General features: G+C 38.5%; 3 protein-coding genes and 1 non-coding gene across 5 annotated transcripts; all 4 read right to left on the reverse strand.

The window, feature by feature from the left end:
- Positions 1 to 14,490: 14,490 nt before the first annotated feature.
- LOC141594905 (protein FAR1-RELATED SEQUENCE 5-like) lies at positions 14,491 to 15,255 on the reverse strand. Its single transcript, XM_074414889.1, has 2 exons — positions 15,012 to 15,255; positions 14,491 to 14,897 (listed from the first exon to the last, which is right to left on the reverse strand). Exons 1-2 carry the CDS (start codon positions 15,253 to 15,255, stop codon positions 14,491 to 14,493), a joined length of 651 nt encoding a protein of 216 aa, XP_074270990.1.
- A 204-nt stretch (positions 15,256 to 15,459) lies between these two features.
- Positions 15,460 to 16,500, reverse strand: LOC141594906 (protein FAR1-RELATED SEQUENCE 5-like). Its single transcript, XM_074414890.1, has 2 exons — positions 16,412 to 16,500; positions 15,460 to 16,219 (listed from the first exon to the last, which is right to left on the reverse strand). Exons 1-2 carry the CDS (start codon positions 16,498 to 16,500, stop codon positions 15,460 to 15,462), a joined length of 849 nt encoding a protein of 282 aa, XP_074270991.1.
- Positions 16,501 to 23,032: 6,532 nt separating this feature from the next.
- LOC141596646 (uncharacterized) lies at positions 23,033 to 28,377 on the reverse strand. 2 transcript variants are annotated; one of them, XR_012522535.1, is made up of 14 exons: positions 28,134 to 28,377; positions 27,153 to 27,416; positions 26,977 to 27,063; positions 26,651 to 26,749; positions 26,485 to 26,565; positions 26,327 to 26,377; positions 26,157 to 26,219; positions 25,798 to 26,037; positions 25,538 to 25,718; positions 25,329 to 25,427; positions 24,745 to 24,818; positions 24,593 to 24,632; positions 23,919 to 24,465; positions 23,033 to 23,720 (listed from the first exon to the last, which is right to left on the reverse strand). XR_012522535.1 is itself a non-coding variant. In XM_074416855.1 (13 exons), the coding sequence occupies exons 1-13, from the start codon at positions 28,305 to 28,307 to the stop codon at positions 24,299 to 24,301; spliced, it is 1,620 nt and encodes a 539-aa protein (XP_074272956.1). In that variant the 5' UTR covers positions 28,308 to 28,377; the 3' UTR covers positions 23,634 to 24,298. The 2 variants fall into 2 exon arrangements, 1 of the variants encoding a protein (XP_074272956.1); XM_074416855.1 differs by having other exon boundaries at positions 23,634 to 24,465.
- Positions 28,378 to 42,319: 13,942 nt separating this feature from the next.
- LOC141597630 (small nucleolar RNA R71) lies at positions 42,320 to 42,426 on the reverse strand. Its single transcript, XR_012522854.1, has one exon. It is a non-coding gene; the product is annotated as a small nucleolar RNA R71 (small nucleolar RNA).
- Positions 42,427 to 72,089: the final 29,663 nt, after the last annotated feature.

Here is a 72,089-nt window from a genome sequence, read left to right on the forward strand (position 1 = left end):
TGGCAGATCGGCTACGGTCGATATATATAGTCTACCGGGGATCGGTATGGCTGGGTTGTCCGGGGTATGAGATATGAGATAAGAGTTGAGATGGAGATGGAGGTGACGGAGGAGCATGCATATCATATTTATTGTTTCATTGTTTTCCCTACTCAACCTCGTGGTTGACCCTGTGTATTCGTGAACACCTGTGATGAACCTTTTAATGGGGAGCAGACTTGACAGGTTTAAGAGATAGGACGGGAGCTTGATGGGCGTGAGACACTGGATCAGACGACTTAGTAGCTAGATCATCATCTAGAAGACTTTCACTTTTATTTATGTCAGTTCTTGTAATTTGAGTTGAAAAGAGGATTTGTAATAATTAAGTTAAAATATTATATAAATTGCCTTGGAGTTTAATTTGTTATTCACTACCTCGGGAAACCGAGATGGTAACAGTCCGTTTTATTTGGGAATGTCTTGACGAAGACTTCTTATATAAACCGGGGTGTTACAAAGTGGTATCAGAGCGAACGATCCTCAGGCCTAAACCAATGAGCCCAATGAACATAGGATGTGTCTAATTAAAATGAACCCCGGGATAGAACTGTTAGGAGCACACTAAGGTAAGGTATGAGTTAGGGGCCCCCTCACACCGAACCTGTGACCCTCTCAGTTGAACCGGAAACCATGAGTGTATACGAGAGAAAGGGTAGAATAGTTGCTTGAGGATGAACAGAAAATTCATATATCGTTGCCTAAGTGTTAATTGATTGATACATTGATTATTGCATAAAAGAGTTGATGTATACTTCGAGACCGATATATTCTAACCATTCTAACAGACAACGCTACGGTAAGTATTTTGTATGAATGATGTGTTCATAGTACTACTATATCTAGTAATATGCGGTTATGTGATCCCGAAGCCATGCTAGTATAGTCTTGTGATAATAAATAGAAACACTATTTAATTGCATGTTTATAGTCATAGCAATCGTGATTTAGATGTACGGAGTAGATCGAGATGCGAAGGATTCTATGGGATAGATGTTTACGTAAGTACAGTGCGAGATTTAAGTTAGGATGAGTTAGTATCGATAGTATGGTGGTAAGAATTTGAAACATAGAAAATGAATGACTTAGTGAGGAAACTCGTTTGTTTGAGGTTACACTTTAATTGACCTTTCGCCATTTCTTTTCTCGTTTATTGCCTACGGATGAAATTTTATGAGAGATAGCCTCGTGAGTTAGTGTCCTTTTGGCGTTGGTTTCATGCCTATGTGATAAACGGATTAGGAGTAATAAATACTTTAGTGAGCTGTAGTTAGGGAGTTCCTGTGCAGTGATGTTCGACCAACGATTTTGTGAAAATCCTCATTTAAATTGTATTAATAATTTTTACATCATTCCAACTCCATCGATCAAAAGAGTCGCATATGTTTTCAAATTAATAAGCCACGAAAATTTTTGATGTCTTTATATTAAACGGTAAATTTTGCAAACTGACCCAAGTTTTGGACCAATTGTTGTCACATGTTTGTTTGGACCAACAGAGTTGTAAAATTCTTTAAAAATGGAATTCGTGTGCTTTAAACCTAATTCTTTTCCCCTGTGTTTTTAACTCTCCATGTTTTATAAAAGTAATACGAATCGAGTTTTAATCGAACGGTTATTTATTCGTGATCTTTGAAAGTTACAACGTGAATCATGACTTGTAAAATGTGTATTCTAGGTTGAGTTTTCATACAATTGTTTGGTTAATTCATGAGCTTTAATAATGTGAATTTATAATGCTTTATATGACGATAGTAGCACGCATGTTCAGTAATTATGTATCTTAACAAGTGATAAAATAAAACTTAGTTGATAACATTGTTGGCATGATAGTATGAGTAAAATTGAATAGCTTAAATTGATTCTTAATCAAGAGTGAAATATTTTATACGAGTCCAGTTGTTTGCATACGTTATATACCTTTGGCATGTTGTAATATCTCGGATATGTTCATCATATTTGCATAGTGGTCGGATATATATAAAATATAAAACTATATTGTCATATCTTGGTAAAGTTGATGGCGTTAAAAGTTAATTTGATTGTTCTAATATACCCGCATGAATAATTATAATAATTATGTTTAAAGGTTTACACATGGATGGTAGTAATGATTGTGTCTAAATGTTCTCACGTGTAGGATGTCATCTGAGTTCTAATGCCTTTTTATGTGAGTCGGTGTGCCTATAGTATATTTATTACTTACATTGCATTAATCTATTCCAGTGGACCTAAACCTAGGACATGATATTAAACAGTGTTGTTAATTCTTAGTGGATATGTTCATCATTATATCGTCATAAAATACTAAAGGGATTCTTGCAATTGTAGGAGCATGATATAAAGGAAATTGTTTGATATAATACGACATTTGGCATATCTATATTCTCGAGTCATTACTATCAATTATATTTTAATAAAGATTGTTTATGATAATTATATTAGCAATTATAATGGGATAACCCTTGATGATTCACATGATATGCGTTGGTTTAAATGATAGTCGTTATAGTTACGTTTAGTTGAGTCGTGAATATAACTGAGTAAAGAAGTGCAATTAAAATCCTGATGATTGAGGTAATAGTCGTGCATTAATAAAGATAGGACTGAAATGAATAAGATGAACCTGTAAATTACGATATATGAGTCGACACCTAAGCTGGTTTTGTTTAAAGGAATTGAATTAAGTTTATCTGATTTTGAGTTTCGTAGTAAGTTGTAAATGGATTCTATGAACGGCTCTGTTATAAGATCATGTTAAGAAAATTATTCACCGTTCAGTATGAAAGTAAAAGTCTTGAAAATGAAGTTAAATTTTGTCGTGTGAGTATAAATTCGGAATGAGATTTCCAGCCAGTGTCTGGTTGTATGGGTCCTGATAATTGCTAAGTCTGGAGGAATGAAACTAGAACGGAGTCATAAGTAGTGAGTTAATTTAGTCATGTTGTCCGTTCATATAGCAAATTGGTGGGTTGTGATTAATTACGAATGTCAAGACGGGAAATGTAATGTGGTGATTTAAGTGAGTTGTGTGTCAACATGGTATGTTAATATTAGCATGACAGGTAACAAATATTTGTAAAATTGGCGTAGTTAAATACATTAATCTTTTATGTCATTGTGTTGGGTGCAGTTTAAATATATATTTAATACCAAGAACAAAATTTTATGTTTGATAGTCTTGTATGTTAACTTCCCAATATCGCTGTTTACTCGCTTGTTTGACTCGACCAATAAGTTTGTAAAATTTGCCAATCAAGGTGCATTCGTTATTCGTGAATAAATCTCAAACCATTTGTTGTGAGGATTAAAATAATTCTAGGATGATAAGTACTGCGAAACTGGTTGTCTTCATTTTTATTGGTGATTCTGTGTCTTGATCTAAATCGGTACAATTAAGTAAAGGAAAGTCAGACTGGACCTATTAGGTTATAAATTTTCATAAATCAATTTATCAAGTGTTGATCCTAATTCTCTTCTTATGTTGATTGATCCCCTATGTTTCTAAAGGTATGAGATTACAATGATTGGTGAAATGAATAATTACTAATGATTTTTACTGGTAACAGTAGCTTCCTTGGTAACGGTAGCTTCCTTGAGAGAGTTTGTATATTGATTGTCTTTGGCAAGGATTAGTTAACCTGAGCGTGAGTTGTGAATATTTTATCCTCTTTCAGTTGTTAGCAGTAGTTTGAGAACGTTAGTTATAATAATGAAGGTTACGAGGACGTAACCATGTTTTTAGTTGGGTAGGATTGTAAAATCTTAATGTTGAATTTGCTCTTGTTTGTAGATTATAGTTGACCAAGTTGATGTTTAGTTGTGGGGTACCTATACAAATGAGTTCTATATGTTTTGTTCCTATACATTAGTTGGTTGATGTGTAAAAGGAGAGTGTGATTAAACCACTGGTATTGAGTTATGAGTTGTGGGGCCTTTGTGCTGAGTTACGTTTACGGTCCAGTGAGACCATGGTTATTGAGTTACTTGAGTTTGAGATCGGAATTGAGATGGAAGATGACGGTGTTCTCAGCTGAATATTTAGTTATTATACATTGGTGTTCCCAGGTAATTATTAGTCGTAGTTAGTTGGGTTAAGTAAAGACGAGTTAAAATTCGGGACGAAGTTTATTTTTAGGAGGGCAGAATGTAACATTTCGTATTTGTTAGGTTTAATTGATGTGTCAAAAGTGGGTGTTAACCGTGTTAGAAATGCGTGACGTTCGTAAGTACGATATGCAATACCCTTATGAGGTTTGGGTACGGGAGCGAACTTCGGGACAAAGTTCATTTTAAGGGGGGAAGACTGTAATACCCCGTATTTTTATATAATAAATTAAATGGATATTATTAAATATTATTTATTATACAATCTATATTACTAATTATGTCGAGATAATAATTGAGTCGATAATTACATTAAGCTATCGTAAGTTATTTGAGACGGGTTTATAAGGAATTCGAAAGGTGAGCTAAACAATTAAACATCGACCCATTTGAGCTGGCCAATAACATGTCCAGCCCAATAACCCTAACCCTAACCCTAACCCTAAACCTAAACCTAATAGTAACCCCCTCAACCCGCCTCCCTCTTCCCTCAGCCGCCTCCCTTCTTCATCAGCTTAGATCTCAGCCTTTCACGCAAAACGAGAGAGAGAGAGGGAGCGTGAGTGTTGACGGCACAGCAGGGAGGAGCTAGGGACTATTGTCGACGGTCGTGGGTGGTCGTGGTGGCAGTTGTGGTGGCGGCAAGGTAAGCATTCAACACCCTTCTCTGTTTTCATTGTTTATGTCGGGGTTTTTGGTGGTTGTTTCGTGTCTGATAGGGGCGTTTATGGTGGTTGTTGACGGGGTAGGGGAAATGGGTAGCATGTGACGAGTGTAGTGGTGGTGGTTAGGGTGGTTTTAGGAGGTGGTAACGGCTGTGAAAGGCGGCATCGACAGGGGTAGACAAAACAGGTTTGGTTACGGTTTCAGGCGGGTTTTAGACGACTAAGTTAGGGGTGGTGCCACCGTGGACTCGGGGGAGGTCGAACCGGTGGTATCATGGTGTCTGGGTGCGTGGTCTGACGGTGAGCGTGGTGGTGGTCGTTTGGCAGGGGATAAGGGAGAGTTGCGGTGGTTGTAGGGTGAGAGTTAGAGGTGTTTGGTGATGCGTGGTGGTGAACCAGGCGAAATGGCGGCCTGGGTTTGACTCGCCGGCGGCAGTCGACCCCAGTGGGGGTGGCCGTTGGTGGCTGGGGCAGAGTGGGTGTTTGAGCTGGCGGTTGACACGGCCTCGTGGTGGCTTGTGGTGGCGGGTGAGCACGTGTGAAGGCGCGGTGGTCGATGACGAGTTGTTTTTAGTTTTGAAACGGGTTTTTCATAGTTTAATCGATATAATTCTTAATTGGCCGTACTCTTAATTAATTAATTTAAGTCTCGAGTTATTTAAATAATTAAAGACGGGTTTGAGTCGGGTGGTTGAGTTGTTCAATGTTTGATTCGGGTTGTTTGATTTGGGTTGTTCTTAATCGCATAATTCGTTAACCCTTTAATTATTATTTGACTTTAGTTCCGAGTTATTAAAATAAAAATAATAATTAATCATAATTAATTATTCTGAGTCGGGTTTGTTAAAAGAGAAAAGTTACTATATCGGGAAAGTTTCCATTTTAAGAAATTCTACTTTAGTAACTTCCTATATTGGGAAGTTGAGTCAAATGTTAATCGGGTTATTTTAGTTCCCAGTTGGGCATAAGTTTGGTGTCGGGTTTGTATTTCAGGAAAGCTTCTATTTCGGGAGATGTCTATATTTAGTAGTTAGTAATTATAAATATTATAATTGTTTTAGGTGGTGGATTCGTGAAGGATCGATAATCAAATTCATTGCTTTATTTCTGGACTGCTTAACTGCTTAATTGGATTTGCTGGCACTTGAGGTAGGGAAATACACTTGTCCTATTATCGTTGTTGAATTGTGTTGACTTGATTCGTGGTTGTTGATTTACGTTATGTTTCATATACCGGAAGGTGATTGACTGAATTGATTATATTGAGTATGATATCACAACATCGGGTAATCGGCATGATTTTATGATTTATCAGTTCATCGATTTATATATATATATATATATATATATATATATATATATATATATATATATATATATTGTGTTGCATCAATTTCTTGTGAGCATTCATATGCATTGGAGTTGGAGGATGGTGTGGTAGTGACGATGTTGAGATACGATGTGAGTTGTGATAAGGCCCGGCGGGTTCTCGCAGACTTGCCCTGGTGTCCTCACTGCGAGAAATGGCAGATCGGCTACGGTCGATATATATAGTCTACCGGGGATCGGTATGGGGTTGGGTTGTCGGGGTATGAGATATGAGATATGAGTTGAGATAGAGATGGAGGTGACGGAGGAGCATGCATATCATATTTATTGTTTCATTGTTTTCCCTACTCAACCTCGTGGTTGACCCTGTGTATTCGTGAACACCTGTGATGAACCTTTTAATGGGGAGCAGACTTGACAGGTTTAAGAGATAGGACGGGAGCTTGATGGGCGTGAGACACTAGATCAGACGACTTAGTAGCTAGATCATCATCTAGAAGACTTTCACTTTTATTTATGTCAGTTCTTGTAATTTGAGTTGAAAAGAGGATTTGTAATAATTAAGTTAAAATATTATATAAATTGCCTTGGAGTTTAATTTGTTATTCACTACCTCGGGAAACCGAGATGGTAACAGTCCGTTTTATTTGGGAATGTCTTGACGAAGACTTCTTATATAAACCGGGGTGTTATACTCACAAAGGCTAAGAGTGTTTGGCTTACTCAACCTCATGTCCTCCTCATTGAATATAACACTTTCATATTCACAAGAGCTCAAAGAGGTTGGCTCTTCCCACTTCTCATTTTTCATATCAAAGGTTACTACTTCAAATTCACATTCATGATCAATGTCCAAGGAGTGGTGGGGAGTATTTGTTTGGGCTTCTTTTATTTGGGCAATTTGAATCTCCAACTCCTCACCTTGGGTAACAATGCCTTGAAGAACATTGTCCCTCTTTTGGCTCTCCTCTATCATTTGTTTGAAGAAGTTTTGTTGATCTCCCATCATTTGGAGAATCACATTTTGAATGGGTTCATTTTATTGTTGTGGGTATGTGTGAAAGTGGTTGTATTGTGGCAATTGAAACTCATTATGAAGTAGGTATTGGGTGGGTGGTTGTTATGGAAATCAGATGTAGTGATTATGGTGGGAAAATTTGGGGTAGTAGTTAGGATTTTCATTGTATGAATAGTAAGGTAGGTTTGTGTTGACTTGCTCCTCAAACTCCCAATGCCCATAGTCATACTCAAAAGATCCACGACATACTCCATATGTCAAGTCTTGAGCCATCATAGCTAAGACAAGGAAACAACTACAAGCATGGAAACTACACAAAAACGGTAAGAACAATCCTTGAGGAACAAGTCCCTCAAGGTTAAAGCACAATTAAAATAGACAAACAAGTAAGAACTTAATCACATAGCACCATCCCCGGCAACGGTGCCATTTTTGACGTGAGCGTGTCGTTGTACACCCAATAAAAACACATTTATAATACTCAACAAACAACTAGTTAGCGGTAAGTCGAGGTCGATCCATGGGACGGTGTGCTTTGGGTTCTAAGTCTATCTATCTCAATTTATGCTAGTGTCATAATTGGTTTGGGTTTGTAGTTGTGTCTAGACTAATGCAAGCAATAAAGTAAATAAGGGTGTAAACAAGTAATAAAGAGAAGATGCCAAAGCATAAAAAAATGAAGAGATAGAGTGAGAAAGAGCGTAAAACCCTAAAAATCACAAAATCAATCAAAAAATCCAAAAAAATGTCAATTGATTGTTTGAATGTTGAACAATTCCCTCCTCTAGTCTCTAGTTCATCAAATAATCAAACAAAATCTACTTCTAATAATGTTGTATCGCCTATTGTTGGTCCAACTATTGTAATAGGAGGCCCTGGCAATGGTGATGTGCAGAAAACTAAGAGTGTGAATGAAGTGGTTGGTATTCAGCCGTATGACCTGGATTCGGTTGGTCAAGAGAACCAGGATTGGGTTGTGCAGCGTCGGCGTAAAGGAAAGCAATATTTGGCTGCAATTGAGGAAGAACCTACTGAGTTGCTGCGTTTTACTGAGGATGGTGTGAAAGAGGAACTGGAGTACTGGAAAAACTCCGTTTACTGTTTCATTCTAGGAGCCAATCCTCCTGTTGAAGTGGTGGATGGGTTTATAAGGCGTATCTGGGCTCACCTTCCAATTGATAAGGTTTCCTTCCTTCCAAATGGTGTCGTTTTGGTTAGATTCACCACTTGTGCGGCTAAAGATCGAGTCTTGCAACAAGGTCACTTCCTATTTGACAATAAACCACTTATTGTTAGACCATGGAGTGCTGATGTTGAGTTGGTAAAAGCATAAGTAAAGGAAGTTCCAGTTTGGGTTAGGTTACTGCATCTTCCACTAAAATTTCGGGGTAAGTGCTTACCTAAGCTTGCTGGTTTGTTAGGAAATTATGTTCAGTGTGATACTGCGACAAAAGACAAAACTAGATTAGGCTTTGCGCGTATCATGGTGGAAGTGCCGTTTGGTAAAGCTATTCCTGAGTGTATTAAATTTTTGGATGAGGATGGTGTTGTGGTTAGTGTTAAGGTGGAGTTTGAATGGAAACCAATACATTGCAAAGTCTGTAAAGGTATTGGGCATGAATATGCTAAGTGCAGGAAAGCTCCTCCAACACAGAGTCAAAAAGGGCCTCAACCAAAGGAATAGAAGCAATGGAGACCTAAGCTGCAGCAGAGACAGCCTCAGATTCCAGCTGTAACCCCTGTGGTGGATGCTGGGGTGTCTACTCTTGCTCCTGCAGTCTTTGCTACACCTGTGGAGAAACCTAATAAATTTCAAGTGTCTTGGGCTAAGAATGGCAAATATCATACTGTTCATACCCCTGCCAAGAAGATTATTAGGCTTAGTAGACATGAGTTATTAGACCATGGTCAGAGTTCAGCTAAGTTTGGTAATTCAACTTTTCTTGAGTCTCTGAATACTTCACCTCCTACTGTAGGCATTGGTATAATTGGTAGTGTATTACCTCCCTCTGAGGGTAATGCATAACTTTGGATTTTGGAATATTAGGGGACTGAATAGCCAATCCAAGCAAAATAGTATTAAGTGGTTCTTGCATCATCATCAAATTGGTCTTTTTGGTCTCCTTGAGACAAAGTTGAAACCTTTGTCTCTAAATAGTATTAGAAACAACCTCTGTGCTAGTTGGTGTCTTTCCACTAATACTTCTTATCATAAGGGGGATAGAATTTGGGTGTTATGGCTAATGATGAAATTAAGAAGGTCATGTTCTCTATCCCTAGTCATAAGGCTGCTGGCCCAGATGGCTATTCTAGTGCCTTCTTTAAGGATGCATGGGACATTGTAGGAGGGTATGTATGTGATGCTATTAAGGACTTTTTCCACTCTGGGAAATTACTTAAACAATTGAATCATACCCTTATTTCTTTGATCCCTAAGTGTGCTATGCCTCAGAATGTGTCCCAATTCAGACCAATTTCCTGTTGTAATGTCATTTACAAGTGCATTGCAAAGTTGTTGTGTAATAGGTTGTCTGAGATGTTGCCTGAAGTTATTAGTTCAAATCAAGGGGGGTTTATCAGAGGCAGGAACATAGTTGAGAACATTCTTATTTTCCAGGATATAGTCAGATTGTATAAAAGGAAGTCAATGTCTCCTAGATTTCTTCTTAAAGTTGATCTGAAGAAGGCTTATGACTCAGTCAGCTGGGAATTCTTGGAGCAGATGTTGTTTGCCTTACATTTTCCTGGGAAGTTCATTGCCTTATTAATGGAATGTGTTACCACTACTAGTTATTCTTTGGTCCTGAATGGTGAGAGTTTTGGTTTTTTCCAGGGGAGAAAGGGCCTTAGACAAGGGGACTCTTTATCTCCTTTACTCTTTACTATTGCAATGGAGTATTTGAGCAGGGTACTGGCATATGTTACTGACACTATGGATTTTAGATATCATCCCATGTGTGGTCAACTTAAGCTCTCACATTTAATGTTTGCTAACGATTTATTATTGTTTAGTAAAGGGGATGTACAGTCCATCATGGTGTTGCTGAGAGCCTTTGCTACTTTCTCTGGAGCTTCTGGTCTTCAAATGAGTCCTGCCAAAACCAGTGCTTATTTCAATGGGGTACCTGGTTGGGTCAAGGAGGATATTCTGCAAGTAGCAGGGTTTAAAGAAGGAGAGCTACCATTTAGATATTTGGGCATTCCTATTACTGCCGGTAGGCTTTCTAAATCTCAACGTCAAATCTTAGTTTAGAAAATTACATCCAAAATTGCAAGTTTTGGGACAAGGCATCTGTCTTATTCTGGGAGACTTATCCTAGTTAATGCAGTTCTTTCTACCTTGTATACCTATTGGATGAATGTCTTCATTATTCCTAAGAATGTGGTGAGTAGATTGAATGCCATTTGTAGGAATTATCTATGGGATGGAACTATTGACTATATGAGAGTTCCTAATGTTAGCTGGGAGAAGAGCTGCTCACCCAAGGCAGAAGGTGGTTTAGGGATTAAGGATAGTTATGCTTTGAATAGTGTTGTTGTTGGGAAGTTGATTTGGTGGATCTATTGTTGTCCTGATAAGCTATGGGTGAAATGGGTCAACCAAATCTACTTAAAAGGCAAGAACCTGGATGACTACACACCTACTGGGGATTTGAGCTGGGGTGGAAGCATGTTTGCAGAGTTAAGGAGAAGTTGAGTTCAGGTTACTGTCAGGGTCAATGGATTTTGGACCCAGGAGGTTATACTGTGAGTAGTGGGTACGAGTTACTGAGGAAGAAGTTTCCACCTGTACAGTGGCACAAGTATATCTGGCATTCGTGGTCTGTGCCTAAGCATAGATTCATTGGATGGCTTATTACCAGGGAGGCTTTGCAGGTGAAGGAGAGACTGTATGCATTGGGGATCAGTCCTGATGACATATGTTTACTCTGTGGGAGAGAAGCAGAATCTCATCACCATCTTTTCCATCAGTGTGTATATAGTAGGGGTATCCTTGAAGGGCTGGCAAGATTATGTAATGTTAATATTCCAACTGATGACATTCTGCAGTGGATATGGCATCAGCATTGGTCTAAAATCAAGAAAGTTATTCTGTTCTGTGCTTTCTTGGCTTGCTATTAATAAATCTGGATGCAACGGAATCAAGTTCGTCATGAGTGTTGTCTTCTGCGGCCTGCTGCGTTGCTGGAGCAGATTAGAAGGATTGTTAAATTGCGTATTAGTACTCATTGTAACCAAATTCTAGGCAATGATAAGATATGGTTAGGGAGTATTGACTTATGTAAGTAGAGCTTAGGCTCGTATGAAATAGGTTGTATTCAAAATGGATAGGTTGTATTAACCTTGTTTGGGCTTAATGGAATCTTACATTTCACCAAAAAAAAAAAAAGTAATAAAGAGTACTAGGATATCATGGGTTCATAGGGGATTCATGGTGTTGATCATACAAACATATTTACAAAGTTGCAAGCAATTGTTGTTGTAAAGGAACCGAGTTGGTTTATATCTTACGGTTCATAGGAAGAGTTGGGTCCCGGAGCCGAATCGATTAGATTGTACAACACCTACAAGTCGACTTACTTTCCTCCTATTCACTTCTACGCATGGTCTAACATGACTCGAGTTGGTTTATGTCTTACAAGTCATGTTGAATAGAAAAGAGATGGGTAAAAATGCAAGGATTCATAGGCTTAGCATTTCATCAAACATAACATGTGCATAGGTTGACATCACAACAAGTAAGCAATTTAATTATGAAAACATATTAGATTAAGCATGATTAATCCCGTGTTTGTTTCCCCTAATTACCCACTAATCCTAATTTAGTAACTACTCACTCATTATCATGTTCAACATGCTAATAAAGTTGTCAATCATATTAACAAAGCAAAACATGATGAATAAATGGAAGTGATTAACAATAATTAAACAAGGGTAAAGAGAATTATACCTATGAAGATGATTCCAAATAATAAAGCAAAGAATAATAGAAGAAAACTTGATTGATTGATGAATAGTTGTCAATTCTCCAATAATAACCCAATAATCTTCAATTACCCAATAATAATAAACTTGAACAATGATTAAGGAAAGATTAATGTGTAATTTTGTGGAAAGATTGAAATTAATCTATTCTAATCTACTCCTAATCTAATCTAAGAGAGTTTTCTACTAAGAAGGCTTCTACTCTAAAAACTTGATTGTTTGATTATTACAAATGGGGTATATATAGTAGAGCATCATTAGGTTAAGCAAGGGTAAAATAGTAAATAACAATGCTAAATGTTGGGTAGGGAATCGCTCCTCTCAGAAAAGATGCGGGTCTCCTTTTAGCTAGTCTTTCAGAAATATGCGCATCCCGAGTGGAACAAGGAGAAGACGGTTGCACTGGAAAGGAATCCGAGCGGCCAAGGGGTCGGGACGCTCGGATCATCAGGCCTCAAGACGGGCGTCTTGGCATCAGGACGCTCGGATAATAGGAAGGGAAGACGAGCGTCTTTGAAGGGGAGACGAGCGTCCTGGGTCTGGGGACGAGCGTCTTGAGTCTCGGGACGAGCGGATTGGCGGACAGCTTCTTTGTTTGAGCTCGGATTGTAAAACGGACGTCATTTTCTCATCCGCACTCCTATTGGAGTGATTCAAAAGCCTGTATCACTTTATTTTTCGACGCCGTTCCATCTAGCATACTTTAGGAGCCAAAGGAGCAACCCTTAGTTTTGTTCCGAGCAATTTCTTCTTGCATTGACTTCCTTCTCGTCATCCTTGCTTTTTAACCCTATGATCCTTCTATATACTCTTTATTCCTACATACTTGGTCATCATTCTTGTCTCCTCTTCATACTAGTCCATCTAATATCGTCAAAAAGCTTCTAAATATGCATGGAAGACGAGAATTTCCGCCTAATTGTCTTCTTTCCTACAAAACATACGAAATGCACTAGCAAAGCAAAATATAAAGCATTTGACGGATAAAATGGCTATGGAATGTTATAATAATATGCAAAATGGGCTCAATTAAGGGACTAAATGTGCGCAAATAATGTTCACATCAATTTGTGACATGTGTGTGAGTAATGTAACATATATTGAGGAAGCTACGACTCGAACAACCTGAAGTTTGAAAAAATTTTAATTCAAGAGAGTGTTATATTTCGAAAACAAATTTCAATAAAGTTTATTATGTTCTAGCAGAACAACAACAATGTTTATTGTGCAAAAGGCTTTTGCACCTTCAAATTATTGTACTCTGGGAAAACAATTCCAATCAAGTTGATGATGTTTCTGCAGAACAGCAATAATGATCCTTTAATACAAATGTAATATACTTTGGCTATAAGAGTAATGTACTTTGGCAGTGAAATCGAATTGTACATTCAAGCCTTTAAGAATGTTCCTTGCAGAACAACAATAATGATCCTTTAATACAAATGTAATATACTTTGGCTATAAGAGTAATGTACTTTGGCAGTAAAATCGAACTGTACATATAAGCCTTTAAGAATGTTCCTTGCAGAACAACAATAATGATCCTTTAATACAAATGTAATATACTTTGCCTATAGGAGTAATGTACTTTGGTAGTAAAATCGAGTTGTACATACAAGCCTTTAAGAATGTTCTCGTAGTGTATATTATGAATGTCTATCCTTGAATCAAAAATTTGCATCTTCCACTTCGTTATCAGATTCATCTTCTTCATCGTCGTCCTCCACATCATCAGATTCATCTCCTTCATCGTCGTCATCTTCATGGTAGTATTTGGTGAATATGCAACAGAATGTAAATTAAATATTAGATTTTATAAGGATAAAATGGCCAAAATGAACAACTAAATTGATATACATTTAATGTTAACCAAATATACATTGCTGAAATTCTCATCTGTGCCTTCAGAACAACCATAATGTTCATTGCACAAAGAACTTATGTGCCTCCATATAAGAGTGATGATTTTCGAAGGTAAACACTATGCGCTATACTTGTATAATTAATAATTATTTAGCATTAATGTAATATGCTTTAACAAGAAACCAAATTATACATACCTGTCAGGTGGTTTGTTTCTTTGCAAGTCCTAGAGTTGTGTCCTTGGCGGCCACATGTTTTGCAGTACCTCTTCTCTTTTGCTCTCTTCTTTAGGGCTTTTAACATTTGTGATTCAATTCTCTTGCCCTTGGTCCTACCCTTATTTTTAGATTTTTTAGGAACATGACTCACAAACTTCTGAGGTATTTTGCAGCCCACATACTTTTCTATTTCTTTCATCTTGTCTTTCTTCTTTGATGGAACACTTCTGTTACTAATCATATCCAATCTAATATCTCTCAGTTTTTAAATCAAAAGCTTCATGTCGGTATCATTACACTCAGCTACGCTGACACAAGAATAAACCTCTTGCAACAGCTCAATACTCAAACTTTTCCGGTCATAAAACTTTTGAGAGACATCTATCAGTTTGCCATCTTTATCAAAGACAGGCTTACTCATTGCAGCTTTTGTCCATCTTTGCATTATGTACTGTTCTGGTATTTTCTGAAAATCTTGGTTGTGTAGAATCCAAAGGCAGTGCCTGCACAACAAGCCCATTCTCTGAAACATAGAACAAGAACAAGTAATCTCCATGTTATCTGGTGAATATGCTACGTTCCCCGACTTATTTGACATCTGGAAGCCTGTTAGAATATATATTTTTGTCTCATCAATCTTGTCCACATCTTTAAAACGAACATCAGATAAAGCTGCAACCAATTATGTTTGGAAGTCTTTGAAAATGTTGTGCGAGTATATTTCAGAAGCATGGACTTCAAGGTTTGAGTTTGTTTTCCGTGGGATTTCAGAGTGTTTGTTGTCACTGTTCAACTTGAACTGCTTGTGTCTTTGTGCTTCCAAGGCAACCTCATAACACACCCAAAACTCAACAAGGGTCAAATGAGGTGTGAGGAACCTGTCAAAGAAAATGTTTTCACTCTCAGACCTAGAAGTAACCCTTATCAAGCCAGACATGGAAACATCTTTAAAATAGGCAGGGATCCACTGTTCCTTGATATCGTACAAATTTGAAAACCACTCGTGTTCTACAAGTTGATAATCAGTCATTATCTTCCCCCATTGTTCTTCGAATTCATCAGGCTCAAGTTGGTTGTTCCAAACACACCTATTAAGCCTGGTCTTAAAATCCTCATCTTAAAACAGTTGATAACTGACTTTTTCTCTTAGTTTCTTCATGATGTGCCACATGCACAGTCTGTGTGTTGACTCCTTAAACACTTCCGGGACTACCGACTTCATTGATTTGTCCGATCAAGTAATTATAATTCTCTTTGGCCCGCCCATTGCTTCCAAAAATGTCTTGAACAGCCATCTGTAACACTCAATACTTTCATCACCTATCAACCCAGCTCCAAAGGTTATGCACCTTTTGTGGTGATCAAGTCCTGTGAAAGGCACAAACACCATATCGTACTTGTTTGTTCCATATGTAACATCCGCTGATAACACCTCACCGAACATCATGTAGTTCTTTATGCAGATCGGATCTGCTAAAAATACTCCAGCCAAGCACTTGTTTTCATCTACTATAAAATCAAAGTAAAATGAACTGCATGTTTCTTTTTTCCCAATAAGATTCTCAACAAACATTTGCGCATCAAAATTACCAATGTAGGTTTTTATGTCCCTGACAAAGTTTTTGAAATCAACCTCAGTAGCACCAATGTTGTCGTAACCTCCACACAACTCCTTCCAAACTCTATAGGCTTTCACACCACCTAGTTTTAGCACTATTACCTTTGTGACAAATTGTTTCTGTACCTCTGTCATTTTTCGGTTTCCTTTCAAGAATATTGTAGATTCCGGCGAAGAAAGTGGATGGTTATGGGCTTCATCGAATCTGGTAACAATATAAGTTCCATTTTCTGTGTATTTGAACTGCACTAATGCACGACAGTCAATTCTTATAATCAGCCTCACACGGCTTATGTCTGTCACATCAGATTGTGCATCATTCTCAGCAGTATCAGTATCAATGCACTTCCTTTTCCTACTTTCCTTTACACCTTGCCTATTGCAGACAACATTCCTTAATGCAAAACTATTTGGTAACTCATTGCCTTTAATCCTTTTTGTTGTTGCAAGTCTTGGCGTAAACCCACAGATTGTACAATATTCTTTGTAAAATAACTCTGCTGATTCTAGTGTTTCGAATACTTGTACTACTTAAGGTTTTTTTTCCTCTGGACAGAATGGAATGTACTGGTGTGCATTTAATGTTTCAATTCTTGTTCTTGGAGTCTTAAAGCTGTTATTTGTAGAAGAAGACGTAGTTGCATCACTTGTACTCATTGTCTACTTCAACAATAGTTAAGTAAGTATATTGAATATTATTACATCAATAATACAGTAATCGAATTCTAATATGCTCTACAAAGATTGGTAATTTATTTCGTACAAATAAAGGTTCATATATAATGTATTCCTGCCAATGTCCATTATCATTCCTTTAAAGGAACATTTATGTTACTGCTAATGTTCATAGGAAATATTGTTGTCCATTTTGATATAGCGTATATAAAATATATTGAATGCTAATGACAGTAAACAATTAAATAGACATAATACTATTTCATTAATATTAGAAATATCTACAAAAGTCATTCAAGACTTTCAAAAGCATAAAGCCTATTAAGGCTTATACTGAAAAAAAAAACACAAGATAATACAAAATAACAATATACTAGAAAACTAACTTAATATATTTGTAAACTAATCTAACAGTCAGAGTCATAATAACCCTCATCACCAGAATGCTCCTCATACAAGTTTTCAATTTCATCTAGTTTTCTTTGTTTTTCTCTTTGTCGTGCTTGTCGTTTATGATGTCTAATTATTTCTTCACGACTAGACAAACACCTGCAAAGGCAGTATCTTTCAAGCAGCCTTCCATTCTTTGTGATAGTAATTATTCCATTTTTATTTCCCCGAACCGCGTTTCGGTAATAATCCCTTTCAATTACCTTTTTGCCGTTCCCTATAAGGAACCAAGACGACCAAGCCTTGCATACCTCGGCCATGTTTTTTTTCTCTCGCCTCCCAAGTTGTTCAAAAAGAACCGAGAGGAATGCAGAAGTAGTAAGAAAAATATGTAAAGGATGGCTGTGTGATGGTACATCCATCTCCACAGGAATATCCGTTGAACTAATCCATTTTGAAGAAAAATGGTCTACTTTCCACTCCCTATAGTTATCGATGAAATTTTTTTTTGTCATCAATGTTCTGGTAGTGGACTATTTCGTATTCAGAATAAGACATTTTTTTTAGAAGATTGTGTAGTTTTCTGGAGATTAAAGATTTTGGTTATTGAAAAAAGTTTTAGAAATAAAGATAGGATGAAAAAGTGGTGGTGTACTCTTGTGTTTATATAGTGGATTAATTTAGTAGAAGAGATTAAATATTGTGAACAGTTGTGTTTTTTCAACTGTCACAAACATAATCATGGTAATTAATAAATTGGTTGAAGTTATCTATGTTACTTAAACGACTATATGTATTACGAGTTCAATTTAGTTGATATTTCAAATTCCTGTGTAAATAATAAAATTTACCTTTAAACATAATATAATGTACATTTAAAGTCTTCTTTTAAATCTTTTGCATAAAACAGTATATGCACATTATGAAAATACGTAATGGACATTTGAATTAAACTGAAAGCACATTTATTTTCCAAATAATGTTTCATGTTCTTTTTTAAATAATTTAATGTACCTTAAAATATAATATAATGTACATTTTCCGAACAGTGCTTAATGATATTTTAGTTGCACATAATTATCAGAAAATGCACATTATGAATATAGATAGTGGACAATTTATTTGATGGAACATGTTTTTTTATAATTAATATAATGTACATTCAGAAGTAATATTTAAATTAATGTGAATAGTTGTGTCTTTTCACCACATAAGCAAGTTAGAAACCGTCATTTGGCTTATTGTGACTTATTGTGAATAGTTGCAAGACCACTTGCAAAAGGTAATAATTACTTGCACATCCTTATTATATGTAATGCACATTTCAATAAAACTGATTGGACATTTCCTTATGAAACGTGTACACCACAACACAACACATTATTATTACATGCAAAACTACTTTTCAGTTACTTCAAATTGCACACTTTTCCTTTCTCATTATTTTTACATTTTTTTCTCACCATAAAGTATATTTACATTTATCATCCTCCAAAAATCAAACAAACAAACTATAAACCCTAATTTAGCACTTTTCATTATAAAATTAATGTTTTTGTGGTTCCGAACATTAAATCTAGTTAACTAAATTTAATCAAATCCGAAATTAAGTTGTATTTCATTAAATTTAACTTTAACATCATCATAAAATCAATTCAACAACGATTCAGAAAAGAATTAAATAACATTGAATGAACATACCTCAATATTGACTGTAGAAAACAATAATTCCAGATGAATGACGAATCAATTCCGATTATCCTTACAAAGTTTTGATCTTGAAATAACTGAATAACTGATGAATGCAAAAGTTTGAACAAATTGAATCTGATTTCGCTTCTGAAGATTTGCACTTCGAACACAGCAATTGATGAAGAATAACCGATTTTAGATCACTAAATTTGATGTCGAAAAACAAAAATTTACAAATTAAGGAAGGATTAATGATAAAATCGATTGATTTTGTTTCGTGTGGTTTGATTTTGTTCCGTAGGTTTGATATTGCTCACATGTACACTGTTATTTTTTGTTTTCCGCGAAAGTCTACTTTTCAAAGAAGCGCGCGTCTAATCTCAACCGTCAGATAATTTGATGGACGGTTGAGAGTTGTTCTCACGGTTCTCGCGATAAGCCCCGTTCTCACCGGAACTCTAGCATAATAATAATAATAATAATAATAATAATAATAATAATAATAATAGTAATAATAATAGTAATAATAATAGTAATAATAATAGTAATAATAACAGTAATAACAACAATAATAACAATAATAATAACAATAATAATAATAATAACAATAATAATAATAATAATAATAATAATAATAATAATAATAATAATAATAATAATAATAATAATAATAATAATAATAATAATAATAATAATAATAATAATAATAATAATAATTTTCCCCACTTCTATTTCTCGGCCATTGCGCGGTGTTACAGTTTTGGGAGGACCTGTCAGTACTTGTCCTGGTTTTAGCAGTGAGATTGTGGCGACGAGAGTAACTAAGACCATTGAGCTAATGGACTTGGTTGCGAGGATTGAGGACCCGCAATGTGAGTTGCTTCTTCTTTGAGCTTGTACTGGTATTTCTAAACTCTACTTCTCCCTTCGTACTTGCTCCCCTAGTGTTTTTGGGTCTGTCCATCTTCCTTTTGATGCCGCTCTTCGTTCTAGCTTGGAACATATTTTCACCGCGTCAGGGCCGGGTTTTGGGGATTGGCAGTGGCGCCTTGCTACATTCCCTTTTCATCTTGGTGGTCTTGGTGTCTATGCGGCGGGAGATGTTTTATTTTATGCTTTTATTGCGTCCCGCATAGTCTATTGGTTTGCGAGGCTAAGCTCCTCGGCCCTTCCGGTATTGTAGCTGGCCCCGCTTTTGATGATGCCGCGCAAGTGTTTTCTGCGACTACGAGTGTTCGTATATTAGGTCACCCTAGTGAAATTGTCGCTCCAAACTTATGAAGAAATTGGCGGACATTTATTTCACGACGGTTCTTTCTTTGCCTCAGTCTGTTTTCTCTTTTGACACCACGCTTGCCTTGCTTTATGGCGGTCTCGGCAGGTTCTCACTCCTCCGATTGGTTACGTGCGGTTCCTATCTCGGGGTTGGGTCAGACTATGAACGGGAGGACTTACCGTAGTGTCTTTGGAGTATCGTCTGGGTGTTCCGTTATTCACGGTATCTAGGCCCTGTCCGCTTGCTCCGGGTTTTTCTTTGGGGATGTTTTTGGGGACCACGTTGTTTCTTGTCTTGCATTGTGGGCGTTAAACATCCGCATAACCTTGTCCGGGACACTCTTTTCGACATCTGCTATAGATCTGGTATTTTTGCGGGGAAGGAGGTTGATATCGGTTTGGTTGATGGGCATGGTGGCTCTCTTCGTCTTGCGGATTTATTGCTTTATTCTTGGGACAGGGGGCGTGATGTGTGCGTCGACCTGGACGGGTTCTTCATCTTTGACTCGGCCGGGTTGGCGATTTTGTCGGGTCGGGTTGTCGGCCGATCTTTTTCGGCGAAAGTGTCTTGAGTATGGGGATTTGTGCGCGGTAGCGGGTTATGGTTTCCTACCTTTCTCTTTCTCTTCACTTGGGAGTCGGGTTGGATCTTTGTTGCCTTGCTCAGCGATTCGAAATTCTCGGTATCTCGGGATGCGGGGGCTCGAGTGGCCGCTTACATTTTTACTAGACTTAGCTTTGCTATTGCTAAGGTGTGGGAGCCCAGTTGTCTCTCGGCTCCCCCACCAATTTCATGTAAACTTTTATTTTTATTTTAATGAAAGCTGCTCGCATCTTATAATAATAATAATAATAATAATAATAATAATAATAATAATAATAATAATAATAATAATAATAATAATAATAATAATAATAATAATAATAATAATAATAATAATAATAATAATAATGATAAGTCTAGTAAAATAAAAGCAGCAGCGAGAGCACTGGCATCCTCGGACACAGAAAATTTAGGAATTCGCTTGAGTAATGCAACAACATATGTCCCCAACGAAGATAAAGAAAAAGGTAAGAACCCATAGCCAACTGGCTCACACAAGCTCAGATACTTGGCACATTTGCGCTGAGCCGCATCAACTACCACGCGTCCGGGAATAAAGTCAGACAGCCTCGGACTGAGTCAAAGGAGATTATCTAGTCAAATCCACACACATCTCGTCCCCTGTCCCAAGAATTATTATTATTATTATTATTATTATTATTATTATTATTATTATGAATCGCCCTCCCCGAAAAAAAAAAAAAAAAAAAAAAAAACCCTAATCCTCATTCGGGGTTTGAAAAAAGTGGGTACTAGTTAATTGAATGTTAGACCACTTTGCGGAAACTTATTTGTATAAGATGTACGAGAGTACAAGGCTAGTATGTTTTAGATTCAAGATTTATATTTTAAAAAATTATTTTGTGAGGAAATAGGTAATTTGGCGGGTCAACGGGGTCCTGTGGGGGCGGGGACGGGTTTGAAAAGTTCAACCCGCTGCGGGTCGTGGGGCGGGTGTGGGTACACATGATAGTTCGCGAGCGCGGGTTACCCCTCCTCCGCACTCACCCTGCCTCATTGACATCCCTGACTCACTTATACTACAAACAAATTCTCACTATAGATGGGAGATATCCGTCAATATTTATAGACGGCCAAATATCCATCCATTTTAAGCATAAGACAAGCAACAAGTTGCATGGTGGAGCCCAAAAATATCACCATTTTAAGTATATTTGACACGTCTTTCACTTTAAACGGATATATTCGTCTATATTGAGACTAACTATATACTACATCTAGCCCAATCCATACCATAATATTTTCCCTCTGCCAGTTGTTGTATTGATACCCCCAAGTTATTACTACGAGTATTTGCTAAGATTATTTTCCTAGTCTAACTTCTGCAATGTCAAATTGTTGAGTGTTGACAGATCACGAATTTTGAGTGTCAGAGGAAAAAAGAGAATTGCATAATTGACCACCCGGCCCTATCATGGACACAAATATTCCAATTCATGGACTATACAACCAGATGTATATGTTGTACGGTGTAGAACATGAGCTTTGTGTCAAAGTATCCGAGCTTTATATTAAAGAATATGAGCTTTATTAGAAAGTATTGAGTTCATTCATTTACACATTAAAAACATAAAATTTAAATTAGCTCAGAAAAAAATACACGTAAGCTCGAATTCTCTTATACTTGGTTGTACCATGCTTATGGTACAACTGGATGTATAATCCTATTTGTGCAAATATTCCCCCATGGCACAATCATTTATTTGTTTTTTATTTTTTATTAGGTTATTTTAATTAAAGACAAATAAATAATTGAGACAGGAGGAATGAGTTTATTTGATCAAATTATGTTTTTTTTGGTGAAGTGTAAGTATCATTAAGCTCAAGATAAACCAGAAGTCGTACAACCATTACATCACCAATTTCCTGCCAACTAGCAGACAACATCAATGAAAACAAAATAACACATTCTAAGTGACATTTAACAACTTTAAAGTTTAAACTAGACCATATTGCCTGCACCCTTCCTTATCCGCCTGGATCATATCCCCTTTGAAACTACCCTGCACTCTTCTTTTACATTCTTCTTTTACTTGAGACACCAACTTTGCAGGATGCATAACATAACCATCCAATCTGCATTTGTTCCTACTTCTCCATATTTCATAAGATACTCCTACAAACACCTATTCAATGGAGTCATAAGCTTTCCTTAAGTCAATTTTCAATAAGCATCTTTGGGAAACAGTTTTCCTTTTGTATAGCCTAACCAAATCCTGGCTGATCAATATGTTACCTATGAGGCTATGATGCTCCTCCCTTTAATAAAAGCACATTGAGAATGACTGATTATCTTATCAAGGACCCCACTAATTCTACCAAATTATGAATATAAATGTTTTTTAGGTTATTTTTTGTTTCGACATCGTCACTATTACTTTGCTAAATAAACCATAATCTGAATAAGTGATGAGAAATCCCTGAGAAATGTAATCAAAGCAAACATCTAATGTGACAAAATTGAACACGCCCAAAATCTAAATCAAAGCAAAACTGAATCGAAATCTGTTAACACTATTAACCCAAACCAAATGAATCTAAAACGACTTTGATCTGAATCGAGTTGTCTCGAATAAACAAGGATGACCTTTTATCATACCCTTTCTTACTCGTTGAGGTAACAATCTATGTTGATGCTGATGTAAACTTATAAACTTCAACATAAGCCATTAAATCATTGTTTCTAAGGATCTATTTTAGCTGATTTCCGAAGTCTGATGCTTCATAGGATTTCTCCTTCCACAAATATATACACCATTAGCCGGCTCAAGTTTTCCTACATGTGTTCATGATGAAAAACGGTCATTGAGTCGATAAAACACCTGTGAAGGAATATTCGTATTTTTTACACATGGAAAACAATAGAAAGAGATACTTTTCCTTGGAATGCTATATAGCAGAAAATATGAAAATGCCATTGCATTTATGTTGCTGATAAGCTCATCGTCTTACCTCCGACCACCAACAAACATTTATGTTGCTTAGACTCTTCTACACCACCTCGAGTAGGACACTCATACATTATCATTTTTAGACCAAAATGTGAATTTCTTTACTAAAATAACCGAATTCTCACCCGCATCGGTTACTTCTAAATGAGTCTGAGCAACATAAACAACCATTAACTTGGAAAAAAAAAATGAAGGCATATATAACGAGTTATTTAATGAGACAATTTGAAGGACCATCCTCTGACATTAACAATCTGAAGGACCATCCTCTTAAAAATTTCACAAATTCTCCCTTATGACCGAGGGTATCCGTCACAAACTTGTGACGGGTACCATATTGTCTCACAAAAAACCCATAAGGGTGAGAGAAGGAGCACATGGGGTGGGTGCCCAACTTGTCCCCTCTACCCATCTCCACTCACAAAATACCCCGTCGCAAGATCCGACCCGTCACAAGGGAGACCTACTGTAAAAATTTAAATTAATTTTTAGCCGAAATATCACCTAATATAGTTTTCTAACTAATTTGGCACAAGATATTACTTTCTCCAATCTTGCATGAGCGTCATTGGTTTTACCAATTTGACACAAAGACCCTACTTTTTTCCCCAAACTTGTCATTTGGCCCTTGAGAGAAAATTAGGTTTAGTTGCTTGGGATTAAAAAAAAAAAAAAAAAAAAAAAAAAAAAAAAAAAAAAGACGGCTTATCATGCCAACTATAGATGTAGGTCTTCTTTAGCCCCAAAAAGACGGCTTCTCAGCCTGACTGCAGGCTGCAGGCTGACTTTAGATGTATATATCAATAGTCGAGTTGAGCAAAAAATCGCAACTTCCCCCGGTTCGGAATCAGTACAAATCAGAACTCATAGCCCCCTCAGGCTTGGCCATCTCAATCCTGCGTTTCTTATTTTTCTCCATAAACTGGTACGAAACATCATCTCTCCCTGCTTCTTCTACATCATTTTCAATGATGCCCTCTGACGCAGCCTTGGTCTTCTTAATGCCATCCAAAACTAAGCATGAAGACAGTGATAAATATAAATAGTAGCTTGAAGGAGAGCTCCAATACCAAGCTACGAGATATGACTTCTAATAGTGTGTCTCAAAACAAATCAAAATATGGTAAAACAGGTGGCAAACCTTTCATATAAACTCTGAAGTCAGCTAACATTCCACTCACCTTGCAATGATTAAAAAAGTACAGTCATGTCAATATTCCTAACTTAAGAAAGCGAAACATGCATGTATTAATGGTAGACAACTTAGAAAAAACAAGATATTTATAGGCTTACCTCCTCCCCATCGCCAATAAGATCCCATCGAAGGATAGCAAAGACAAAATGCTGAAGTTGCACAACTTTTTCCTCTGAAGACCAAAAGAACATGTTACAGACGGTTACAAATTGATTTCACAGCCAACCCTTCGAAAGTACCACATTGAAAAAAATCCAAGGTTAAAGAAGTATATCAATATCAATATGGCAGAGCTAAGAAAACGAAGATTCAAATCAAAATTTACATTTTTGGGTGAGAATTTTCTAAAAAAGAAAAACTTTCCTTTAGCAGTCCTTCATTGCATACTCTTGGGGATATCTAACCGAACGTCAAATATTTTAAGTTACGGGTAAGGTAAATTAACGATAAAATCATAATTTGCTTAAGTAGCTTTTAGGTTACTATTGTTTGGCAATGTAGCTTGCCATTGTCAAGATTGAGACGGAAACTGAACATACGCTTCTAACGGACAATGTTCAGTACAAATGCATTTGCAAATCGATGAAACTACCGCCACAAGTTACTTCGAGGAAGAAACAACAAAATTGGATATTTCTGCATTACGTGCAAGACAAATCAGCAGGGCAGAGAGTGAGTATACCAGACAACACAGCCAACTTGACAGAAGCCACATAAATATGATACGGAGGATGCTCTTCATCAGCAGAATTGATAGTTGCCTCCAAATTATCAGGCAGCCCTGTATATACACCCAAAGAGGAAAGGCTCAGACACAAAAGCCCAGCCTAACTACATTTAGCTTAAGAATATAGAACAAGGCTAAATAAGATAATTTAATGATAGTATTACCATATCCGCATTCATAAAAAGCCCACAGTAAATGCTTTTGGCTGATAAAACGGCTCCCTAGAGCTATCCGGCGAATTTCGGCAACTTGGATTACTTCACAAACTTCGGGAGATAATTCAAGGGATTTAGTATAGCACAGTGAAAACAAAGGCTGGACCGCATACGGCAGATGGTCCTGCAACTGTAACCCAAAAAAAATAATAAAGAACAAACACTAGGAATCTCCAATCTAATAGAAACTAGGCACCAAGAATACTTACCAATTGCATCATACTTTTTGAAACATTAAGCAGACCGCACTCAAAGAAACGTATTATGTCTTTCCATGAAAGACCTTCCTTCGAAAGGTAAGGAAGCCAGCACGAATTTTGGAAGTTTGTGTTATAAACAGTTTTCAGAACGTCAGCAAATGAAGGTTCATAAATATTTGGTGAAGTTTCATTTTCAGTCACATCATCTCTTCTAAAGTTCTTTATCAGCAAACGGGTGTAGTCATCATCCTGCACAAGTGACAGAAAATAGTGTTGGCAAATAATTTGATCCATTAAACAACGTTTCAATCTGCGTTAGGGTGATAAGCAATCGATAATCAATAATGTAATAATATCTGAAGTTTGACCTTTGGAATATCTAAAATTCTGATCTTGTCAACTACAGCCTTAATATCATGGAGAATAATAGCCTGCATCAACAACAAAAATTGAATGTAGAATGACAATAGATACTACCGCTAAAGCCAAGAGAAGTGGCATATATGGTAGACAACATAAAGGTACGACCAGCACTTACAGTTTCTTTTTCTTCATCATCCTCTTCTTCATCAGAGCTTACGATAGTATCCTGCATCAACAACAAAAATTAAATGTAGAATGACAATAGATACTACCGCTAAAGCCAAGAGAAGTGGCATATATGGTAGACAACATAAAGGTACCACCAGCACTTACAGTTTCTTCTTCATCAGAGCTTACGCCATAGAGAGGAGAGGGATGCAGCAATACACCCTCCCGACATTGGTTGTAATAGTACTGCACAAGGAAAAGAACATGATGACAAGATATGTAGTCATAATTAATGAACTGCAATAAAAATTAGCAAGGTTGAGGGACTTACAGTGAGCAACAAAATGACATCATACTCTGTAATGAAGGAATATTTGTCCTTGCCAATCTCGTGGACAAGTAGCTTGCACACTTCATCAAATGGGAGACCCTACATTCAACAATAAAATGAGAGAGACGTTGAAAAAGGGAACAAAAAATGCATCTCCAACAGATCCATGGCGACAAAAAATCTATCTCGGGAAAATGCTAATGAAAACATTGTTAGTTATGAAAATGAAGATGCAAAGTTTCAGACAAATTTAGTACAGTACACAAGAAATGGGGAAAATAACAAGAAAGGAAAAAAGAAAGTGAAATCCCTGAAGGAGTACAAACCTTATTCCACCATATTGTGAATTGATCCCATAAATAGTTCATCTGCCTTTCCAATAGCTGACGATTGCCTAACTTGAATAACAAATGCTGCCACCAAAAAATGCATACAACAATGTAAAAGAAAGAGCAAATAGCAGAAATATAGAGATGAGAAATGGCGAGCGGGGGAAAAAGACCTTGGGATAAAATGAGTAAACCAAAATAGCAGCAGCAGTGATGGCAGAGTGGTAAAATTCAAAGTCGTCAACAGCTTTGGAGAGTTTCTGAACTTTGAGGCAGAAAGGTTCCTTCAAATTATAAGAGAGTACCCAAACAACTCCCTTCTTGATGGCATCTTGAACATGAGGAAGCTCGGAGTCCTTATCGAGCTGTTTGATCCATGGAATATGATCCTTGGCGCAAAGTTGTAGTAAGGAATCCTCAACAGGGTGTCTATCAGCCTATTATATTTATATAATTGAATTAATGAAATTAGGATGAACAAAGCCAAGTCTTGCAAACAATCTGTTATGTACAAAGCCAAGCAAACAACCTTTTTTCATATTACACTGATTTTAAACAATGTTGGTCAGTGTTATTGATTCTTCCAATTCTACCAATTCCGATTATTTTGTTGAAATTTGAATTGTTAATTAAGTTAAACTAAACTACTACCACCTCCTTCCCCACTTTAGCCTCCACCAACCAATCGAAACCTTAATTGAAAAACTCCTCTACCAACAACAACAACAAAAAAAAAACAACAAACAACAAACAACAAACAAGAAGGGGAAAGAGAGAATGTTAACAAGTTAGTAAGCCAATCCTGATTTTTTGTTTTTAATATTTCCTTAACCCTCGTGAAATTATATACTTATTGAATTGTTAACAAATTAGTAAAGCCAAGTTTTACAAACAATGTTGGTATGTGGTATCGATGATTCTACCAGTTGCGATTTTTTTTTTAATATTTTATCACATCTTGTCCACCACCTCCTTCCCCGCCAGTCCGCCCCCTTACCAATCGAAACTCGTCGTCATCAACAACAACAATGACAATGACAATAACAATAACAATAATATAGAAGGGGAAAGAACAATAATATAGAAGGGGAAAGAGAGACCTTGAAGTAAGAAACAATAACAACAAGAATAATATAGAGGGGGGAAAGAGAGACCTGGAAGTAAGATAGAGGTCGTCGTATTTGAGATTCACCATGAAAGTGGACGAAGGAGGATTCCGCAGAAAGCATAGAAACCGCCTCGGTAAAGATATTAATAAGCTCAGGAATGTCTTCCCCTGATCGATCACCGTCATCCATCATCATCCTCATCATCATCGTCATCGTCATAGTCTCCTAACTTGATCGGATTTTATTTTTTATTTAATTATTTTTTATTTAATTATTAAAGGGGTTATTTTATAAGAATAATCAATTCTATTGGTGGTATGCAATAAACAATTCATCCTATTAATAATCTCAATTAAATCCTATCATACCTTCTAATAACGAACCAGCTGATATTTTTTTATATTTATGTGTATCAAATAAAACAAGTACTTGATTCATCACTTAAAAATATTACACATAAACATCACATATACCGCTAGATTGTCCAAAACCTATCGAATATTCCAACATAAACTTAAAAAAATTATCAGTTGGTTCGTTATGAGAAGGTATGGTGCTTAGGTTGGATTTAATTGGGATTATTGATAGGATGGAGTGATTTTTGCAGACCACCAATAGGATGGATTATTGTTATGAAATAACCCCTTATTAAAATATACATTGAGTATTCAATAGGCTTACTCCATATTTTATAGAGTGTTCTTTATTTATATGCTCAAACAAATTGAAAACATAAATGATAATAGACGGCTCTATTAAGCTACGATGACCAAAAATAGTAAACATTCACTAATGGTAATATCGTTCTTTAAATAAGGAGCATTTCTCAATGATAAAAAATCGGTTCCTACTCTCTCATTTCAAGAATCCTCATTAATTTAAAATATAATAGGTTAAGGGACATAGTATTTACTAAGCTAGGCTAAATAAGAAAATTGGGAAAGAACAAAAAAATGCAATTACTAATCTTGACTAAATAAGAAAATTGGAAAAGAAAAAAAAAATGCAATGACTAATCTAGGATAAATAAGAAAATTGGAAAACAACAAAAAAAATGTACAAAAAAAATTCCAAAAACCATCACTACCTTGAGTCGAACACGTGACTACAAGAGTCACTCCACAATTGAGCATTTACTACTCTGTTACTGTAACAATGATGTTAAATGTTATTACTATTTAATACTTATTCCTAAAAGCCTCACCCGGGCCATGGCGCATTCGGCCATGCCTTAGCAAATCTCGACTACAGCAACACAACAACCGACACACTAAACAACCAACAGAAACTGAGTAGGCGAACCTACCTTTAGCCAACCGCAACGATTCCTTGTTCAATCACATGACGTCAACCAAGCAAGCAAAACCCATATACAAACAGTACAAACACCTATTACTATTGCTACCACTCTACAAGAAACAACAACAACAACAACAAAGATGATGATGGTGACATACCTACGCATCTCATATCGGTGTTAAGACCGCTACCCGACTCAAGCAACCTATCCCCAAAGCACAAGCATCTTCAAAGGCTCCCATGGAAGGAATTATGGTGAAGGGAAAGAAGGGAGGCGACATCTAGGTCTGAAGGAAGGAGGCGGAAATGATTTGCGATTTTATCAAAACGCGGTTTTAAATCCCCGCTGTAAAGACGCTACTCGATCGAGTAACTATCATAATCGATCGAGTGGCCCAAGCTACTTGATCGAGTAGCCTCGACTAGATCGAGTACCACTCATCTCAAGGTCTATCACAACACGAGGCACCTCTTGCACGAATCCCAAAGACTATCACACGCCCCTAAGGTCGGTCAACGCTGGTCAACAGGTCCCTAAAAGGACGGGTATTACACTCTTCCCCCCTTAAAAAGAACTTCGTCCCCGAAGTTCGACTCATCCTCCCCCAAACCACACGACAAGAAAGTGTTATTGCGACGGAATTCCCGATTATGCTATTACCGACGGAATTCCAGTTAGATGACTCTCACACACAGCAGTGCATAACAACTGTTAAAAAATTGGGACATCTGACGGAATTTCCGTTAGTAAAAGCAAAAAGATGACGGAAATTCCGTCAGAAGTATTAGATATTTTAAATCAAGTGTGCATCACAGCTGTCACAATAATTGACTAACTGACTGAAATTCCGTCGGTAATTTGGAAATCTTGTGAGAATTTCCGTCAGTTGGTCAATTATTGTGACGTGTACAGTTGGGTGCATTATTTTCTAAGTTGGTGAGTCTCTGACGGAATGTCCTTCAGTAGTTTGGAAATACTAACGGAATTTCCTTGATTATTCAAATTACTGACGGAATTTCCGTCAGATGTGTCTTTTATCTGAAATTCACAACAATCCCCTCGTCACTTTACCATTTCACTTCCCCCAAATCGATTAAAAATTTCAAACCCTAACCTTCTTAAAACCCGACACCACCACCACCCTCCTCCATTTCCGGCGCCACCACCAATACCACCATGCCGTCGTCGTCACTATAAGGTAATTATCTTTGTCTTTTCTTTCTCTCTCCTTTCTCTTTTTCCTTTTCCTTTTTCTTGTTTTTTAATTTTTTTTGTCCACAACCACCCCATGCCGCCCCCTTGCCGCCGCCGTCATCCTTCTTCTTTCTCATTCTTCCTTTTCATTTTTTTCCTTGTGAAGTTAATTAGGTATTTCTCCTTTTAATTTTTTCGGAAAATTCACGTGATACCCTCGAACTTTGCCATTTTGCACGTGGTACCCAACTTTTTAAGTTTGTGTACATGATACCCTCCATGTTTGATTTTCATGCGCAACATGCTCTTTTTGTCGCTAGAAAAAAATTCAATTGCGCATAACTCCGAGACCTGAATTAAGAATCGGCTAATTTTTTTTCCTAAAATGATTCTCTCGTCATAATCTACGCTTTTAGAAAAAAAATTGTCGACTGATATTTTATAGGGTTTTTTTAAACGGAAATCTCAAATCAACCGTATTTTCTATGTTAAACTTCCGAATGACCATTTTCGTTTTATCAATTTATCGATCTCGAAGAGATAATTAATTTGAAAAAAAAAAATTAGTCAATTCCGATTTTTGATTTATGATTTATGCTTAATTTAAATTTTTAAGTACGATAAAAAGGGCGGGCTGTGTTTAAAAATCAAATCTCAAGGATATTATGTACAAAAACTTAAAAAGTTGGGTACCACGTACAAAATGGCAAAATTGAAGGGTACCATGTGAATTTTCCGTAATTTTTTTTGTTTAACTAGCTTAATTGATTTAGAATATTAGTTATTGTTTTAATTATTGTTGAATTATTGTTGGTGTTGATGCATGTTGACTGAGGATAGAAGCCAATTTTGTTTAAATGTATGTTGTTAAATTTTAATGTATGCATGTTGACTTAAGATAGCTATGTAATTTTATTGTTAAAAATTAGAATTATTATTAATAATATTTTAAAAATTGGATTTTTTGTTAATTAGATTATTGTTAAATTTTGTGAAATGTTAATGTTTTTAAAATGATAATTAGACTAGATATGTAAAATGAAAAATTAGTCATGTTAGTTTTTGTTAATTGAAAAAGTAGTCATTGTTGTATGTTTTGTTTTTAATATTGTTAAAATTATTGTTCATATTAACCTAGTACCTGTTCAAAAATTACTCACTAGGAGTAATTTTTGAATAGTCCCCGTTTTGGGACTGTCTTTGTACGTTTTAAGTCACTTAGATAGTAAACATGTACTTGTGATTTGTTAATGAGGAAAGAGTTTGGTGACAATTCCTTTAATGTTCTCTGAATACATATGTGGAGTAATTATTTATTCTACATTGTGTATTTGGAGAACGGATAGGAATTGCTGCCGAATTTTTTAATAAATCACAAGTACATGTTTGCTAGTGACTTGAAACGTACATTGATTGGTTTAGGTTGGAGTGATAAGGACCCAATTCAAAAAAATACAAATTATTTGTAGACAATTGTAACAATATTTATATTGGCTAAAAATTTAAATTATTGTGTATTATTCTTGATTGTGATTGTTGTTAGGTTATTAACTTTTTTAATGACATATTGTAATACCCGCCCTTTTAAGGACTTGTTGACCAACCTTGACCGACATTTGGGGCAGGTGATAGCCTTTAGGAATGCGTGCAAGAGATGCCTTGTGTTTTGTTTAACCTTGGGGATGTGTGGTACTCGATAGAGTAGAGGCTACTCGATCGAGTAGCTTGGGTACTCAATCGAGTAGGGGCCACTCAATCGAGTAAGTTGGTTACTCGATCGAGTAGCGTCTTTTCAACAAGGGTTTATAATCGTGTTTTGATAAATCGCAAATCATTTTCGCCTCCTTCCTTCAGACCTAGATGTCGCCTTCCTCCTTTCCCTTCACCATAATTCCTTCTTTGGGAGCCCTTGAGGATGCTAGTGCCTTGAGGATGGATTGCTTGAGTCGGGTAGAGGTCTTAACGCCAATCTAGGATGCGTAGTGTGACGATCCGCATACTCGAGCCCTTAGATTTATTTATGCTTAAGTAATTTCATTTTCCTTGTACATTTGTAGTAAGTATTTTCTTAGTAGTTTTAGAATAGGTTTCCATAAATAGGTATATCGCTATTCTGAACTAAACTTGTAAAATCAATGTTTCCTGCTACCAGGATGTAAATATCAAATTTCCCTCTTTAGGGAGTACTAGTGAATGAAAATCTACTTCCTACCTTGTGCCTTCGTATTGCTTGTTGTTGCTTTGTTGTGAACGACTCTTAGCCTTCACTTTACTAACAAGCCGTGTTTGTGGGATCGACACTAGGATCCCGACTCACACCCCGAGACCCGAGTATCGTGCTAGTGGGCGATCCCTCACTAGTACGAAGAGCCTTGTCGCTTGCATCTTGCCTTGAGACGGGCAAGGGTGCGCGCCACGGTCCGGCAAAAGTAGCGGACCGTGACATTTGGTATCGAGCCGGTCTTCGGACGGGTTTCGCAAGCCGCATTTGTTCATCGAGATCGAGAAAATGGGCGAAACAATCGAGGACCGAGTGGATGCCTTAATGGACACAATCGACGTCAAGCTTCCCAAACTCGAGAGCATCGTTATGCGGATGGCTGCGAGCCTCGAGGAGTTGCAAAAGACGGTTTGTGACCTTGAGACGAAGGTGGACGGGATGGACACCCGCATCCAAGTGATCAGTGGTGCGATCCCCGACGATCGGGAGGAAGAGATCAATCATCTGCATCGAAAGGTCGAGATGCTAGAGAACACTTGCGCCACGCTCGTGCAAGCGGTGGCCAATGACGGAAATACGTAGGGGAGCCATAAGGTGAAGGCACCTCCACCTCGTGCCTACGATGGGGCGAGGGATTCGAAAGCGGTCGATAACTTTATCTTCGATATGGAGCAATACTTCCGAGTAAGTGGGCTCGACGAAGACGCGGAAGTTGTCACGGCAAGCATGTATCTAGTCGACGATGCCAAGATGTGGTGGAGGGCTAGGTACAAGGAAATCGATGCGGGCACGATTACGGTGACATCGTGGGCCGACTTCAAGAGGATCTTGAAGGATCACTTCTACCCCGAGAACACGGAGTTTGTTGCTCGGAAGAAGTTGAAGGAAATCAAGCACACCAAATCAATCCTGGAATATGTGAGAGAATTCTCAGCGTGCATGCTCGAGATTAGCGAAATGTCCGAGACGGATAGGACATTCAAGTTCATTGACGGGTTGAAGAGGTGGGCACAACAAGAGGTCATGAGGCAGAATCCCAAAACTCTGTCTTCGGCCATATCGGCTGCGGAGCGCCTACTCGACTTTCACGGGGAGCGAGAGGCACCAAAAGTTGTGGCACCAACGGGGAATGCTGGTACGTCACAAAGTGGGTATAACGGACAAAGGCCACAAAATAGCGCCATTTCAGTTGGGAACAGTCGTTTCCGCTCACAAGGAAGTCAAGCCCAATCGGCGAGCACTACAAACTCGCCCTCAAGCTCGTCTTCGAAGGTGGGAAACTCTACTGCGTCCACAACGAAGAGACCGTTCGCGTGTTTTGTGTGCAAGGGTCCTCACAAGATGGCCGATTGTCCGAACCAAGCAGATTTCAATGCCATGTTCAAGAAGATGCCGAAAGGGGCTCAAGAACATCTTGATGGAGCGTTGGCCAACTATCACCAAGAGTGTAACGAAGACTCGAGTGATGGTGAAGACCAACCACGGATGGGCTCACTTCAGAGGATCAGCGCGATGGGGAAGTACGAAGCTTCCTCCGCCAAGAAATCCGACGGGCTCATGTACGTGGACATGATGGTGAATGGGAAGCACGCACGAGCTTTGATCGACTCGGGTGCCTCCCACAACTTTGTTACGAAAGAAGAAGCTGATCGGTTGGGGCTTGTTTTGCGGGATGCTAACTGTTTGCTGAAGCGGTCAATGGGAAAATGAGACGCGTCAAGGAGTGGCTAAGAAGGTCGCGGTCCAAGTGGGTGAGTGGGCAGGGGAGCTCGACTTCACCACCGTTCCGCTGGATGACTTCAAGTTAGTACTTGGGATGTAGTTCTTTCAGAAAGCATTGGTAGTATTGAAACCAAGTGACGGATCGATGCTACTAATGGGGTCTATCGTAGTGAATACAGTAGATGGCGACGAAGACAAGGGGCAACATCGAATTTCGGCTATGAGGGTGATACCGATGCCGAAACAAGGGATGCGACCTTGGAGAATGCCTAAAGGTTCGGTGGAGCCGAGGGCGAACAAGACCCAGGCTAACTACGATGCTAAGTGGCCTGGGGGACGAAAGAAGAGTCTACCCTCTCACCGAGAAGTAGACAATGAGGCGAGAGATGCCCAAAGAAGTAGGCCTCGTACCATCGGGGGCGCGTCGATGTCTTGAATCGACGTCCTGGTTTGCGGGTCGATCGACCCAAGAGATAAGGCCTCGTACCATCGGGGGCCGCGTCGATGTCTTTGAATCGACGTCCTGGTTTCGGGTCGGTCGACCCAAGAGAGAAGGCCTCGTACCATCGGGGGCCGCGCCGAAAATCGATTCGGCGTCTGGAGGACTCACATTCCCTTGAATGCAGGTGTTGAAGTGACGAGAGACAAGATGAAGGTCCGTTGGAGCCAGTACTTGGAGAAAGCCCGAAAGAGTTCTTTTCAAGCAGCGGCAAAGTGGACTTTCCCGAGAGACAAGGAGCATGTGGTGGACTTGGAGAACATGATGTTCGGCAGCTTCTATGTCAAGGAACTCCAGCCTATCCTTGAAGGGACGAAGATGCAGTCATTGTTTGGGATGAAGCAGATTCAAGCCGAGTTGTACAAGCCAACCCCAACACCGCATGGACGAGTCGAGCTCACCGAGGATGTCTCACGGAAGCACCATTCAATATTTTTGTGTTGCCGAGGGCGGCAACAGATTAGGTGGGGGAGAGTGTGACGATCCGCACACTCGAGCCCTTAGATTTATTTATGCTTATGTAATTTCATTTTCCTTGTACATTTGTAGTAAGTATTTTCTTAGTAGTTTTAGAATAGGTTTCCATAAATAGGTATATCGCTATTCTGAACTAAACTTGTAAAATCAATGTTTCCTGCTACCAGGATGTAAATATCAAATTTCCCTCTTTAGGGAGTACTAGTGAATGAAAATCTACTTCCTACCTTGTGCCTTCGTATTGCTTGTTGTTGCTTTGTTGTGAACGACTCTTAGCCTTCACTTTACTAACAAGCCGTGTTTGTGGGATCGACACTAGGATCCCGACTCAATTCCCGAGACCCAAGTATCGTGCTAGTGGGCGATCCCTCACTAGTACGAAGAGCCTTGTCGCTTGCATCTTGCCTTGAGACTGGCAAGGGTGCGCGCCACAGTCCGACAAAAGTAGCGGACCGTGACACGTAGGTATGTTATCATCATCATCTTTATCTTGGTTGTTCCTTGTAGGATTGTGGTGGTAGTAATAGGCTGTTATGCTGTTTGTATAGGGATTGCTTGTTGGTTGATATCATGTCGTTAAGCAAGGAATTGCTGCGATTGGCTAAGGTAGGTTTGCCAACTCAGTTTCTGTTGGTTGTTAGGGTGTCGGTTGTTGTTGTTGATCGTCGTTATTATTGTTGTCGTTGTTGTTGTTGTTGTTGTTGTTGTTGTTGTTGTTGTCGTTGTTGTTGTTGTTGTCGTTGTTGTCATACAGCTGGTTGTGATTGTTTGTCTGTGGTTCTCGAGGTACGTCCTCGGCTGAGTGGAGTCACTTGCGGGAGTGGCTTCACGCCCTAGTTTCGCCCTCCGTGGAACCCGCCACGGGAGGGGATGTGCAAATTAATGGGACAGGGTTATCGCTCGATATGATGAGCGGGGCTTAGGTGGGACGACTTCGGTCCCCCACTGGTAGGGCTGTTCCAGTGGAAAGTCGGTGACGGTGATTGATTGGTGGAGATGTGGCTTGTGTATTTATTGTTGTTTTCGTATTGCTATGCCAGTGGTTGGTGTGTGCTTTCAGTTACTGACCTTGTGTGGTTGTTTTCTTGTTTGCTTCTGTTGTGTCTGCCGTGATCCCTTATGGTGAGCAGTCAGTCTTAGCAGGTGATGTCTTGGATGGTAGGTGGAGTCTTGGCGGGATAAGTCTTCACGAGTAATGACAGAAGTAGTTTATATGGTTTTGATGAGATGTATCTTTTGTATTAGTAGTTTGGTTTATCACTTGTAAATTAATTATAAATGTTCTTTTATCGACTTTTGATGATTACTTTCCTCGGGCAACCGAGATGGTAACACCTTTATATGCTAGGGAAGGTCTTGCTAAGGCTCCTTGATATATGGGGTATTACACATATATAAATGTGTAGATACATAATAACATGAAAAGATTAGAACGACAGTAGATGTATGAAAGATTAGACGAAAAAAAGAAACCTAAGAAAGCATTTGCAGAGGGGGTGAAAGAGTTTATTAAATTCGCGGAAGAAAGTAGTGAATATAAGAATTTAGGTAAAATGAGGTGTCCGTGTAAGAAATGCAAAAACCTAGGTTTTAAAAGGAAATGAGATGTTCAAATTCATCTTTGGTCGAATGGTTTCGCCGATAATTACTACGTATGGACATATCACGGTGAGAAACTACCTAGTAAAGCAAGTACAATGTTAGTGAGAATCCTTACCGTGAGTTCGTGGAAAATGCATTGCGTGATACTGTTGACCAAATTTTGGAGGATCGACTCAATCCTGATGACCTTAACGATGAAGAAGTGCGTTATGAAACCCTGAACCCCCAAGGTTCTTCGTTCTTTAAAATGTTAGAGCAAGCCGAACAACCAGTGTATGAGGGAAGTGATATGAGTTTGTTGCAAGCGGCTGCTAGGTTGTTATCACTCAAATATGATAACAACATATCTCTTAGATGCGCTAATGGTTTTGTGTCGTTTGTTGGTGACATAATTCCAAAGGAAAATCAAATGGCGCGCAATTTTAATGAGACTGAAAAAGTTCTCAAGGGACTCCAACTACCCCATGAGAAGATTGATGCATGTCTCAATGGATGCATGCTTTTCTGGGAGGAAAATTCTAATCTTGAAGAATGTACAAAGTGTAACACCCCCATATACCATTGAGCCTTAACAAGACTTTCCCTAGCATATAAGGGCGTTACCATCTCGGTTGCCCGAGTACAGTAATCATCAAATGTCGATAAAAGAACAATTAAGTTATATTACAGGTGATCAACAAAACTACTGATATACAAAAGGTACAACTCAAAACCACTATCAGCTATGTGAACTACTTCTGTCGTGACTCGTGATAGACTCATCCCTCCAAGCACCCAGCTAACATCCAGATCACAACCTGCTAAGACTGACTGCTCACCATAGTGGATCACAGCAGACACAACAAAAACAAACAACAAGACAAAGCCACACAAGGTCAGTAACTGAAGGAATACACCAACAACCACAAACACAACACAAGTACAACAAAACATACACACACCAAATCTCCTCCAATCAATCACCGTCACCGACTGTCCACTGGACCAGCCCTACCAATGTGGGACCGCAGCCATTCCCACCTAAGCCCCGCTCATCAAATCGAGCGATAAACCCATGTCCATTAATGTGGACATCCCCTCCCATAGTGGGTTCCACGGAGGGTGAACTACGGGCGTGAAGCCACTCCCGCAAGTGACTCCACTCAGCCGAGGACGCACCTCGAGAACCATAGACAAACCATCACAATCAGTTGTACCACAACAATGATAAACGAAACACTACAACACCAACCAATTATCACAAACAGTCAACCATACCGACGCCGCATCGACCAAACCACATCAAAGAACACTCTAGACAACCAACAGTACTGAGTAGGCGAACCTACCTTTAGCAAACCGCAGCGACTCCATATCCAATCATATGATACCCATCAACCAAACAACACACATATACAAACAGTATAACCATCTATCACTATCACTACAACCCTAACTGAAAATAACAATGATGATGATGATGACGGCAACATACCTATACATAGCAATCCGGCGCCAAGACCGCTACCTAGCTCAAGCAACCCATCCCCATGGCATAAACATCCTCAAGGACCTCAAAGTAAGGAACTATAGTGAAGGGAAGAAGAAGAGACGACATCTAGGTTTAGGGAAGAGAAGCGGAAATGATTTGAGGTTTCACGAAACACGATTAATAATTCCCCGCTGCAAACCCGTTACTCAATCGAGTAACTGACTTACTCGATCGAGTGACACCTACTCGATCGAGCTCCCAAGCTACTCGATCGAGTAGCCCCCGCTAGATCGAGTAACGCTCAAACTAAAGCTCACACCGTCACCAGCCATTGCTCGTAAGGTTTCCGAATGTGAAAATGCGTGTCTAAGGTCAGTTAACGTCGGTCAACGGGTCTCTAAGAGGACGGGTATTACACAAAGTGTCGTACATCTCGGTATAAAGGTAAAAAGAATTCAAGTGGGAGGCGAATTCTTTGTAAACCAGTAACTTATTTCCCATTTGCGCCAAGGTTACGACGATTATATGCAATCAAGCACATAGCAGGTGAGATGAGTTGGCACTACAAAAACTCCCGATTAAGAGAAAGGAGGACAATGGCACATCCAAGTGATGGAGAAGCGTGGAAACATTAGAACAATTCATTTGTGAGTTAATCAATTCCTTAAATTTGAACAATTCATTTGTGAGTGAGACTTTTTATATCTTATTGTAACTTGATTAAATAAGATTTGTTTTAGTAATTAAAAGATTTTGTTACTAAAATTCATTATTATTTGTGAAACAATTAAGTTAAGAATGATTGATTGATTATAATTCCAAGATGTTGTGAATTATAATTATATGACCCATTTTATTTATGTGATCAAGAATTACTAGATAATTTGTTATATATAATTTAATTAATGTATATAATGATATTTATTTGATAAATATGCATTAAATTAATTAATAACATGTTACATACTACATGTGACAAATGACAAATTGACAAAATAAAATGGAAGTCCATTTTATGTGTAAACCGAAAATAGAGGGGTTTTAAGGGATAGTGGATGTTTTATTTAATGTGTAAACCATCATGACCTAAAGAATATCACTTTCACACAATATCATTTTTTTCTAGAGATAGAAAGAGAAAGATAAAAACCTAAACAAATCAGATGCTCGAACCCAATGACGGCCTCCCGCCGGATAACAACCAGACCTATGGACACCCAACTCCGGACAACCCAAATGAAGGCTTTCCCATCCTCTCCTCACAAGTTTCCCACAAGAATTCTGATGCGACCATAATTGGCGCATATTTAGCCCCCGAATTACCATTGTTTCTATGCTTTTTAGTGCCTATTTGGGTCATTTCTTATCTTTAGTTCTTTGTTTTGCATATTCTTTGAGATTTTGATCCCTTGGTAGGAAAGGAGTAAGAATCTTGCATTTTCATGGCAAAACAAGGCTAAATTGATCATATTCAATGACCAAGCATCAAGGAGAGACAAGACTAGAAGGCCTTTGTACATAGCATAGTAGAAGAGCATTGTTGAGAAAAGGATCCTTGAGTCCCCAAGGAAATCCCCAAGGAATTCATGAAGAAAAGGGAAGAAAAAGAAGAAGGAAAGCTGCTGAACTACAATCCGAACGGATTGTAGAGAATCCGTCCGTCCTCGCCGATCGAGCGTCCTCACCAGAATCCGCTCGGATTCCCCATGCCCAATCCGAGCGTCTTGTTCCTTGATCCGCTCGGATCGTCCATCCCAGATCCGGCCGTCCCGACTCTCACCAGCACGGATCACAAAGACAAAGATAGTTTCGTTCTTCAAGCTACGAAATGGAGAAGCCCTTCTCTCGGACAATCCTGGAGGCTCCTTGCTCAACTTAAAAAGTGTAATTACTAGTTTAGCCCTTAGTTAACCCTAATGCATCCTCCCTAATTTTCACTATAAATACCCCATTAGTCTAATTAGAGGAGCATGTTCCTTTTATCAATAATTAGAGTAGTAATATCAATCAAATCTCTCTTTAATATTGTAATCAAATATTAATCAAGTTCTAATCAAGATCTAGTTTCTTAATTTCTCTCTTGTTCTTACTTTATTTTGGGTAATTGAAGATTATTTGGGTTATTTTGGGAGATTGACAACCTCTCAATCTAGGATTCAAGTACTTCTATTATTATTCTTGCTTTATCATTGGAATCATTAGTAGGTATAATCTCTTAATCCCTTTTTAATTATTGCTAATTACTTTCATTTATTCATCATGTTTCATTATGTTAGTATGATTGACAACCTTTCTACCATGATCAACATGATAATGAGTGAGTAGTCTCTTAGCTAGGGTTTAATGGGTGATTAGGGGAAACCAACATGGGGAATGATTCATGCTTAAATTAATATGCTTTCATATCTTATTTGCTTGCTTGTTTTGATCTTAATACATGCACATGTTATATTTGATGAAATGCTAAGCCTATGAATCCTTGCATTTACTACCATCTTCTATCCATTCAACTTGACTTGTAAGACATAACCCAACTCGAGTCTTGTGAGACCATGCATGTGTTAAGTAGGGAAGATTAAGTCGACTTGTAGGTGTTGTACAATCCAAGAGATTCGGCTCAGGGACCCAAACTTTCCTAGGATTGTAAGATATAACCCAACTCAATCCATCACAACAATAATTGCTTGCTTATAATTTGAGAACATGTTTGTATGATCATATCCCATGATTCCCCTATGAACCCATGACACCCTAGTGCTTTTAATCAATTGTTTACACCCTTATTTCATTTACCTTGTTAATTTATTTTCATTGCTATTTTAGTTTAGTAACCTTCTACATCAACCCAATTTGTGACACCCCTAGACACCACTAGTTACAATAGAATCTACATTTCAATACCCGTCCCTTGGGATCCGACCTTTACTTGCCTCTTTACTAATTGTAGAGTTGTTTGTGAAGTATAAATTGTGTTTTGTATCGACCATTGACCAACGACCACATATGCTTAATTGTGAACACCAAATGGCTCCGATCAAAAATGGCGCCGTTGTTGGGACGGTGTTTAATTGATTTAAGATTTCTTTTATTGTTTTTAGTTGTGTCTTTTTCACCTTGGGGAAGTAAAACTCCTCAAGGTTTGTTCTAATTATTTTCTAGTTGTTTGATATTTTGCATGTCTAGAAGGTTACAAAGAGATTTGTTACCTTTTGACCGTGAAATCGAAAGAACCTTGACGAATAATAGGAGACTTGTTAGGAGGAATTTGGGAGGTGTTGGTGAAGTTGTTCAACCCACTAGTGAGTTTGTCAATCCTTTCGCAATAGAAGGAGAAGAGAACCCATTAAACAATACCACACAAAATCCACCTACAATGCCTAAATTCTCGTCACACTCTATACCCACCGAGGAGGATCTACCAAATGGTACTCCTACCCCGCAACATCTTACCGGAAACTTTATTGCCAAGTCCGCCTTCATTCAACTAGTTGAGAGGAGCCAATTCGGGGGAATGCCTAGTGAGGACCCTCATTCTCATATGGAAACATTTTGTGATTATTGTGAAGCTATCTCTCAAACGGGCGTGACTCAAGACCAAATAAGATGGGTCTTATTTCCTTTTTCATTAATCGGCACCGCAAAGCAATGGTTGAAGGGCCTTGATAAGGCCACCCTTGGAATAGATTCTTGGAAGAAGCTAGCTCTAGCTTTCTACAAAAATTTCTACCCACCGGAAAAGACTAATATGCTAAGAGCTCAAATTACGGGTTTTAAGCAAAGGGATGAAGAGTCTTTGTATGAAGCTTGGGAGCGGTTCAAAGGTATTTGTCGCTCATGTCCTCACCATGGACTTAGCGAATGGTTTTTAGTGCAACAATTTTGGAATGGTTTATATGAAGATTCAAGGAACATTCTCAATATGGGATCAAATGGAATGTTCACCGAAGTTGATGACAATCAAACATGGAACAAGATTGAGGAAATGGCGGTCCATAATTCGCAATATAGTAGGCCTCGCAAGGCTACTAGAGGAGGAAAGTATGAAGTGGACACCGTTACTCAATTGGGTGCTCAACTTAGTGCTCACATTGACACAATCAACTTGACGTTTGAACAAGCTATGGCTAGACTTGAGGAAAGCTCAAAATCATCAAAGCATCATGTCAATGCCATGACGGCATCCTCATCAATCCCAAGCGGGATATGTGAGAATTGTGGAACCTTGGGTCATGACTCAAGTGAATGTAGGGGAACAACCGAACAAGTCAATGCTTTCCAAGCTTACAAAAGTGGCACCCCTTATTCAAATTTTTACAATGAAAACACCAAGTTCCATCCAAATCTCTCATACAAGAGCCAAAATGTCCAAAACCCTCAAACTACATACACTCCACCACCCATGAGAAATCAAAATCAAAGACCCTTTTTCAATCAAAACCAAGGCTACCAAAATCAAAATCCATACAATCACCACAATGACCAAAGTTTTGATGTCCAAAAAGCGGTCATTCAAATGCAAAAAAATCAACAAGAGTTTTTCACCCAAATGCAAAAGGATAGCCAAGCAAAGGATACCACCATCAACAACATTCTAGCTCACACCAAGATGTTGGAAACACAATTGACCCAACTAGCATCTTCAAACTCACAAAGACAAAAGGGGCAATTACCACCTCAAGGTAATCCCCCTAGACATGAGACGGTTAGTGCCATTCACTTGAGAAGTGGTACAAGATATGAAGCACCGAAGAAGCAAGTTGAGGATGAAGTTGTGAGAGCTAGTGAGAATGAAGTTGTGGTGCAAGGTCCCAAGGAAGGGGAATCATCAAAAGAAGAAAGTTCAAAGAAAAATGAAGACAAAGCCAAAGAAAAGGAGCCCATTGTGATTAGACTTCCTTTTCCAAGTCGTCAAGCCAAGCCCAAATTTGATGATCAACTTGGAAAGTTCATGGAAATTGTGAAGAACTTAGAAGTCTCAATTCCTTTCACGGAGTTAATCAATCACGTTCCGGCATATGCAAAGTACATGAAAGATATCCTCACAAAGAAGAAGTCAATCCGGAAACTTGAGACTATCGCCTTCACTAAGGTGAGTAGTGCAATTCTTCAAGGGAGTTCACCTCCAAAGTTAAAGGATCCGGGAAGCTTCTCAATACCGTGTACCATTGGCGACACAACGATCAACAAAGCCTTATGTGATCTAGGGGCTAGTGTGAGTGTCATGCCGTACTCGGTAAGTAAAAGGTTGGGAATGGGAGAGCTTAAATGTACCAACATCACTCTTCAAATAGCCGATAGATCGACGAAGACACCGCTAGGGATATGGGAAGATGTCCCCGTGCGAATTGGGAAGTTTTTCATCCCGGTGGACTTTGTCATTGTTGATATGGAGGAAGATTCCAACATTCCAATCATCTTAGGAAGACCTTTCCTACACACCGCGGGTGCGGTGATTGATGTGAAACATGGAGAACTCACTCTAGAAGTGGGAGATGAAAGCATAACTTTTAATCTTGACAAGACCATGAGAGCTCCTCGTTTGCATGAGCCATGTTTCATGATTGATCATTATAGCCGAAAAGATGAAAAGAAGAAATCGGAACTCCAATGGAGGAAGAAAGTTGAAGATGCTCCATTCAAAGAGCAAGTGAATTGTGAAAAGGAGAGCTTGCAAAGCTCATCAAAATCAACCAAGGAAGAAGAAGATGGCCTCATTGGCCAAGAAAAGAAATTGGGAGAGTTGTCTCCGTCCAAGCAAGAGATTTTCAATGATCAACTCAATGAAGTTTGTGGTCTTTGGGACGACGAATCTGAAGGGATCTTTAATCCCTACATTGGGCATGCCATCGATCATGATCAACAACAAGGGCCACGGTCTATTGAGGACCTCTACCACAACAATGAACAAGCTTTTAATTACTTCTTCGAGGTGTTGAGCAACATCAACAACACCTTGAACATGCCCCCTTGACATCTCATCAAGAATGAGAGTTTGGTGGAGTCCTCCCTAAACCACCACTTGTAAATATTTCTAACTCCCTAACTTACATTTAATTTTTGTATTGCATTTTTGTCATTTTTGGATTTTATTTACTTTGATCAAAATAATTGTCATGAAAAGAGAGAAGTGAGGGAGGGACTAATGATCTTAATTGATGTGTAGTGCTTTACCTTAGTGTGGGGATGGCAATTGCCTAGGCTATTCATGCCTTAGTAGTGCCCCGCAATGAAGAACACAAGATTTGAAAGAAAGAAAGAATGATAAGGGAATGCGTTGGTGCACGGATGGAATCAATCCGTGTACACAAGGACCAATCCGAGCGGATTCCGAGAATCCGCCCGTCTGCAGAGGATCCGAGCGTCCTGCCGAGAAGACGCCGTCTTGGGCTGGGCTGAAAAGCGCAAATTCTTGATGTTGAAGAATCCGAGCGGATTTCGGAAAGACGCCGTCTCTCGAATCCGTCCGTCTTGTGATCAATCCGCCCGTCTTGCGGTGAAGAAAAACAAAGAAAAATCTCTCGGATAAGAATCCGTCCGTCCGAACGAAATCCGCCCGTCTCATCAAAAAGAATCCGAGCGGATTCTCCAGAATCCGCCCGTCTCTAGGCGGGATTTTTGAAAATTTGAAGCTGAAGAATCCGAGCGGATTGCGCCTAATCCGCACGGATTGTCCCTGCAATTCGAAAATGTCGAGTTCTTTAAATACCCACCCCACCTTCATTCATTCATTCATTCACTCATAAACACTACCCATAACATCAAAACCCTCATCCTCTCCATCTCAAAAACAAAAACCCTCAACAAAACTCACCAAAATCAAATCAAACCATCTTTCAAATAACAAATCAATCACTCCATCTTCATTAATAATCAAAACCAAGCACAAAATCTTCACCTTTGAATTGATTTTTGTTCTCATAAAGGCAAAGCCTTTCACCTTCAAAATCAATTTGGGCATTCTACAAATTGAAGATTTTTGATCTTTTCTTGGTTAGCTCATCAAATGGCAAGAACAAAGGGAGCAACAAAAGCAAAAGCAAAGGCACCAAAGACTACAACTCTCTCTCAAAGGCAAAAAGCTCTACAAATGAAGAAAGCTTTGGCAATGGTGGTATCAACACCAAGCTTGGAAGTGCAACCACCTCAACAAATTTCTATGGAAGCATCACCCTCTACTCCGGTAATTAATCAACTCTTGCATTACCTGGAGGTAACATTCATTTCCGATTCTCATAGAAATACATTTGTCAAGTTTGCTATGAAACAAATTCAATCCACCAAATTCATATGCCAAGATGCTTTAGAGAAGTTGGGTGTTCTTGAACAAACAAGAGTCTTTTTCAATGCCATGGGTTTAAAGAAATTGTTTGAAATGAAGGAAGTAACATACCCCTCCCTTGTCTTGGAATTCTTAAGTTCTCTAAAAGTGACAAAAGTTGAGAATAGGGAAAATATTGAGTTTCGTCTAGCTAACACTAGTAGACGCATTACCTTTCCGGAATTGGGTAAAATTTTGGGTCTTAGCGATGAACATAAATTCTATAAGCAATATGGGAAGTATGATCCCGAGCCTCTTTGGGAGGCAATCTCCGGGAAGAAATTTGAAGATTTTAAAGCTTGTCGTGCTCTTTTGGTCCATCATCCGGGCATAAGAATATGGCACAAAGTTGTGGGAAATACCATAATTGCTAGGAAAGACACCAATCATTTTACGGGACTCGATTTTATTCTCCTTGAATCAACTTTGAATATTGGAAGAATTCACACCAAGCCTTACAATTCTTTGAGGCTATTGATTGATAGATGGCTCCATGTAGATAGTGGGAAGAAGGGTCAAACCGTAATTGTTAATGGCGGCCTTGTCACGGTCCTAGCCAAGCACTTTGATCCTAATTTCAATAAGGATAGCAAGTACAAGGCTAAGGATGGTGGCCATCTTATTGATATGTCCACCTTGATTAACAAGTTTAAGTGGGTTGCTCACAATCCCCTTGATACCAAGTATGGGTGGCTTACAAGTGAGGCTCGATCATTCACTTTACCCGCAAAGATTTGCCGTCTTAGTGTCCACCGGACCAACTATTTACTTCCCCTATCCAAGGAAGCCGAGTACATCATTCAACAACAAAAGGGTGATCATGAAACTCCCTCCTCTTCCATTGTTATACCACCTTACCCCTATGATTATGAAGAGTTCAAACCGCAAGGAGTTGAAATTGGAAAAGATTATGTCACTCTTCTAATGCAAGCCATGCACAAGCAAGCTTATGAAGATCGATGGAAATGCTTATTTGGCTCAATATCCTCCCCTCCTACATCTAGCTAGGCAAGGACTCCTTGATCCATCTTGTCCTTTGCCTAGTTGGGCGGATAGAGAAGCCTTATTTCCGGGTGCATCTAGGGGCGTGGTGGAAGGCAATGAGGTTGTTGGAAATGATGAGGAATTTGATGATAACATTGAGGACGAAGCAAGTGGAGATGAAGAAAGAGATGGTGAAGATAATGATGAGGAAGATAGTGATGAGGAAAGCAAAGAAGAAAGCGCCAAGGAAAGTGGCAATGTGACCACTTCTCATGAGGGAAGTGATGGTGATAGTAGCATGATGGAAGACTAGCCTTGGAGATTCCTACTCTCCCACGGTTTGTCTATATCTCTTTGTATTTTATTTCATTTTGATCATTGTTGGTTTAGTCCTAGCAACATCAAAGGACTCACACCTCGGTTCCTTTGAGGTGTTCTTTATTGTTCCCACTTTTGTAAAATCCAAAATGACAATTTAGTCTCATGCATAGCATAGCATGTGCATGAACTCCCCCATGCTTTGACATTAGCAATAGTGTCTTACTTGGTTTGGGGAAGTTAATGCATACGCAACGGGAGGTAATTTAAATTATCCTCTCCGTCATAACAAAAAAACCATGCATCATGTAGTATAGCTTAGTGTAGAATTGCATTTAGTATAGAAATCATGCATCATCTTTGCATAATTTCCATCATTTTGGCCATTGAGGACAATGCCCATATTAGTGTGGGGATGGGAATTCTAACACTTAACTTTTATTCAAAAACCATAAAAATTGAAAAAATTTCAAAAAAATCATAAAAATTTAAAAATTGAAAAACCAAAAACAAGTTCATTTCCCTTGTATATATTGTCTTGTATATATTGTGTTTGTTTCATCCTTGTTCACTTTGATTGACTACGCCACATCCGAGACATGAGGATATTGAAGACCGCATGGTATGATCTTTCCAATCTCCTTTTTCCTCTTTATGTTAATGACTATGTGGCTTTATTTTGATTGATGCGGTAAAAACAATGTGAACTTAGGACTTGCATTTAGTTTATATGACATATTAGTTGGTAGAATCATTTGCATTAGGATGTATATATGTTAGTTGCATCATGGCATGTAGTTGCATGTTAGAAAAAATTTTGCGAAACCGTCTACTTGGGAAGCTTGACAAGTGTATATAGGCCCTAGTAGATGCTTTTTCTTCTTAAGACTTTGCTTGTTAGAATACTTGTAAAACACCCTAGGATGTGTCATGCTAGTATCCTCTGACCCATGGTTTAAGGCCGAGTCAAGAGTACCTTGTGGTGTGATAACTCCTTGGCTACCGTTTATTCCAAGGTGACCCTTGAAACCATGCATTCATCCATCATTCATCCATGTTCTACCACATTTTTGTCATCAAAGGGAATGGACACAAAAAGAAATCAATTTGAGTTCAATAAAATGAAAAGTGAAAGAAAGTTTGCAAAAATGCATCAAAAGAAAAGAGGAGCAAAAATAGACTCCTAAAGCTTCAAATACAAGGCACCCTCGTTACTAATTGGGGTGACTTTGAAAATGTTCAAAAAGAAATGCAAAAAAATTGTCAAGTATTGAAATGCCAAAAATCAAAAAGAAATGGCAAGAAAGTGTTCTCAAATGTCAAATGCCACAAGAAATTGGGGGGAAAAACAACAACAAAAGCAAACTCCCAAAATGAAACTCAAATATCTATCGATCCCTTTTTCCACCTTATCCATTTTTGTGCATGGTAGAGAGGGGACGACCCTTCTTCTTATCTAGGCAAGAGGGGGAATTCCGCGATCCTCCAGTGTTTCTAACACCATAGGGAGACTACTCTTGACAAAAGCATTTAACGATTGAGGACAAAGGTACCCTAGCTTGACACCTTTTGAAGGTGATTTATTGGTATCCTTCTAGGCTTAGTAGTTTGAACAAATTGCATCTATGAAGGATTGTGTACCCTTGAATTGCTTCCCTTGTAGATAATTTCCGCCACTTAGATGAGGAAAGTGGCTATTCTTTTTGTAGATGCATCCATTATGTGTTTTTGTGTGCTTAATGTTTGGATGTGTCGCCATTTTGGCAAGACCCACCTTGCCTTGCAAGAAGGCATCCTACCTCATGGTTGTCTTGTTGTGAGTTGAAGGGGCGGAGTGAGACCCGCTAATTGTCTCATGTCGGCTATTATTATTAGGTTAGGTTAATATTGGTCCTAGTCTTTGTCACCTCTTTACTCGGGACGAGCAAAGGTTCGGTTTGGGGATATTTGATGCGACCATAATTGGCGCATATTTAGCCCCGAATTACCATTGTTTCCATGCTTTTTAGTGCCTATTTGGGTCATTTCTTATCTTTAGTTCTTTGTTTTGCATATTCTTTGAGATTTTGATCCCTTGGTAGGAAAGGAGTAAGAATCTTGCATTTTCATGGCAAAACAAGGCTAAATTGATCATATTCAATGACCAAGCATCAAGGAGAGACAAGACTAGAAGGCCTTTGTACATAGCATAGTAGAAGAGCATTGTTGAGAAAAGGATCCTTGAGTCCCCAAGGAAATCCCCAAGGAATTCATGAAGAAAAGGGAAGAAAAAGAAGAAGGAAAGCTGCTGAACTACAATCCGAACGGATTGTAGAGAATCCGTCCGTCCCTCGCCGATCGAGCGTCCTCACCAGAATCCGCTCGGATTCCCCATGCCCAATCCGAGCGTCTTGTTCCTTGATCCGCTCGGATCGTCCATCCCAGATCCGGCCGTCCCGACTCTCGGCCCGCACGGATCACAAAGACAAAGATAGTTTCGTTCTTCAAGCTACGAAATGGAGAAGCCCTTCTCTCGGACAATCCCGGAGGCTCCTTGCTCAACTTAAAAAGTGTAATTACTAGTTTAGCCCTTAGTTAACCCTAATGCATCCTCCCTAATTTTCACTATAAATACCCCATTAGTCTAATTAGAGGAGCATGTTCCTTTTATCAATAATTAGAGTAGTAATATCAATCAAATCTCTCTTTAATATTGTAATCAAATATTAATCAAGTTCTAATCAAGATCTAGTTTCTTAATTTCTCTCTTGTTCTTACTTTATTTTGGGTAATTGAAGATTATTTGGGTTATTTTGGGAGATTGACAACCTCTCAATCTAGGATTCAAGTACTTCTATTATTATTCTTGCTTTATCATTGGAATCATTAGTAGGTATAATCTCTTAATCCCTTTTTAATTATTGCTAATTACTTTCATTTATTCATCATGTTTCATTATGTTAGTATGATTGACAACCTTTCTACCATGATCAACATGATAATGAGTGAGTAGTCTCTTAGCTAGGGTTTAATGGGTGATTAGGGGAAACCAACATGGGGAATGATTCATGCTTAAATTAATATGCTTTCATATCTTATTTGCTTGCTTGTTTTGATCTTAATACATGCACATGTTATATTTGATGAAATGCTAAGCCTATGAATCCTTGCATTTACTACCATCTTCTATCCATTCAACTTGACTTGTAAGACATAACCCAACTCGAGTCTTGTGAGACCATGCATGTGTTAAGTAGGGAAGATTAAGTCGACTTGTAGGTGTTGTACAATCCAAGAGATTCGGCTCCGGGACCCAAACTTTCCTAGGATTGTAAGATATAACCCAACTCAATCCATCACAACAATAATTGCTTGCTTATAATTTGAGAACATGTTTGTATGATCATATCCCATGATTCCCCTATGAACCCATGACACCCTAGTGCTTTTAATCAATTGTTTACACCCTTATTTCATTTACCTTGTTAATTTATTTTCATTGCTATTTTAGTTTAGTAACCTTCTACATCAACCCAATTTGTGACACCCCTAGACACCACTAGTTACAATAGAATCTTCATTTCAATACCCGTCCCTTGGGATCCGACCTTTACTTGCCTCTTTACTAATTGTAGAGTTGTTTGTGAAGTATAAATTGTGTTTTGTATCGACCATTGACCAATGACCACATATGCTTAATTGTGAACACCAAATGGCTCCGATCAAATTCCAAGAGGAAGACGATGCATGTCGATGAGTTTCAAGCCACTACAACCACCAGCAGTAGTCCATTAGCGGGGCAGATGAGTACAAGCGGTCCACAACCAAATCAGAACTCAACCTCTCCTACGATCTCGTATAAGGAGAAGGTTCAGGGGATCTCCTTTGATGACTACACACTCAATGATCTTTCCTTATACGATCTCGACATTGACTCTGACGATGATGCCACATATATCGAAGATGATGAAGATGTTTGTCCTTGCATTTGCCACACAAAACAAGAAAAAGCCATCATTCGAAGGTCATGGCGTCATTCTCTTATCATAAAAATGTTCGACAAAAAGATAGGTTATCTTGCTTTGATGAGAAAATTATAAGCAAAGTGGTCGATCAAAGGAAAACTTATTCTTACATTTGTGAGAATTATTATGTAGCAAGGTTTTCTTCAAAACAAGATTATGAGTTTGTAGTAACTCAAGGTCCATGGATGATCGATGACCACTATCTAACCATTTGAAAATGGGTTCCAAATTTCGTTCCATCCTCAGATACTATAAAGTATTTAACGGTCTGGATTCGTATTCCGAATCTACCAGTCGAATAATTTAATGAAATGTTTCTCAAAAAAATTGGTTCGAAAATTGGTAAAGGTATTCGAGTCGATAAGAACACCGCCATGGCGGAGAGAGGTCAATTCACTAGACTCAGTGTTGAAGTCGACATATCAAAACCATTGCTTTCCAAGTTCCGTTTACATGGTAAGGTCTATGGGATTCAATATGAAGGTCTTAAGATGATATGTTTTAAATGTGGTAAATTAGACCATGGGATTGCACAATGTCCAAAAGCTATCTCAAGAGAAACAGGGGAAGTCGATGAACATATGACAATCCAGGAGGACTCTGTTTTGCAGCAAGTCAAAAATTCATTAGAAGTGGGTCTCCGTCCCGAGGAGAAAGACGACTTTGGAGATTGGATGATGGTTAAGAAACCACCAAGGAGAAAAACGACGGTGAATCCAGTAAAAGCAAATCCCTTCCATACTGGTGAAAAATCAATTTTCAATTTTGGTCAAAATTCGAATGGAGCGGGATCGAATGGAGCGGGATCGAGATTTGATATTTTAGGTAAAGATCACGGAAATTCTGATATTCATATAATTCCTAATAACAATCTCACTCCTATTTCCACCAATAATAATAATAATATGGGCAAATCAAATATTCCTAATTCAATTAAAATCAATCAAAGAATTGATTCCTTTAATAAGCAAACAAATAATCTTCTTTCCAATAATTACTCTAACAAAAAATCTAACAAATATATTCCAAAAAACAAAAATATTCAACCCAATATTCCTACAGTTAATCAAAGTTCTCCTATTCCCGTCTTAAAAGATATTACAAACCTTTCTGTTTCTTCAAAACATCCGTCCAACAAACCTAATACCACAGTAAGCTCGAGAGTTGAGAGTGAGTCGTCTGTTGCGTCTATCACTCATTCAAACATCGACCCACCCAACAATGAATCCTCACCCATACGTATCTTATCACAAACACCCCCTACCTCAGCCACGATGTCTGTCGCAAAGCCCAGAGATAGTGGTGGTAACGCCAACTCAAACTCTGAATGTGAAAACCTGGCCGGAGATGCCCGCTCCTTATATGGTGGTGATGATATCGGAATGTCCAATAATCCCGACTCGAAGTGGAGAAGACCAATCCATCGAAGCTGCTACTGGAGATGTTGATACCATGGAGTATTGACGACGTTATAAAGCTAGTAAGTCGAGCTTATCTATCATCGTTAAACTATCTACCTGATTTTATGAGTACACAAGTACCAAACTTGTGTCCGAACCTACCCCATATTACTCTGCTAGTATGGAACGTTCAAGGAACTGGTAGCAAAGCTAAGATTAACGCGATAAAGGAAGTGGTACGGTTGTACAAACCCTCGGTGATTGCCCTAGTTGAAACACATATGGGGGAGATCATGCTATTAGATTAGGAAATATTATTGGCTACGATGGGAATGCTCGAGTAAATACCACTGGGTTTAGCGGAGGTATATGGCTATTTTGGAAGACGGATATGGTTTCGGTCACACCGATTATCGAACACCAACAATTTCTTACAGTTGAAATTGCGAGATTGGGGGAACTACCATGGTTTTTCTCAGCAGTTTACGCAAGCCCGGACCCAACTAACAGACGAGAACCATGGTCCGAACTTGAAAACTTTGCTCGCAATAATAATCACCCATGGATGCTTGCCGGGGATTTTAATGAAACTAGAAAAATGGAAGAAAGACATGGAGGCGACCAAAACATGGCAAGGAGATGCGATAAATTTAATAACTGGATTGAAAATTGTGAATTGATTGAGTTGGATTTTACGGGCTCCTCACATACTTGGGCTCGAGGCAATTCTATCGAAACACGACAAAGCGCCAGGTTAGATAGGGCCCTGTGTAATTCGAACTGGAGTACAAAATTCGAGGATGCCATAGTTCGACATCTACCAGCATTCCAATCTGATCATTGCCCACTTTTAATCTCACCAAACGGTTTTGCTCCGACGCATAGCATTAATCGCCCTTTTCGATTTCAAGCCTGTTGGATGATGCATGAGAATTTCACGGAATTTGTAGAAGAAAACTAGCCCAAGGACGGTTTATTCCCTAATCGTCTTCATCAGCTCACGACTAAACTCCAAGATTGGAACAACCATACCTTTGGTAATATTTTTAGAAAAAAGAAGGAATTAATGGCGAGAATAGGCGGATGTCAGCGGGATTTATCAAAGTCACGAATAAGTTATTTAATCAAATTAGAAGCCCGTTTGCGCCGAGAGCTTGATGAGGTGCTTGAACAGAAAGAGCTCCTTTGGTACCAGAAGTCGCGACTTGAATATATTAAAGACGGGGATCGAAATACGTCCTATTTCCATGTTAGCACTTTAATTAGAAGATGGAGAAACAAAATTAATACTCTCAAGGACGCGAATGGAGAATGGGTTGAAAATCCGTCTGCAATTAAAAAGCTCATTGTCGATTATTATAAGGCCTTATTTGCGGAAGAAAATGATCACAGTGAAGAAGATAATCTCCCGTGGGATTTGTTCCAGGCCTTTAAAAATGAAGATTGGGAATGGCTAACTAGACCGTTTAGCATTGTTGAAATTGAAAAAGTAATAAATCATATGGGATCACTCAAAGCTCCGGGCCCAGACGATTTTCAAGCTCTCTTCTATCAGAAAAGCTGGTCCCTTATCGCAGAGCCCCTTTGTGACATGGTAATTAAAGCTTTGGAAGGTAAAGGGTTTCCGGAGGGTCTAAATGACACACACTTGGTGCTAATCCCGAAAGTAAGTGCCCCGGAAATGATCTCTCAATTTCGACCTATCGGACTTTGTAACGTTGCATATAAAATAATCAGTAAAACTTTAACTAATCGCATCAAAAAGGTTTTGCCTCGTCTCATCTCGGAAACACAAAGTGGATTCGTTCCTGGGAGACAAATATCAGACAATATCGTTATATTTCAGGAAGCGATACATTCTATTAGAAAAAAGACGGGTCGACTAGGGTATATGGCGATCAAAATCGATCTAGAAAAAGCCTATGATCGACTGAGATGGAGTTTTATAAGGGACACTTTGAAAGACAAAATTTTTCCACAGCTTTTAATTGACGTTGTCATGGAATGTGTAACTACCGCCCGTATGCAAATCTTATGGAACGGTGAACCAACTGAGCAATTTATCCCGTCTAGAGGAGTTAGACAAGGTGACCCCCTCTCTTCATATCTCTTTGTTATGTGCCTTGAAAAATTGCAACAAGCCATCGATATGGAAGTCAGGAACAAAAATTGGAGACCGATTGTTTTAGGCCGAGGTGGTCCGTCTATCACTAATCTCTTCTTCGCAGACGATATAGTTATTTTTGCGGAAACAAGTGAAGAACAAGCTCTAGTCATACGCTATGTACTCGACAATTTTTGCAAATCATCCGGTGAAAAAATAAGTAATGCAAAATCCAGGGTGTTTTTCTCAAATCACACTAATCGTTCTACTCGGGATTCAGTCCGGCTTGCATTGGGTTTCGAAGAAACGAAGGACCTGGGTATCTATCTCGAAATGCCTACTTTTAATGGACGGGTTACACGTCATACATTAGCGCATTTGGAGGACAAAATGAACAAAAGATTGTCGGGATGGGCTACCAAAAGACTCTCCCTAGCAGGTAGAGACACCCTTGTCAAATCTACCTTAACAACTCTTGCTAATTATAGTATGCAAACTACAAAAATCCCAAGAGCAATATGTGATACTATCGATCAAAAAATCGGAGATTCTTGTGGGGTGGCGATGAAGAGAAAAAATCGGTTCATTTAATTAATTGGGATACGGTCCAACAACCGAAATCAAGAGGAGGGTTGGGTATAGTTTCAGCAAGGCAAGCGAACGCGGCTTTTCTCACCATGCTCGGTTGGAGAGTTCTAACGGAACCTACACGACTATGGTCTCGAGTTCTAAGAGCTAAGTATTGCAATAATAGGTGCGACATTAATATATTTAAACCCAAGAGAAATATGTCTAATGTATGGGCTGGAATAGCGTCACAAGAGAACACAATTGTGCGTGAAATGCTTTGCTACAAGCAGAGAGGCAATGGTAGACGGACCTTATTTTGGGACTATTCTTGGGTCGATGGAGTGTGTTTATCGGATCATAATATCGTCCCCATTCCAGCGAATTCACTGAGATCTACTGTGAGTGATATGTGGTGCGAGAGCATGGAAGTGGGAACAATTCGCTGATTTATTACCACAATCGATCTTACAAAAAATTGCTTCCATATCACTAATTCCCGACCCCGACTTAGAGGATACACTCTACTGGATAGGCACCTCGACGGGCAAGTTCTCCCTCAAGTCGGCTTTAGGTTTCTTGAATGAAGGAAACACTTCACAAGCCCCGGAAACTCCACTTTGGCGAACCATATGGAGGCTCCCGCTTCAACAAAAAATCTGTATGTTCTTGTGGCTGGCTGCTCATGATCTTCTGATGGTCAATGTCAACCGATTTAAAAGGAACATGGGTGATAATCCGCTATGTCCGAGATGCAATGAGGAAGATGAAACAACCGAACACTTACTCCTTTCTTGTCAGGTATCGAAACAAATTTGGCAGCTTCTCGGGATTAGTCCATTCAATAATTTATTCTATAATACTCCTTTTAATGCTTGGCTAACAAAGAACGCAAGTAATGATGTCGAGGTGAATGCAATGGACTGGCCTATTATTTTCGCGGTTCCAAATTGGTGGATATGGAAATGGCGAAATAATATTGTGTTTGGAAGAGATAGCGAAAATCCGAGTCATCCTCATCAATTTTTGCGGCAGCAATTCCATATTACGAGGCAAGCTTTTAATAATTTTGATATTCTTATTCCACCTCCGAGACCGTCTACTATCGAGATACATGTTCGTTGGCAACCTCCACCACATGGATGGATGCTACTTAATACGGACGGGGCCTCAAAGGGCAACCCAGGACCGGCTGGTGGGGGAGGAGTCTTTCGTAATGCAGCCGGGGACCTCATTTCGGCATATAACTTCTCGTGTGGCATCTGCACCTCCATGAAAGCTGAGTTGCTTGCGTTGCTAGTAGGGCTGGAAAGAGCAAAGGCGATGCATATTCCTCGTCTATTGATTAACATGGACAATTCGCCTTGTGTTAATTTAATCAATGAAGATCAATTGGTAAGTAACAATCTAAAATTCATTGTCGGAAGATGCAAGGACTTGATACGGAGCTCTACATGGACGGTGAAGTTGGAGCACGTGTATCGCGAGGCAAACAGAGCAGCTGATATTTTAGCTAATAAAGGAATTGATTCAAGTACTATCCCTACATATTTAGATACTCCGTTTAATGAGTTGCGGTCGATCCTCCGGAAGGATGTTTTTGGGGTAGCTATTCCCCGTGTAATAGCTAACAATTAATCTTTTTGGAGCTTTGCCCCTCTCTAGCACCAAAAAAACCTAAAGAATAGCCTTACATACCTATGGATTTAGAAAAGAGAAAAAGAAAAAAGGGAGAAGGCCATGCATTGGCCTTCTATACCCCCCCCCCCCCCTAAACCGGCTCCCCCTCATCAAATAGAGAAGTTGTTATCTATTTTTTATCTATGCAATTTACATCATTCTTATTCATCTTATCCAAAACACATCTCTCTAAAATAGTTTAGAAACTCTAAAATTGTTCATCTAAAATTCTAATATCAATATATAAGATTACTAGTGTAGTAATAAGAATATTATTAGAATTATTTTAAGGATACTAGCTATAACAAATATGACAAATTAATAATGTATCAATTTAAAATATTTAAATAATAACTAAAAACAAAACCTATATATACCACAAATATGCGGGATCTACACAATTAACTACCAATAGTATAATTGTTAAATCAAGACAATTGTTTGATAAATTATAATTGATTATGTTTATTATTATTATTTAAGTTTAATACAAACAACAAGCATCTCTAGTAATGGACATATCTGTCACAGCTTGCGACGGGTCAGGTAATACTCATATGGGTAAATAAGACAAAATAGATTATTACTCCCTAGACATTCTACTTTTGTCTTATTTATCCATATGGATAATACTTGACCCGTTTACTTGTGACAAAACTTGTCATCTTAAATTGGAAGCCCAAGTTTTTCAAAATAAATTGACTGGACTATGTCTAAATACAAACTGAGGATAATGAATTTTAACTGAGATTTATTAGTGGATATCTGTATAGAATTTAAAACGGTGGATCTACTATGGGATAATCTCTACTAGGGCAGAGCATGGTTAGGATACCCGATCTGAAAATCCAAAAATTGAGTATCCGAGATCAGATCCGAATACATCGGACCAAAATTTAGTATCCGAAAAATATGGATCGGATATCCAAATATCCGATATCTGAGTATTAGTATCCGAATTATTGAATTGAAAAATGGCAAATTATCTAAAATCGGATTTGCCAAGGAATGACATTCCCAATACTATATTTCAAAATCCGTCATACAAGTAAAACAAAAATAAGAGGTGCCCAACTAAAACCATAGTGGCGTTACACTAAATTACGAAGAGGTCTCTTACACAACAAAGACAATAATAGTCTCTTACATAACATATACAAGGTTGCTAATGTCTTGAATACATAAAATAAGGCTATTACAGCCTAAAGCTAGATATACAAGAAATAAACAAAATGCAGCCCGTCTTCATCTTCATCTCTTCTTCTTCGGCTTCTCCCCACTCTTTAGATGTACTCATCACAAGCAGACGACTCCTCCGACGCCTCTGCAAGTTCTGTAAAATGACAATAACATTATATAAACCATAATTATACTACAAATATATAGTAAAAATCAGTAAAGGAAGCATAATAATTCAAGTGGTTTTGAAAAGGACAACTTAACTTTGTCAAATTTTTGAACCTCGTCAACGTACTCCTCAGCTAGTAGGGGGCCACAGGTCATGCGTAACCAATTTTGTGCACATATCAATCCTTCCACCATCTTTTGAGAGAGTGAGCTACGAAATGAATCAAGTACCCTACCACCTGTGCTAAATACAGATTCAGAGAACCGTAGAAATGGGAATGGCTAGCACATCTCTAGCCATCAAAGAGAGGACAAGATGTGCCTCCTCGTGTTTTTTCCACAAATCTAACACATCAAACTTTTTAGAATTCACTTCTCTAACATCTTCCAGGTACTTATCCATATCACTTTTTTTTTTCATTAGTTACCTGACTTCTAACATCTCTCTCAAATTACGACTCTACTACATCTTGCCAATCATCCATGTTCTCACACTCATCCTGACAAACTTCCACTTCCGGTGGGGGAGTACGCACTTGTATGGGTTGAGATTTAGTATAATGAGCATACAAAGAAGTGAAAGTTTCAAGAACCTTCTTATGTAATTTCTGAGCATTCAAATCGTTATATCGTTGCTACATATTGCATTTTACGTCTAGAATCAAGAACAATGACAATATACAACAATACATTAACCTTATCAGAATTCCCCCAATACTTAACATGTTTTTTCTTCATACCAGATGCCATCAACTTCACACCAATATCCCTACTTTCACATTTTTTATCAATCATCAAACCAATACCAACAATTTCTTGCAAGTACACATTAGTGGTAATGTATAACGAGCCAGAAAGTCTCACACTCTCACAGTAACATCATAAAAGATCTTGAGAAAAGGCAAAAGAGAAGAAACCAATTCCCAATCAGAATCAACAGAAACACCAAGATTCTTATTCATCTCACTTACAAATTCGCCACCATCAGAAGTTTCAAGTTTCAAGAAAGCTTTACGATAAATAAAACCACTATCCAACATCAAATAGGTAAAGTTCCACCTAGTTTCAACATCCAAATAAAGATGACGACTCGATTCGATTTGTTCTTTTTTTACACAAACATTAAATTTCTGCAATCTCGTGGGAGAAGACCTGACAAATCTAACAACATTACAAATTCTATAAACGGAATCATCAGCGTCTATAAACTGATATTTTTTTTACGTTTTAGGGGTTTTAGTTTATAAATGTTGGATTTATATGTATTTGTTTTTTTTTAAATAAAGGTAGATCTAGTTTTTATAAAATTTAGTAAACTCTGTGTTTCGGATCGGGTAATGAGTTTGGATCAGGTATCCGAAATCCGATCTGGAAAATATCGGGTATCGGGTATTCAAAATTTTTGAAGGTAATATCCATATCTGATTCGATATCCGAAGATTTTGGTTCGGGTAGCCGATCCGAAACCCATTATTGGATCGGGTATCCATAATTTTGGATCGGATGCGGAGCGAATATCGGATCGAATCGGATAATTGGATTTTTTGCTCAGCCCTAATCTCTACTTCCCTAGCAAGAAATTTACTTTTCTTCCTAGGGTAGCTGATATAACTGGCACAATGAAAGAGACTGAAGAAACAAATTGTCGACTTTTGAGCTTGAGAACTGGAGAAAAATACAAATCACGCACAAGACGCTTTTTTTATAACTGTAATACTACGGTTTTATGTGTCTTAAGGTACTCTATCGAGTAGGGCTTACTCTGTCGAGTAAGTAGCTTTTTACGCAAAATAGTAGATCTTTTGTAGGGTACTCGATCGAGTAAGTTGGGGACTCAATCGAGTAAGGGGCACTCGATCGAGTAAGTCACTTACTCGATCGAGTAAGTGAGTTTACGGGTGATGATTGACGGGTTTTGTTAATAATGCGGGATTAGTATATAAAGCTTTTGTCACTTTTCTTAAAACACTTTTACACTCTAAAACCTTTCAAAGAGAAGATTAGAAGTTACATTGATTGTTCTCGCCGCATTTTTAGCAAATCCCAAGGCTAGGAGTGTCGGATTGCATTGTTCTTTATGCCATTGTGATCCTTGTATCTAGGGTAAGCTTTTCATATTATTTTTATAATGTTTTGTTAAGATTGGTTGAACCCTAATTGGGTGATATTGGGGGTTGTGGATGATTTATATGAATACGGTGGTAATTGCGTATATGTATGTTATAGGAGGAGGTTTCGTTGAGGAAAGATTCTGATTTAGCTTCTTGATCGACTGTTGGTGTTTGCTTTCCAGGTAGGGTTTCCCTACTCAGTAATGGCTACATAATGTGTTGTTGATTGTTGTTGTGATTGATAAATAATTATAATGTTGGATTGGTTTTGGTGATTATTGATTGGTTGTGTATCTGTCTGTGATCTTCGGGGTGCGTCCCTGACTGAGTGGACTCACTTGCGGGAGTGACTTTACGCCCCTGATTCGCCCCTTGTGGTTCCCGTCACAAGGGGGATGTGCACATTAATGAACTTGAGTTTATCGCTTGATGGAGATGAGCGACGCTTAGGTGGGAACGACTGCGGCCCCCACTGGCGACGAGGAGTACTTGTTGTTATGAGTACTCTGGCAGGGCTACACACTTTATTGTGTAGTCAGTTGTGTAGAGATTGGAGATGGAGACTGGTGATTGGCTTGAGCTGTTTAAGCTGTTTATGATATTGTTTCGTTGTGGCATTTGTTTTTATGTAATCAGTACTGACCCCATTAATTGTTTTAAAAACTGTGGTGATCCATTTGGGGATGGTGAGCAGTTATTGAGCAGGTATGATGGCTTATGCGAGGGATAGCTAGGATGGAGTCACCACCGGTCTTAGAGTCTTCCGCTATGTTTTATTTAGTTGTTTGAGTAGTTTTGTTTTTGGAGAATAGTTGTATTTCTTTTGACAGTTTTTGGAACCTTGTTGTATCACCTAAACTTTTTTAATATTTAAATTTTAAATACGTTTCGTTTTTGTCTATTTGAGTATCATTGCCTCGGGTAACCGAGGTGGTGATGTTTTCATACCTTAAGTGGTTCTGGTAAGGCACTTGGAGTCTGGGGGTGTCACAAAGTGGTATCAGAGCGATGATCTTGAAACCTGTAATCAATGAACCTAATGAACATAGGGAGTCAAACTAAAATGAACCCGGGTAGGACTTGGGAGACGTCCAAAAGTCGCGAACTCGCCGTACAATTTTGAACCGGTCACTAAGGGGTGTGTGTTGGGATCGCTATGTGTTTACTTTGTGCTTTGTGTATCTATATAGTAATGTGTGGTATGAATAGGTGGATGAATGCATGTGGAGAATAGGAGATATGAAGTAAAAGATGATGATTATGTGGTTTGTATGTTGTTTGGTTGAAAGCATAAAAGCGTGATATTTGATTTATAACGTGGCATGTTATAAATATGGAAGGAAAGTTGTTTTGTTTGAGTATATAAAGAGATACGTATATATACATTGTTGTTTATCGTTTTTCATAAAAGTATAGAAAGTTTGGAGTGTGAGTTTGAACATGCGGGTAGTGTACGAGTCTGCATGACTCGATCGAGTGGGGAGTACTTGATCGAGTAGGTGAGAGACTCGATCGAGTAGGTAGTTTTTCTTTTATGGGCAGAAGTCTGTTTTTGGGCACTCGATCGAGTAGGATAGAGTACTCGATCGAGTAGGGCTAACTCGATTGAGTGGGGTGTTGACTCGATCGAGTACGTTTTTGGGAGCTTTCTGGTCAGGTTCTGGAGTCGGGGTACTCGATCGAGTGGGTGATGAGGCTCGATCGAGTAGGTGTTGTGCATGTTGTTTTCGTGTTTTGAGATATGGGATGTGTGTTTATGTTTAACCTTTTCTTATATAGTTTTAAAGATGTCGCCGAAGAGAACAACATTGTATGCCAGGGCAGAGAATATGAGTATTGATGATATCGTTAAGATGTTGGAGCATCAGGATGCTCTTACAGAGGCTTTGAAGAGAGTGGGAGAAGATAAGGAGACAGGGCCGGATCACTCAGAGATTAATGTGCATATTGCGAGGTTTAATCCTAACGAGTACTTGGGAACATGGGCACCAATTCTGTTGGATAATTGGCATAAAGAGATGGAGAATATTCTCAATCTAGTTCATTGCCCAGAGGAGTTGAGAGTGGAACAAGCTGCGTTCTACTTGAGGGAAGCTGCCGGTGAGTGGTGGGATAAGGTTAAGGTGAGTGCTTTGGATTTGTAAGTGAAACAGGGGTTACCTGCGATACTATGGGATGATTTTAAGAAAGCTATGAGGCGAGAGTTTGTACCTGAGCGTGTGCGTAGTAAGCTGAGGGAGGAGTTCGATGATTTTAAGATGACTTCTGATATGACAGTTGCTGAGTACTATCATAAGTTCAATGAGAAATCTAGGTATGCTGAGGACATGGGGCTGAGCCAGGAGAACTTGGCATTGAGGTTTGAGAAGGGGTTGACCCCCAAGATCATGGAGAAGTTACTAGTAGGAGCCCTTAGTGATGTTAAAGAGGTCTATAAGCATGCTCGGAGGGCTGAGAGGTTAGTTGAGATGACCAAGGAGCGAGTTTCTGAGAAGAGGAAAGCTGAGAGTGAGGGTGGTGGCCAGTCTAGTTACAAGAAGAGCGGCCATAAACAGGCAAGGGCGTACTCATCAGGTTCGGGATTTAGTGCTGGAGCTTCTTACGGGCGTGGTCGTGGGTGTGGTAGTAGCAGTTGGGGTATGACTTGTTTTAACTATGGCGGTATGGGCCATAAGAGGCATGAGTGCACCAGTGCTATGAGTGGGGGTTTCTAAAGGCCGTTGCAGGGAATTTTCTCTCAGGGTCCTTCGCAGAGTTATGCTAGTAACAGGCCGGCTGGGTCGTTGATGTGACTCTTAATTGCGCACATTTAGTCCCCTAATTGAATCCATTTTGCATACTAATATAGCATTTCATGGCCATTTTATCCGTCAATTCCTTCCTATTTGGCTTTCCTATTGCATTGTATATGTTTTGTAGGAAAGAAGATAATGAAGCGGAATTCCCGTCTCCCGTGCATATTTGGAAGCTTGTAGACGATCTTGGATGGACTAGTATGAAGAGGAGGCAAGAACGATGACCAAAGATGTAGGAATAAAGAGTATATAGAAGCATCTTAGGCTTAAAAGCAAGAAAAAGGGAAACAACATCTCAACCCGTGCAGGTTAAGCTCAAGTAGAGCGGGATACAGCTCAACCCGCTTGGGACATAATAAACCCGCTCGGGTTGAGACTCAGAATGCGCATTTACCATATAGGATGAGCGGATTGCTTGGTTCAGATCCGAGCGTCCCGAGCATGAGACGAGCGGATCATTGACCTATGATCCGAGCGTCTTCTCTGCAAGACGGGCGGATCCCTTGGCAGAACCAACCGTGCTTCAAGCTGATCCGAGTGGATCGTGGTAGGACCAGCAACGTGATATGTGCATTTCCTTCGGGACTTGCATTTCCTACTCAACACTTAGCAATGCTATTAACTAATATACCCTTGCTTAACCTAATGATGTACCACCATATATACTCCATTTGTAATAATCAAGGGATTAAGTTCCCTTAGCTTAGAAGAAGCTCTCTTAGATTAGATTAGGAGTATATTAGAATAGATTAATCTCAATGATAATTCCACAAAATTACATTTTAGTCTTTGCTTAATCATTGTTCTAGTTTATTATTATTGGGTAATTGAAGATTATGGGTTATTATTGGAGAATTGACAACTCTTCATCAATCAATCAAGTTTTTTTCTATTATTCTTTGCTTTATTATTTGGATCATCTCATATAGGTATAATCCCTTTTACTCTTGTTTAATTATTGTTAATCACATCATTTATTTATCATATTTTGCTTTGTTAGTATGATTGACAACCTTATTAACATGTTTAACTTGATAATGAGTGAGTAGTTTCCTTAGTTAGGGTTGATGGGGAATTAAGGAAAACAAACATGGGGAATGATTCATGCTTAATCTAATATGTCTCCGTAATTAATTTGCTTGCTTGTTATGATTTCAACTTATGCACATGTTATGTTTGATGAAATGCGAGCCTATGAATCCTTGCATTTTTTTATCCATCACCTATCTTTTCAACGAGGCTTGTAAGCATATACACCAACTCGAGCTTCATTAGACCATGCATAATGTTGAATCAGAAGGATTAAGTCGACTTGTAGGTGTTGTACAATCTAATTGATTCGGCTCCGAGACCCAAACCTTCCTAGGGATTGTAAGCTTATACACCAACTTGATCCCATGACAACAATAAGTGCTTGTATATAATTGAGAACATGTTTGTATGATAAACTCCCATAAATACCCTATGAACTCATGACACCCTAGCATTTTTAGTCATTTGTTTACATATTCATTTTGTTCTATTGCTTTTTTACTTTATTGCTTTAATTAGTTTAGAATCATCAACCCAAACCAATTGTGACAACCTCAAGCACAACTACAATTAGATTGAACAATTTGAGTTCCCCCGTCCCATGGATCGACATTTACTTGCTTGCTATGCTAGTAGTTGGGTATAAATGTGTTTGATGGCGGACAACGACCCGCTACATCTAAATGGTGTCGTTGCCGGGGACGCTGTTGTGTATTTGAATCGTTCTTTTGTCTAGTTTTAGTTGTGCTTCTTTTTCTTGAGTTTTATTATACTTGTTCTATTTCATATGATCAACATGTCTACTTTCACTTTTTGGCAACATGAAAACGAGTCATTTGATAAGTATATTGCAAGATTTGAAGATTATATGACTCATGCTTGGCATCATGATTTTACTCTTTCAAATTATGAATCATGTTGTGCTGTTTATAATGGCATGAACTTTGAAACCCTCAACTTGGCATTTCACTTGAGTGGTGGTAGGATATGTGAGATGATTTATGAGGAATTTTGGGAATTTGTTGAGTTCATGACCACCCAATGTCTCCAGCAAACTATACATGATATATTTGAGGGTGCCAAGGAAGGTATGGAAGCTATAAAAACCACATTTCAAAAATTCATTAAGGAAAATTATGATGAAACTGAGATTTGTCAGAGTAAGACACCTTCCTATAACCTTGAGCCTACCCACTATGTTCACAAATTTGCCCCTCCTTTGGAAGATGGAGTGCTAGATGAAGAGAGTGATGATGATGAGTAAATTTTTTTTATTGTGAAACCAATGCTTGGATGCCATCATCCTACTCTTCTTGCGTAACAATGAACCCAACTTCTATGGAACTTGATGATTATGGGAAAAGTGAGAGTGAGATGGATGAGAGCTTGAGTGAAAACTCACCCTTTGAAGATGACATATTGGAGGGAGACAATTGTGTTGAGCTTGGTGAGCCTTGTTACGACAACCCCTTTGATAATAGACCTTGTTGGGATGAGGAATATGAGGACATTTGGGAACCCCAAATAAACACCCTTGAAATCACCTTAGATGATAATGAGAGTACTTGTATTGAATGTGGTGATTTTAACTATTTGGAGGAAGAGTTGAGTGAATTGCCAACCAACTACTCATTTCATGTTCCTATCATCCATCACATATCTTATGATTCTTGTCATAATATTCTTCACATGCTTTTTCGGTCTTCTACTTGGGCATTTTTTAATGAAAAATCTTGTGTTGCTATGCATGCCTATTCATGTCCCTCTCCCAAGAATTTGACCGACTTCTACGTGCTTTGAGTGCTAGTGATTATTTTCCATGAAATTGTTAATTAACAATCTTTGGTTTGATGGAGTTCCTCAATAACCATTACTTGTCTATATGCATGTAGTGTAATTTTGCATTCATTCATTTAATAAATTGCATGAGAGATGAAAGAGAGGGATCTCATATTTTTAATTGAGCTTTTTGAAGGAAATGGATGAAAATAAGAAGGTAGAAAATGTAAAGAAATGAAGAAAATGGAGAATTCGGGCTTATGAACACCTTTGTTATCATTAAAAAGGAGTTGGGTCGAAATTTCTTGAAAAATGCGCATCCCGAGTCCAACCCGCGTGGATTGAAAGACAAGAAAAAAAGAAAAAGCTCCCTCGCTGAGAATCCGGGCGGATTCTGGAGAAAATACGCGTCCCAGAGCTTCAACCCGAGCGGGACAAAATCAACTCTAGCGGGTTGAGACTGAACTCGAGCGGGTTATATTTGACCCGAGCGGGTTGACCCCTGAAATTCATATTTTTCTCTCATTTGGCTCTTGTCATTGCTAAGTATGCATCCTATCTACCATCTTCATCCCCTACAATGATTGTAAGAACTCATTCTTTCCCTATCTCTTATGTATAGTTGCATTTATGTAGTTGCCTCATGATTAAACCCTTTTCTTCCTACATTAGCAATAGTGTTTACAATCGGTTTGGGGAGGTTAAACCATGAAGCAACATACATATAGCATATAGTTTAGGCTTGCACTTATATTATATTTCACATTGCATTTACATTAGTTAGCTCATATAGTATAGTAGCATTGTAATATATCTCATATGATTAGATTAGTTTGCAATTGTAATATATCTCACATGATTCATATAGTTAGTTGCATATAGACTAGAATTCATGCATAATCACTAATGACCAAACCTATTCATTTCTACACTAGAAATAGTGTTTAAATCGGTTTGGGGAGGTGTGATCATAGGTGACCATAGTTTACTAGAAATCATGCATCATATAATATAGTTTAGATTGCATTCATTTATTATATATGTCATATAGAATTGCATTTAGTAAGAGCATGCATTCATTCATATCATTGCATTTATTTCCATAAATTCAAAAATCCAAAAAACATGTACTTTCTTTTTCATTCCTACTCCTACATTTACATTGAGTACAATGTCCAAAATAAAGTGGGGGATGAGAATTTATATTTCAAAAATCCAAAAAAAAAAAAAATACAAAAACATGTCTTTTTATTTCATAAACAAAAAAACTATAAAAATTTAAAAAATTTCAAAAACCAAAAAACATGTTCATTCCGTTACTAGTGTAGAATTGTATATTTTTATATATACTTGTTCTTTGTTTGTATATCCTTTTTCATATTGATCGACTACGCCACATCCGAGACATGAGGATTATGAAGGCCGCATGGTATGATCTTTCCAATCTCTTTTTTCCTCTTTGTGTTAATGACTATGTGGCTTTATTTTGTTTGATGCGGTATTTACTAATGTGAATTTCGGAGTTGCATTTAGCTTATATGGCATACTAGTTGGTAGAAGCATACGCATTAGGTTGTATAAATGATAGTTGCATCATGACATATAGTTGCATTTTAGAGAAATTTTGTGAAAACATCTATTTGGGAAGCTTGACAAGTGTATATAAGGCCCTTGTAGATACTTTTTCTTCTTAAGACTTTGCTCATTAGAATACTTGTAAAACACCATAAGATGTGTCATGCTAGTATCCTTTGACCCATGGATTAAGGCTTAGTCAAGAGTACCTTGTGATGTGATGACTCCTTGGCTACCGTTTATTCCAAGGTGACCCTTGAAACCATGCAACCATCTTCCATATTCTACCACATTTTGTCATCAAAAGGGAATGGGCACAAAAAACTTATCAAAATTTGAGTTCAAGGATTAAAATGAAAAGGAAAAAGTTTGAAATTTGCATCAAAAAGAAAGAGGAGTACAAAAATAAGAACTCCTATGCTTCAAATAAAAGCACCCTCGTTACAAATTATGGTGACTTTGAAAATGTCCAAAAGAAAATGCAAAAAGTTGAAAATTGTCAAGTATTGAAATGCCAAACATCAAAGAAATGACAAAAAGAAAGTGTTCTCAAATGTCAAATGTCATAAGAAATTGGAGGGAAAAACAACAACGAAAGCAAACTCCCTTATGAAACTCAAAATACAATTGATCCCTTTTTCCATCAAATCCACTTTTGTGCATGGTAGAGAGGGGACGACCCTTCTTCTTGTCTAGGCAAGGGGAATTCCGCGATTCTCCGGTATTTCTAACACCATATGGAGTATACTTTTGACGAAAGCATTTAACAATTGAGGACAAAGGCACCCTAGCTTGACACAACTTGGAGGTGATTTATTGGTATCCTTCTAGGCTTAGTAGTTTGAAGAAACCGTATCTATAATGGAGTGTGTACCCTTAGATTGTTTCCCTTATAGATAATTTCCGCCACTTAGATGAGTAAAGTGGCTATTCTTTTGTAGATGCATCCATTACTTGTTTTGTGTGCTTAATGCTTGGATATGTCGCCATTTTTGCAAGCCCCACCTTACCTTGCAAGAAGGCATTTTACCTCATGGTTGTCTTGTTGTGAGTTGAAGGGGCGGAGTGAGACCCGCTAATTGTCTCACATCGTTTATATTATTAGGATAGTTTAAATAAAGGTCTAGTTCTAGCCACCTCTTTACTCGGGACGAGTAAAGGTTCGGTTTGGGGATGTTTGATGTGACTCTTAAATGTGCACATTTAGTCCCCTAATTGAACCTATTTTGCATACTAATATAGCAGTTCATGGCCATTTTATCCACCAATTCCCTCTGATTTAGCTTTCTGATTGCATTGTATATGTTTTGTAGGAAAGAAGATAATAAGGCGGAATTCCCGTCTCCCGTGCATATTTGGAAGCTTGTTGACGATCTTGGATAAACTAGTATGAAAAGGAGACAAGAATGATGACCAAGGATGTAGGAATAAAGAGTATATAGAAGGATCTAAGGCTTAAAAGCAAGAAAAAGGGAAATAACAGCTCAACCCGCGCGGGTCAAGCTCAAGTAGAGCGGGATACAGCTCAACCCGCTCAGGACATAATAAACCCGCTCGGGTTGAGGCTCAGGATGTGCATTTTCCACACAGGACGATCAGATTGCTTGGTCCAGATCCGAGCGTCCAGAGCATGAGACGAGCGGATCATTGACCTATGATCCGAGCGTCTTCTCTGCAAGACGGGTGGATCCCTTAGCAGAACCAACCGTGCTTCAAGCTGATCCGAGCGGATTGTGGTAGGACTAGCAACGTGATATGCGCATTTCCTTCGGGACTTGCATTTCCCTACTCAACACTTAGCAATGCTATTTACTAATGTACCCTTACTTAACCTAATGATGTACCACTATATATACTCCATTTGTAATAATCAAGGGATTAAGTTCCCTTAGCTTAGAAGAAGTTCTCTTTGAGTAGATTAGGATTAAATTAGAATAGATTAATCTCAATGATCATTCCACAAAATTACATTTTAATCTTTCCTTGATCCTTGTTCAAGTTTATTATTATTGGGTAATTGATGATTATTGGGTTATTATTGGAGAATTGACAACTCTTCATCAATCAATCAAGTTTTATTCTATTATTCTTTGCTTTATTATTTGGATCATCTCATATAGGTATAATCCCTTTTACTCTTGTTTAATTATTGGTAATCACATCATTTATTTATCATGTTTTGCTTTGTTAGTATGATTGACAACCTTATTAACATGTTGAACTTGATAATGAGTGAGTAGTTTCCTTAGCTAGGGTTAATGGAGAATTAAGGGAAACAAACCTGGGGAATGATTCGTGCTTAATCTAATATGTCTCCATAATTAATTTGTTTGCTTGTTATGATTTCAACTTATGCACATGTTATGTTTGATGAAATGCGAGCCAATGAATCCTTGCATTTTTTGATCCATCACCTATCTTTTCAATGAGGCTTGTAAGCATATACACCAACTCGAGCCTCATTATACCATGCATAATGTTGAATCGGAAGGATTAAGTCGACTTGTAGGTGTTGTATAATCTAATTGATTCGGCTCTGGGACCCAAACCTTCCTAGGGATTGTAAGCTTATACACCAACTCGATCCCATCACAATAATAAGTGCTTGCATATAATTGGGAACATGTTTGCATGATAAACTCCCATGAATACCCTATGAACCCATGACACCCTAGCATTTTTAGTCATTTGTTTACATATTCATTTTGTTCTATTGCTTGTTTTACTTTATTGCTTTAATTAGTTTAGAATCATCAACCCAAACCAATTGTGAGAACCCCAAGCACAACTATAATTAGATTGAACAATTTGAGTACCCCCATCTCGTGGATCGACATTTAGTTGCTTGCTATGCTAGTAGTTGGGTATAAATGTGTTTGATGGTGGACAAGGACCCGCTACATCAGTCGTGGAACAACAGGGGTGGCTAGAGTAACAACAATGGTGGGGTTAACCGCAATGGCTGTAACTCATACCAGAAACCGGCAATGAACATCAACAACAACCAGGGGTCGGCTGCTAAGCCGGCTACCTCAGTTAGTACTGTCCAGGGAGGTGGGCAAAAGACCAGTGGTAAGCTGTTTATGATGGAGAAGAAGGCAGCTGAGGATGATGCTCACGTTATCACCGATACTTTTCTTGTTAATGGAGTCTTTACCTTTGTTTTGTTTGATTCGGGAGCGTCACAGTCATTTGTATCATCGAGTCATGCTAAGCGGTTGGGCTTGAGTGAGTATGAGTCTGTAAAAGAGGAAGTTTTTATACCTTCGGGGGAGTCTGCATCTTGTGAGCGGTTGTATAGAGGTGTGTCTATGATACTTGGGCAGGTTGACTTACCAGTTGACTTGTTAGAGTTTCCTTTGGAGGGTTTTTAGATGATAGATGGTATGGACTGGTTGGGTAAGTATAAGGCTAAGATAGATTGTCATCAAAAGAGGGTTTCTTTGAGAGGTCCTAAGAGGATTAGTGTGTCTTATCGTGATTTTGTTGTCAAACCCAAAGTTAAGTTGATTGCAGCAGTGACCTTGAAGTCCTATCTGAGGAAGGGGTGTCCGTTGATCTTATGCCATGTGAGATACCATAGAGTGGAGAGTCCGTCAGTTGAGCAAATACCAGTGATAGGAGAGTTTCCAGATGTCTTTCCAGATGAGATACCGGGGTTGCCACCGAAGAGGGAGATAGATTTCAACGTTGAGTTGAAGCCGGGGACAAGGCTAATCTATAAGGCACCGTACCATATGGGTCCTAAGGAGTTGAAAGAGCTGAAGAAGCAGCTGGATGATCTAATTGAGAAGGGATACATTAGACCTAGTGTATCACCGTGGGAAGCACCAGTCTTGTTTGTGAAGAAGAAAGATGGGAGCTTGAGGTTATGCATCGATTATAGAGAGTTGAACAGAGTTACAGTGAAGAACAAGTATCCTTTGCCGAGGATAGATGATTTGTTTGATCAGTTGAACGCTCCAGTGGTCTTTTCTAAGATCAATTTGAGGTCGGGTTACCATCAGGTGAAGATTCGGGAAGAGGACATACCGAACACAGATTCTACATCGAGGTGTGGTCACTATGAGTATGTTGTGATGCCGTTTGGGTTGTCTAATGCACCTGCAGTTTTAATGGATTTGATGAATCGGGTCTTCAGTCAGTTCTTGGATCGGTTTAGTGTGGTATTTATCGATGATATCTTAGTCTTTTCTATGACTAAGGAGAAGCATGAGGAGCATTTGAGGATAGTGTTGCAAACTTTGCGAGAAAATTAGTTGTATGCAAAGTTGTCTAAGTGTGAATTATGGTTATAGGAAGTTGTTTTTCTGGGGAATGTGATTTCAAAGAAGGGTGTAGTTGTGGATCCTGCAAAGATTGAGGCAGTTACTAAGTGGAAAACACCAAAGAATGTGGCAGAGATCAGGAGTTTCTTGGGTTTGGCAGGGTACTATAGACAGTTCGTGAAAGATTTCTCCAAGATAGCCAGACCTATGACAACTTTGATGAGGAAAGAGAA

The sequence above is a fragment of the Silene latifolia genome, chromosome 8 (assembly GCF_048544455.1).
Source record: "Silene latifolia isolate original U9 population chromosome 8, ASM4854445v1, whole genome shotgun sequence".
Classification (NCBI taxonomy): domain Eukaryota; kingdom Viridiplantae; phylum Streptophyta; class Magnoliopsida; order Caryophyllales; family Caryophyllaceae; genus Silene; species Silene latifolia.

What these genes read in the sequence shown, in the direction of transcription:
- LOC141594905 (XM_074414889.1), bottom strand. Translation starts at nt 15,255, where the DNA reads ATGACTGATTATCAACTTGTAGAACACGAGTGGTTTTCAAATTTGTAC. An exon ending in CAAGCAGTTCAAGTTGAACA is followed by an intron (nt 14,898 to 15,011) that starts GTGACAACAAAC and finishes AATTGGTTGCAG; the next exon opens with CTTTATCTGATGTTCGTTTT.
- LOC141594906 (XM_074414890.1), bottom strand. Translation starts at nt 16,500, where the DNA reads ATGAGTACAAGTGATGCAACTACGTCTTCTTCTACAAATAACAGCTTT. An exon ending in GAAACATTAAATGCACACCA is followed by an intron (nt 16,220 to 16,411) that starts GTACATTCCATT and finishes TGTCTGCAATAG; the next exon opens with GCAAGGTGTAAAGGAAAGTA.
- LOC141596646 (XM_074416855.1), bottom strand. Translation starts at nt 28,307, where the DNA reads ATGACGATGACGATGATGATGAGGATGATGATGGATGACGGTGATCGA. An exon ending in ATGATGAAGAAAAAGAAACT is followed by an intron (nt 26,220 to 26,326) that starts GTAAGTGCTGGT and finishes TTGTTGATGCAG; the next exon opens with GCTATTATTCTCCATGATAT. An exon ending in GAATTTTAGATATTCCAAAG is followed by an intron (nt 26,038 to 26,156) that starts GTCAAACTTCAG and finishes TCACTTGTGCAG; the next exon opens with GATGATGACTACACCCGTTT.